Source organism: Schistocerca americana, chromosome 6 (genome assembly GCF_021461395.2).
Source record: "Schistocerca americana isolate TAMUIC-IGC-003095 chromosome 6, iqSchAmer2.1, whole genome shotgun sequence".
Lineage (NCBI taxonomy): Eukaryota > Metazoa > Arthropoda > Insecta > Orthoptera > Acrididae > Schistocerca > Schistocerca americana.
The window spans coordinates 388,175,276-388,247,364 of record NC_060124.1 but is presented as its reverse complement, the minus strand read 5'-3'; positions in this window follow the sequence as shown (position 1 = coordinate 388,247,364).

Below are 72,089 nucleotides of genomic sequence, written 5' to 3'. Positions count from 1 at the left end.
CCCAGTTCTCTACCTCATTTAAAACCTCTGTTTTTAACTGAAATCTTCTTATAACCTGCATTTAAGAGCTGCTAATTTAATATATAATCTGTTTACGAATTCTAAATGAAGTGTCTAAATTTTTATGTCTGATTGACATGTGCTATCCTAGCTGAGTAAGTAACGATAGGATCAAACTACCCACAGGTCCACGTCATTGGGCGTTTCAAAGTAAATAAGGTCCTAGAAGAAAATTCACCATTCAAGATTCAAGACAACGACCTGAATTCTGAAAGTGAGATTCGCTCCAAGGAAGAAGAGATTGTACTGGTAGATGCAGCGCAGGAGGGCCCAGCTGAGGTAAGTCAGCATCATTACTGACATTAGAGTAAGTGTGAGGATATGGTCTGACAATTTGAGAGCGATGAGGAAACAGTTACATCTCTGATTGCACGCATTGCGGAATTAAACTCTTAGGCAGAACACATCAGTCGAAAAAATCTCATGATTTGCACTATCTCCATGACTATAAAATGCAATTGACCCTCAAGTTTACGTAAAGTATTAACAGACTGATTCACGATATTAGAATCTAATAATACCAGCAATCGTTGGTTCGAAGACCCTAATGTATATATAAAGCACTACTCAGGGAATGTAAGATACCATTGTAAAACTGTCACGGGTTCGGAAATATCACTGGTGTTACAGATGGCAGTCTATACCGATTTCGTATCCACCAACTGTAGAACTCTGCCATGACTGGCCTCAGCAGTCGGAGAGACATCCGTTTATCAGTGCTGCACGTACCAAGTAACAGTGTAAGATCAGCAGCTGAACTTCAGTTTGCAACAAAGTCGTAATCGACTTAGTGCAACTTATGGTATTTTCTGTGGAATACCATTTATGATTGGCTTGTCTCACACAGAGATGTAAGACTTCGCCAAAATATCCTACTGAATCATAGCTGAAAAATTATACTGGTTGGTAGTGAGGATAAGAATGTCTGGCTTCAGTGCGATTGCTGCCGTTGCCATTTGCTATCAAGAATAGCGGAAGTTCTTTAGATGCTTCTCTGTAATGCAAATCTGGACCGCAGTAGCATACACTCGTCTGGTCAGTCGCACCTTAAACAGTCACATTAGCGCAAAGAAATATCACAATCAAAGGCATAACTTCGTACGCACTTATATACAAATAAGTGCAATTAAGCAAACCTCTTAGTGGAGAAGAGCACTTCCGCGTGCTACGAAGGAATCAGTGGGTGTGAATCCAGGAGCTGGAAATAACTGACGGCAAGAATACTCACAAAGAACTTATGAAGCGCTATGAAACGGATATACCAGTTACACCACTTCAACACTGTTGCCTACAAGAAGGTAATATATAACACGGACGGCTGAAATGCAATAATTACTACATCTAGTAAGTTCGCTTGATAACGGTGCTTGCGTCTGAACTTTTGAAACAACTGAGCAGGATAAAGTTGGCCTCATAAACTTTCCAACTGTATTAATAAATGATCATCTTATCCCAACAGAGACGTAACACAAGAACATTGTCATCTCTCTCTTTCAACACTGCTCACACATAAGAGCCACTGATACAATTTCGTGGAGCATCTTTTTCTCTGTTACGATCCTTCTTCGAACGTTGAAACAAACGTGATCTTGTAAAAGGATTCTCAATTCACTTGATGGTAAGTGCACTGGCACAGGTTTGTGAGAAAGTGTTACTGTCTCTCATTGGGGCGAATCATAGATTTCACAGGAGTCTCCACGCAGGTTCTGCTAGAGATAGCCATACCATCTGTATTCCCACATCAGTCTCGAACACCGTAATACTTAGGTTTTAGAAACAAAAAATAGGTAACAGGATATTACCACATCCTCAATGGACGTTAGTCTATAAAGTGGAATTCCTTTATTTTCTACAGACATACACTGCTTTCGAATTAAGTTGTTTAGTTACGGCTAGTACAATTGTGAGGATCATACTCTGTTCCAGACTGAGCAACAGGTTGGTGGTAAATCCTATTAATTTTGACTCGTCGAATTAAAAAACATTTGCTCTGACACAGTTGTCGTGGACTGATGGAAAGTTTACTCATGGATAGAGACCAACAGAGAAACGTGTGGGAGACAGCTGTACTTCTGACCTTACATGTAGCAGAGGCGCACCGTAATCACTCAAACCACGTACCCACTTCCGAAAATTTAAAGCGTTTTACCATTAGTTGTTCCACTTTTAAAACTTAGGAAGATCTTCCTTCTTCCTCTTAGCTCTTCAACCATCAGGTCGGCTATCAGCAGCTCGTCAAGCATTTCTGTCTTCGGCCTTCTTCTTGAGAATGGTGTAGGTGATCCAGCTGGTATCGTCCATGATATGGTTGATGTACACTAGTCTCAATTTGCCTCTTGTGTTTTTCCTTTCTGCTGTTCCTTCAATTGCGCCATTTATGACACCGTAACGTTTCAGTGGATAGCTGACACATGTGGCCCTTCTGAGCAGAATAAGCTTTAAGGGACATGGCTTCTCTTTATCCACGCTACAGAGCACCAGTTCGCTTAGTATTTTTTTTCGGTACAGCCATATCTCGAAGTCTATCACCTTTTTTCCCGCTTCTCCGAGTATCCGTATTTCACTTCCGTACAGTGGCACATTCCATATAAAAGTCTTTATGAGGTCTTCCCTCAGGTATTGGGCTATGAAACGAGATGCGTAAGGTTCCTGCTCTTGTTAAAATCAGCTGTTGCCTGCTTTATTTTTATTGCAATGTCCTTCCCCGATCTTCCGTCTGACGGTTGTTTTACTCCGTAGGAAGCCAAAGGATTCTACGGTCTCCAGTCCCTCATTGTTAAGTGAGCACTTGGCAACGGTATTTCGTCTACTCACCCCAAGATTTTTGCCTTACCTGTATCAGCGTAAATGTTAGGAAGAAATGGGGGTGGCTTTCATCTGCATCTCGCTTCTAGTAGTTCCACATCTTTTTAACTTCTCTCTGTCTTCGTGTTCTGTAGTTTTGACTTGGGAGCATATGACCGCAGTTTTTTTTGATCCCTAAAGCAAAACAAAACCAAACTAAACTAACCTTCTATTAACACTGTAATATCATCAGCAAATCTCATCATGTCTATTATCTTACCTTAAATTTTAATTCCTACTACAACTCCTAGTTTGTCCCTGAGTTCATCTAGTGCCTTCTGAATGTATCCGATGAACAAGATAGCAGAAAATGAGTAGCCCAATCGTACACCTGATGTAACAGTGGCTTCCTCTTGATGTTATCCACATCCTATCACAGCCATCTTTTCTCTGTAAAGTGACTGCAGTACTCTTTTGTCCTGTCTCCTGTCTACCCCATCAAATATTTTCTCTTGATCGATGTAGGCAATATACAGTGTCTTGGGAGGAATGATAAATATTCAGAGATTCGACAAGAACGATCATTTGTAGCAGAAGAGTCTAGCAAACATGGACTAAGATTCGTAGCTTAAGAGCTACAAGTGCTTGTTTTGTGGAAGAGATGTGTTTCACAACAGCGAAGCTGCACAACTGCCCAAAGTTCTGAAAGTGAGTACTTTACAGCCAATGTTTATAGGAAATTTTTTTCGTGATTTGAGTCATACTTACGCCCCTCAAAATATAGAAGGCCAAGACGTTGCAGTAGAAGAGGTTTTTTTACAGTATCAAGTATCGAAGATGAAATGCTCACAGGTTTAGTAGACTTTTAAGCTTCAAATGATCGCTTCTGCCATGCACCTGAATACTGACCGTCCCTCCTAGGATACTCTGCTGCATTCTTGACTCTTCCTTTGTCTTGTCTCAGGTATTATCTGTAACCCGAGTATTGCTTCTCATTTGGCTACACCTCTTCTAAAGCTAAATTGGTCTTCCATATCTTGCACACCTATCCTTTCTTCGAACCTGATAGAGGACAAGATCTGGGTGGGTTGAGTCATCAAATTGAGAATGCTACATTGTTCACATTTGTTTGCGATTTCTTTATTTTGTGTTGGAGCTGTAGCACATTCTTCGAAGTTTATTGGGTGTTCCCTGGTTTCGTATATTGTAGTGTGACTTGGGACAGTTCTTCGTGTAGCTGTTGTCTAGCAGCTTTGACGAGTTCTGCTGGTTTATCACCATCTATAATGGATTTTCCGTGTTTTAGATGCTTGACTACGAGATAAAATTGATCACGCGGGGAACAGACTCCCTCGTCTTCCGGATTGCTTGTCTCAGCATTCTCCAGTCCCTTATCTTCACTATTTCTTGCATACGACTTTTCAAGGCTTTGTTTTCGCCATTCTAGTACATCTTTATGATTATAGAACAAGAACCACGTGAGGGCGTAGCAGGTAGCTTGAAATACATTAAAGGGTTACGAAAATATACTCTACTTATTGAAACAGGTGTAACACGTCCACGTAGCGGCAGAGTGAAAATATGCCGGGTGTTACACCAAACATCGTGCGCAACATAAAACAAAAAATTGCAATAGACGTGTTGTCAAATGCTATGACAATAACAGTCTAGAATAATCAATTACAGAAGATTAAAAAAATCAAAGTGTGCTGAATGTTAGAAGGATAATGAAGCTATTGAATGTGCAGTTACAGGGACTGCAGTTTTATTACTTACGATGAGTTAGACAATGCTACCAGAATGCACGACGATAGAATCTTTTGCGCGTGAGGGTATATCCATGGAGTCTAGGCCTCTCTTCTTCTAAGAATAACATCAATACGGCCATTTCCCCTCTGTAAGTAAGGGCCAGGCAACTGTTAGAAAATCTTCACGTCGTGGTGTTGTTGATGATGCAGTCTCCGTTTGAAGTATGATGAGATGCAGGTTCCCACGGTAGTCTATCCTATGAGAGGCTCGTTGCTTCTCCCTTAGTGCAGCAGCCGACATTCATTTCAGTCTGCATACTGTGTTAAACTCTTGTTCTGCACTCTACCTGTACAAATTTTACAACCCCTCTCCTTCTCTCCAAACTCACCCTCTCGCATCACCTTGTTAACTACATAAGATCGTATGATATCGTACGATGAATACTAGAAACTGATCCCAGCTTTCAGTCGAATTGTGTGATAAAAGACCTTTTCCTCCATTTAGATTCAGTACCTCCTCGCAAGTTACACGCTGTACCCAGTTTATCTTCAGAACTCTCCTGGAGCAGTATATCTAAACTATATATTCCACTCTTGCTGAACTGTCTATCTTCAGCGTTCCACTCATGTACATGACTACACTATAGACAAATACCTCGAGAAAAGACTACCTAGAACTGAAATTTATATTATAGGTTAACTAATTTCTGCTTTTCAGAAAAGTCTTTCTTGCTATTGACATCCTGATGTTTACATGTTCTCTACTTTGCTAATAAGCTGTTACTTATGCCCAAGCAACAAAGCTCAGCTTACTTCTCTCAGTGTCATTTGTTAATATTTTTTCACCTTCAACTTCTAATTCAATTCTACGGCATTTTACTATCCTACTTTTACTTTTGCTAGTATTCATTGATAATTCTTTTCAAGACATTAATAATTTCGTTCAACTGATAATCAAAGGAATTTGGTGTACCTGACAGAACTGTAATGTCATGAACTCAACTCAAAGATTTATTTTTTCTCCCTGAGCCTTAATCCCCATACCTAATTTTTGTCTACATTCCGTACTCCTTGCTGAATTGCTAAGTTACAAACGTATCTCACTCCCGTCTCAGCTACTGTATGCCTGCGAGATCCTGAGACCTTTATAATTGCACTTTGTTTTATACACAAGTTTTAGATAATCTCACTCCCTGTATTTTATCCCCGTGACCCTCAGAAATTGAATTCCTACTGATTTACTTTTAGCTTGCAGCAGTCTGTCTTCAGAGACCTAAGGTCGGAAATGACTTACTCGTCCCCATACTTCCGCGCAACCTACATTCATCCCCCCAGAAATTCTCCGCAACCAATGTCTTCATTAATTCGTATTAGGGTTTTCGTGACCATTCTGTTAACTTTGAAACTTGTCAGCATTTGACCTGTCTAGGAATGGGATTATTACATTTTTTCGAAAGTATGAGTGTATTTTAACTGCGTAGGATGTTTTATATATCACGTGGAACACCTTTTTCAGGTTCCCGACCAGTGATCTTAATTTTGAAACACTGCAGTGACGCCAAGTGTCTTTCTCCGAATTGGGGCTTTTACTGCTGTGTGAAACTCTTTTCAGAGTTCCGTATTTCACTTCGAATCTTCATCCACTTCCTTTTTTAAGTTGGTTTATTTTGTAGGACCCATTCATACGTTAAATACAGCTTTCTGACTTCCGTCCTTCAGTTCGTATCGGCTTGCCAGGTAAGCGGTTGATATTTATGCATCTGAATCTCTCTCCTCTAACGGTTTCCATAATTTTCCCATATATCGTATCTAACTTTCCGATTGTTACACACGCTTCTATTGTTTCGCATTTCTTCTGCATCCAGCCTTGTTTTCCCGGTTTCAGTTTACTGCAAAACTTATTTTTACTTGTGTGTATTCACGTTTGAGGCTTCATTTTCTGTTTTTCTTTTTTAATTTTCTTCTTTAAACAGTTAAAATCAGTATCTGGTGAATTAGGCAATAATTCTATTGCAAATAATCTTTTTGACCATTTAATTCTCTACTGCCCTCTCTATTTCATGTGTTCCAGTTTTCCATTCGCCTTCTAATGCGATGCTTCCCATTTCTCAGTGGGTTTTGGACTTATCTCGGACCATTTTCCCAGGTTTCAATCTTTCTGCAGCTTCTTCAATTTCAATAGCCGTGTATACACAAAAAAGTATGGATACAGTCCATAACTGCTCCTGGCAAGAAAAACGAGTTTAAAATCTGGTTTTCAAATCTCTGTCCTGTTAATACGCAATCTGAGCGTCATTGAAAATATTGGGAATAAGAGCAAATGGGGAATTATGCGTCATTTGCGAATCCCCAAACCACATAACGCTTGTAACTGACACAGTTCTTCGTCGGGTGGTAGTATCATTTTCCGAGTGTATACTAGCACTACTGAAGGCGAAAAGACCGACATACGCAAAATTTTCATCCCGTACTTCGGTTGGCGTGTACAGGTCATCTGAACTATGGCATGACATATCATGTATGTAGATCTTTCCGCCTTCGCTAGTAATACTATCTACATAAGAACAGAATGTTAGTAGTAGCGGAGGCGAATGAAGCAACATCTTTAAAATTTGTAATCCGTACTTCACTTGATATACACAGTTCAAATGAAGAATAGAATACCAATGCTAACGAAACTGATGAAATCTACGTATGTTAAATTTTTATTCCAAACTGCAATTAACCTATACATATCGAATGAATTTCGAGATACGACTCATATATATGTCAATTGAGGTATTCTACGCTACCAAAACACCTATTCTTTTTTTCCTTTATTTTTTACAGAAGTACTAGGACTCAAACAAGCGATATTCTTGACGTTATGGTCGAAATATTACTGGACGTTATATATGTCTACCGATATGTCTACCACGTGTTTCCCTCTCCTGCATCCCTTTGTTTATGAACACTTGTCTCAGCTGTTAAATCTGTGTAGTACATCATCTCTGGAAAATTCTGACGTCATTGGTCAGATCCGATGGGTTGTATCCAGTTCTTCAGTAGGCCCGAGACTTTTTGTTACAGACATGCTGCGAGTATGAGAATCTTAACGCTACATTATTGTGCAGTCGGTGATATTGGAAGACCCTCTTTTTCATACCATACACTAAGTCATCAGCTTCTAATGCTTGTGCGGTATTAGTATTCCAAAATCTTACTTACTACCTGTTAAACATTATCACTATTATTCAAATTATGAATTTCTTTTTTACTCTGACATAAACACTGATGCTCCATATAAACCACTTGTTCACCGTAACGTCTGAAATCTCTTACCCATTATTATTTCATAATGTAAGTTCTAGTGTATAATGTTGTATCTAGTTTAACCAAGCACCTAACACTATCTTGGTTGCCTAGGTGGACGGTGCCAAGGTGGATCAAGAGGAGGAGAGAGTAGCTGAGTGTCTCGCGGATGCCGTCAAGATGGAACAACCATGCCAAGAATTAGAGGAGGAGGAAGCCGAGAGTCTCATGTGTTCTGCCAAGATGGGTGAAGCGTGTGGAGAGTGTCAGGAAGGGGCAGGTGACGGTCTTGTGGATGCTGCTGTGTTTGACCCAGTATGTGGAGATGATGAGGAAGGGGCAGCTGAGAGTTTTGTGAATGCTGCTGGGATGGAAAAAGCCCATAAAGATTTAGAGGAGGAGGCAGCTGAAAGTCTCGTGAGTGCTCCCAAGATGGGTGAAGCCTGTGGAGATATTGAGGAAGGGGTTGCTGTGTTTGACCCAGTATGTGGAGATGATGAGGAAGGGGCAGCTGATAGTTTTGTGAATGCTGCTGGGATGGAAAAAGCCCATAAAGATTTAGAGGAGGAGGCAGCTGAAAGTCTCGTGAGTGCTCCCAAGATGGGTGAAGCCTGTGGAGATATTGAGGAAGGGGTTGCTGTGTTTGACCCAGTATGTGGAGATGATGAGGAAAGGGCAGCTGAGAGTTTTGTGAATGCTGCTGGGATGGAAAAAGCCCATAAAGATTTAGAGGAGGAGGCAGCTGAAAGTCTCGTGAGTGCTCCCAAGATGGGTGAAGCCTGTGGAGATATTGAGGAAGGGGTTGCTGTGTTTGACCCAGTATGTGGAGATGATGAGGAAGGGGCAGCTGATAGTTTTGTGAATGCTGCTGGGATGGAAAAAGCCCATAAAGATTTAGAGGAGGAGGCAGCTGAAAGTCTCGTGAGTGCTCCCAAGATGGGTGAAGCCTGTGGAGATATTGAGGAAGGGGTTGCTGTGTTTGACCCAGTATGTGGAGATGATGAGGAAGGGGCAGCTGAGAGTTTTGTGAATGCTGCTGGGATGGAAAAAGCCCATAAAGACTTAGAGGAGGAGGCAGCTGAAAGTCTCATGAGTGCTGCCAAGATGGGTGAAGCCTGTGGAGATATTGAGGAAGGGGCACGTGATGCTCTCGTGGATGCTGCTGTGTTTGACCCAGTATGTGGAGATGATGAGGAAGAGGCAGCTGAGAGTCTTGTGAATGCTGCCGGGAGGGAACAAGCCCATCAAGATTTAGAGGAGGAGGCAGCTGAAAGTCTCATGGGTGCTGCCAAGATGGGTGATGCCTGTGGAGATATTGAGGAAGGGGCAGCTGAGAGTATTTGGAGGCAATCCTCGGGTGCAGCATGCACCAACTGAAAAAATGTTCGTTTGTTCCAAAAGTTCTTATTTGTGTTTCTTTTTTTGTTCTCTGTGTTATTTGTTTCGTTTTGTGTTTCGTTTTTTGCTGTGTTCATTTAATGTTGTTTCTGTTTATTCATTTTTCAATTTTCATTAAGATTCCTTGGTTTATTTAACGCAAAAAAATAAATTTTACGTATTTCACCAACTGTTCTCTCATTTTTTAGTGGACATCTGCAACAATAATAGTTGCCGATTGGAAAGTACGTTTCATTTTCAGTTTACTCTATAGCTGACTGTCTCCCTGTCGTTGTAATGAAATCAACAATAGGCAAAACCCGGGGCTCAGTCGAAGGCATTTATGAAGCTCATTTCAGTGGCATTGAAAGGTCTGTGATATATACACGATAATAGTCATTGGCAAGTGCTACATTCACTTCTGTACTGCAAACCTCAAGTAATGCCGATTTACACTGTCTGATTTTATAGTTATTAGCGAGTGTTAGGTAACCAGCCGCAATATCGTTGGCCCGATGTCTCTAATGACTCTGGATAGGATCACGGCCTGGACAGTTGACCGCACTTGTGACCAATCTGCGTGAGTGTATTTCATGGCCGCAAAACGTATGCGAGTGCGGTGGATGAAAAATTCCGAAAGACTGTTGCAGAGATTGCTGTAATCTGTTCTCCCCCATGCATCTAACTTCTTTGTAGTAGAAGCGAATATCCTTAAATCTGAGAGTTGACAGATTTGGAACATACTGTGTGTGACCCTCCGTGCTTCTCCACTGAGTATCTTTCTAGTTTGTTTAAGAATCATGTCACGAATTGCTGAAATATGCTAACAGAATCAAATTGCCGTAGAGGGAATTTGTCTCCCATGGGTTGCTGATATGAGTAGCTACATGATTCTGCGCGAATAATAGATGAGCAGTAAGTTCGGTTGTTTCAGTTTTCCTCTCGTTGTATCTCGGGAAATTCCTTAGAGAGGAGAAATAGGGCAGTTGCGGTGCTGGGATTAATCCTGCAGTAGGAAGAACCTGTATTTAGAAGTCCAAATTCGAGCACGTATCCTTCTCTGACTAGCTTCTCATGTGAATAGCATTGTAATATAATTCGCTCTAACGAGAAAGGAATGTATCGTATATCAGTTTGATTATCCCACTCATTCCTATCCTCAGTGAGTGTTCTTACAATATTTTCTCATCAGCATTACCAGAGCCATGGCTTGATGAGGGAAGTATGCCAAAGGACCGAGTTATTTACGGTTAGTGGGCTGTGAAATACACGCGTGAGCAACAGATTTTTTTCTTTCTGCTTCCCAATGTGTATTATTTGAAAGCAAATGTTTGGCGGGAAAACAAAGCATGAGACTTTGTAAGTACGTACAGTATATGTAATGCGTGATTTACCACCTCAATTAGCTAAATGGTCTCATCATTATTTGATTTAGTACATTGGACATGGGAGGGAAGTGTTCTCAATAACTAATTGGCCGCCTTTATAGCTGGGCCGTAATACAGTCACTCTAAAACTCATAGAAATCAGCTGGAGCACCACACGCCTACCAGCCATTGTGGGCAAGCAGAACGGAGACTGAACGTTTACAAACAGTACATACAGAGAGCACACCTGCGTGTTGGTTGTAAAAGTAAAGCAAGTAGCCGTAAGAACAAAAAGAAGGTGAGCTCTTCGGTATTTCGGCCTAACAGAACTCACGCCAATGCACAGGTCAAAAACGGAGGAACCTCATTGTCTATGTAGTTGCGACCACGTGCGAGCATAGTAGAGAAATGGCATATACCTTACTCACAGCGATATCTTCCTTGTATCTACTACAACCGACAAGAAACATTTATATCAAATTCACGTTAACACACGCACACTGCCTGATCTGAAAACTATGCAAGAAGAGTAGATACCCATTGTCTGCACAGTCCTGCCCACATGGCTTTATTAAGACGATGGTATACACATTACTCACTATTCAACAGTTCTTGATTCCGATAAGATTCGCACACTAATATAAAATTCACGCACTAATATTCTTTTCCGATTTATATTTGCACACACATTCTGCCTTATATGAAAGCCTTTCATGAACGATGAGAGCTCATTGTCCGTACAGCCATGGCCAGGTGGGTAATTGAGAACCGTGGATATTTAGTCATGCTCATAAATTAAGGATAATTGCAGAATGCGGTGCCAAACAACGCGGCACTACACAAAATTGGCGGTAATAGCATAGGAACATACGGAACACACACGACACAGATCTGTAAGTCCACGGTATTGGTGATAAGTTGAGAAAACCGTCCCGAAACACATATGCTACAAAAAGCCACTGTTTCCTGCGCATATACCCCGACATCGATATGGATTATGCTCACCATGCACACAATCACAGGCCGTACGGCGGGTTGGCATACTCTGGATCAGGTGGTCGAGCAGCTGCTGGGGTATAGCCTCCCATTCTTGCACCAGTGCCTGTCGAAGCTCCTGAAGTGTCGTAGGGGTTTGAAGACGTGCAGCGATACGTCGACCGAGAGCATCCCAGACGTGTTCGATGGGGTTTAGGTCTGGAGAAGAGGAAGGCCACTCCATTCGCCTGATATCTTCTGTTTCAATGTACTCCTCCACGATGGCAGCTCGGTTGGGCCGTGCGTTATCATTAGGATGAAGGTGCACTCCTGAAGAGGCGGGCATACTGGTGCAAAATTACGTCCAGATGCGCCCGACGTGTTACAGTTTCTCTGTCAAAGACATGCAGGGGTGTGCATGCACCAATCATAATCCCACCCCACACCATCAAATCACGACCTCCATAAGGTCCGTTTCAAGGACATTAAGGGGTTGGTATCTGGTCCCTTGTTCACGCCAAATGAAAACCCGGCGAGAATCGCTGTTCAGACTATAACTGGACTCGTCCGTGAACATAACCAGAGACCACTGTTCCAATGAACATGTACTGTGTTCTTGACACCAGGCTTTACGGGCTCTCCTGTGATCAGGGTGTCAGTGGAATGCACCTTGCAGGTCTCCGGACGAATAAACCACGTCTGTTCAGTCGTCTGTAGACTGTGTGTCTGGAGACAACTGTTCCAGTGGCTGCAGTAAGGTCCCGAGCGATGCTACTTGCGGTACTCCGTGGCCGTCTGCGGGCACTGATGGTGAGATGTTGCTTTTATTGTGGTGTTGTACACTGTTGACGTCCCGTGCTGTAGCACCTGGACACGTTTCCGGTCTGCTGGAATCGCTGCGACAATCTTGAGATCACACTTTGTGGCGCACGGAGGGCCTATGCTACGACCTGCTGTATTTGACCAGCCTCCAGTCGCCCTAGTATTCTACCCCTCATTACGTCATCAGTATGTGTTCTTCGAGCCATTTTCAACACACAGCCACCATTAGCACGTCTGGATACGTCTGCACACTTACTTGCTGCAGCGTACTCTGACATGCACCAACACACCTCTCCGTATGTGGACTGCTGCCAGCGCCACCGTGCGGCGACCGCAGGTCAAATGCACCGCATGGTCATACCCCGAGGTGATTTAAACTCGCAGACCGCCCACCAGAGCGGTGTTTCACCATGTATCAGCATTATTCTGAATTTTTGAGTATGAGTGTAGTTTACTGATAGTGAGATGATTCTTCATTGTAAGAACGTTCGCACTATAATACTTTACGCACGAAAACATGCAACTTGTTCGCTATGAAGCGGCCGGGGTAAAGTGAAAGTTAATTACCTGTGCGGCCATGAACGATGGTCTATGGAAGGCAATGGCTGGTACGTTACTCACAAAGGGATCATCAGTTGACCCTATACAGATTGCTGGAAAAATGAGAAAGGAGCACCTGTAATTAAATAACGATAACATCAGCAGTCCTAAAGCTAAAGGCTTGGACGAATCTTCACGCATACTGATGATTCAGTGCCTGCGCAATGGAGTTTCCATCAGACTATGATCTCCCCGTGGAATATACCACAGACATAAAAATTAATGGGCGTTGCAACACTTCCTTGCTATTAACAGACCTGCAAGAAAAGGGATTGTCCAGTTACTTGACTAAATTACCCAGTCTTGTACCGTAGACAGCAACCTGAACGGAGCGACCGTTCCCTTAAAAGACTAAGACACAATGCCTATCGTGGGAACACATGAGGCACCATCCACCCTCTGGCTCAGGGTGGGGCAAACTGAATCACTTCCGTGACCAACAATGATCCCCGTCATACCTACTTTGTTAGCAGTTTTTCCCAATAACTTAAGTTGGTGACAACTTGACACTGCACATGTATTTATGGATGTCTCTGACTCACTCCATGCCATCTAATTATTAATAAAATGAGTACACATAATGGGAAAAAGGGGAGTATGTGCACAAATTAATGACTGAACCGGTTATCCTCGATCTTCATCAAGAGACTACTGGTACATTGGATAGGTAAACTTATTAAAAATGTAGTATTATTGATACAATTAAAATGAAGTACTATTTGTATAATGTAAGTTACACCAAAAGCCGTAGTACTTAACGGTACCTACGGTAGCCTGTCAGCATTAACGTAATTTTGCAACCATTATCTTATACAGACCTCAAATGTTTCGGTTAATTAAAGTGTTGATTAAATGAACCTTATCCTTCCATGACCATGGGCGAATGGTCATTTTTATCCAATGTGTACAAACTCGTGTTACCGAGATACAGAACTTGAGTCGGAGGACAATACAGACTGATGTATCGAGATATTCTGACTCTGCTAGACGTTACTTATTCGCTGGGTACACCAACTGTGCTGATTCTATCTTGCTAATCGTTTAAAATTGCCCGCGCACGTCTAACCTACACTCGTCATCACCGTGCCTATTTATCTCGTTTCGTAACGTCCCTCTCCTCCAGTTCACGACAGCAATTTACCCTCCATGAAAATTGAAACAGCATGTCAGAGTACAATATTAAATTGGCCATTAAAACGAAACAGGCAATCGCTATCCTTAATCTCAGTACCTTCCACTTTCTAACAGTGCTCCAAATTAAGTATTACCTTATCTAAACTGACTGAATTTTTAATACACTATGTGAAAATATCGATAATATTTGTGTATATTACAATATTTCAGTGTCTAAAATATATCTGTTATCTATCGAAACGCACATGCCACTATTGCTGATCAAAATGCAAAATTTGATTACTGTACACATCTCGTAATTGCCTGTAGTACTTAACAAAGAACGAAAGGATATTGGCATTCCTATTTTAGACCTACTTGAGGCAATGAACTCTCTGAACAAAGGTCGAATGTTCATCACCTGACATGTTAAGTTTTTCAGTAATGCTTCATCTCACTGAGCACTTTTATAGGAAAGGGGGAGATAAGATTACGCTTCTTGTTATTCACTGCAAAAATATAATCAATGCTATTCAATGCTAATACTATTTACTGTATACGTTAACGTACATGTGGTAACGTGTTTAACCGCCAGTGTTATATTTTTATGGCGCTTCATCACACACGCTATATTAAAAATGACACTTTATGACGAGATATCTAATACGTTGTATCACTTGCACTGCAGATTATGGTAATACACAAGGAAAGCTTCATCATGTTCCCAATACAAGATGCAAACACACAACATGTCCGAAGGAAAGATCGTATAACTTCCACCTGGTACCTAAAACCCTGAATGTGGATTCTCAAATTGTTTGAAACAATAATAGTATATCCACATTGAAACTGTGATATAACTGTACAAAACACATGTGCTGTTCTAAAATAAACCACGCACGGTCTAGGGAGTCATGCCACGGTCCGCGCGGCTCCCTCCGTTGGAGGTTCGAGTCCTCCCTCGGTCATGTGTGTGTGTGTGTGTGTTGATAGTTTAAGTTAGATTAAATAGTGTGTAAGGCTAGGGATCGATGACGCCAGCAGTTTGGTTCCATAGGAACTTCCCACAAATTTCCAAAATTGTACTAAAAGAAGTTGCTAAGCCTGGAACTGAAATTTCTTGTTAGCCGTACAAAAGGCTGTGAGCAAAAATCAGGCTGATCAAGCATAATTTTAGGGGAGAATATTACCGCCTCTTGATAAGATCTTTAATGCACTTTATCGCTTAAACTACGTATTGGCGTAATGGAAAAGGGTAACTTTGCAATGCTCCATTATGACATGTAAAGAAACAAAATGTTCAAAGAAAAATATGAAATATGTTACGGATAAAAACAATTTTTAACGTGAGTTTTTTGTTACTTAACCACTTTTTCAAGGCACAATAGATCCTAAAATTCGATATTTCCTCGTGTATATTGTGTGTATTACTCTTCACAAAAGATTTAGCTCGTATTCTGGCAACACTGATATAAATTACATGTTAAACGATGATTTTAGGTCAAGTTTTGCGCCACAGATTAAAGAAACCTGGAGTTATGTGCATTATTTATCAAAGTGCTTAGAACTCTTTCCCACGAGAAATTGTGTATATTAGTCTGTACAATACATTTGACGCATATGGTGGCAATAGTGATACAACTTGATGTTTATCAACGATTTCATGCCGAGTCTTGCACCACAGATTAAAGAAAGCAGAGTTAAATGTATTGTTTATCAAAATACGTAGAACTGTTTCCTAGAAGAATACAAAACACACATTTCACGTGATCTGACTGCGAACCTAAAGAACAACTGTCAGTGTGAATAAATCGATGTTCATACGAAACTGAACAGCGTTATTTCCACAGCTAAATCATCTGCATTATCTGCCAAAACTAATCTTAGTTCAACTAAAACCAATATCGAAATCAACCAAACATCACAGTGACCCCCAAACAAAGAAATCTACTATTTCTGCCATTGGACAATTATAACAAATTGCCTCGAGTATTACTAGGTTCCAGTAAAATTGTAATAGATTATCCCATGTCATAGCAAAGTCGTAAGAAATTGCCTCTTACATCGTCTTATTTACAGCGAAATTGTTACAAAGTGCTCGAAACATCATTTCATTGCAGCAAAATTGTAAGATATTACCACAAACATCGCTCTGCCACAACAAAATTGTAACAAAACTATACTATATTACATCAAATTTGTAACAAACTGCCCAGTGTATAAGAAAATACCTTATACTTCAGCGTGTTATAACAAATCGTAGAAAGTCACCCCAAATTGTAACTAACTACTCAACAAAAACACATGCTGCACCTAAATTATAATAACTTGTGGCATACTTCGATGTGCTACTCGAAAACTATCGTAAAATACTCTACACATCCCCATGTTACACCAAATTGTCAGAAGCTTTTACGATTTATTGTACCATGAAGCCAGCACCATTTGCGATAGGTTTCAGTAAAATGACGAAGTATGGTGTGAGAAATGTCTTGTAGTCTGCACTGTGCGATGACATATGTCAGTATTATCAGCAAAGGATGGTAAATGTTTTGTACTGCAAGATAATGTTGACTCCCCGACGTGAGGGTCACTACAACGACTGGATGATTTTCATATTGAGATGAGACAGACTATGACCAATTTTGACGAAGAGTTTTGAAGTGGCAATAACGTTTAGTTTAGAGCAAAAATAAGGTACAAAGATCGACCTAAGATCATTCGTTAACACGTAACTTATATTAGCAGTGCCAAATGCAAGTCATGTATATGCCTCAGCTGCCAGAAACTGCCCGACTTGGTCACCCCCTTCTCAGTATGACTTCAGACACTGCTGTCCCTCCTACATACGCGCAGTGCCCTGTCAGCCCAGCAGTCAGAAGGTTTACTTCTGGAGACTGTGACGTAGAGTACCGTGGTTACTCGCGAGAGCAGCCTGTCGCATCTGGTGCGGCGCATTCTGCCTCTGTCTGCGTGTCGTGCACTTGTTCACGTTTATTATTTCTAAGAACTGCGAAGCGGCAGATTCATTGGTTTCAATCACATCTGAAATTATACCATTTATGAAACCTCCAATATGGTTAGTGATGACTGAAGCTTGGGAGTTCGTTTTGCAGTGGAAGGAGGAATCAAACAGGGAAACTGCATCAGTGTAATGCCTAGGTATTTAATTGAGTGACTTTGTCAAGCGCCACTCTACCACTGCTGTACTCGAATTTTACATGACTGTCTTTTCTATTCGGTATTAACTTATATTTTTCTACGTTTACAGCAAGACATCATTCATCAAAAAAATTTGAAATATTGTCTAAGTCTCTTTATATCCTCCTAAAATCACTCAACTTTGACACCCTCCTGCACACCACAACATCATCAGAAAACAGCCATACACAGCTTCTATCGAAGACTGCCAGACCATTTACAAGCAAATCTATATAGGATATGAACGCTTCTATCACACTTGCCTGGAGTAGTAGTGACGATAGCCTTGTCGCAGATGAACACTGTCCGTCGTCGAGAATGTGCTGGGTTCTTGAGTTAAGAAGTCTTCGAGCCACTATTCCGCATGCTCATAACTTCATTAACAGTCTGTAGTTGACACTATGTGAAACATATTCCGGAATACTTTGAATATGGCAAGTGCATGTTGCCCTTCACCCACGGAACGTAGGATTTCGTGTGAGAAAAGGACAGGTTTCGCATAAGCAATGCGTTCCAAATGTACTGATTTGTAGACAGAAGATTTTCCGTCTCAAGGCAATTTATTAAATGCGAACTGAGAATATGTTCAAGAACTCTGCAGCAAAGCGATGTTAAGGATGCTGGCGTGTAATTTTGTGGGTAGGTTGTTTTGCCCCTCTTGTATACAGGTGTCACATGTCTTTCTTGCAGTCGCTTGGGGCTCTACACTGGGCGAGAGATTTACGATAAAGGCGAGCAAAGTAAGAGACTAATGCCATAGACTAATGTCCGTAAAACTAAATTGAGTTTCCGCCTGGAACTATCGGATTTTTTTTTTTTTTTTTTTTTTTTTTTTTTTTTTTTTTTTTTTTTTTTTTTTTTTTTTTTTTTTTTTTTGAGTTTCTTCTGCACGTGAAGGATGCCTGTTTCTTGACAGACGGAAGTCGGTGCCACGGTCGAACGACAGTATGTTTGTACGATTCTCTTTGGTCAATGATTTCTTAAACGCCTGTTTGACTTAGTATTCAAAAGTTCCTAAAAAAGTGTCATTGATTGCTAGAGGTGTAAATGTAGGTGGATGATACAGTGGTTGTGGTGGAGAAGGAAGGGGAATTGTAAGAAGAAGAGAGGAAAACATAAATGAACACGCTGTTTAATGAACCAAATGTGATTGCTGTAATAAACAGCAGAAAACTTTAATGGTTGGGGCATGAATCGAGGAAAAGAAAAAATGTTGATGAAGGCAGAGCAAGAAGGGAACTTTATAACTAGAACAAGATTAAGGTGGATCGATGATCAAAAATGACCTGGAGACCATGGCAGCGTAGATGTACATGGCCAGCGAAAGACAGGGGTCGAAGACGCTGAGGACTGAGGCAATGGGCCGGCTTTGCTCCGTGCGACCAAATAAGTAAAATAAAGAAAAGTATGAAAAATAGTAGTTTTGTCTTATAAGTGCACATTTTATCCCTGTATAACTTTTAACATACCAGCATATTACCATTTGTGAGAGAAATGAATATCAGCTACTCGATGAAGTTCGCTGAATATTTATTTGCGCTTCATAGTTTTATAGCGAGTAACAGGAGAACTACTCGAAATAATAAATAGCAAAAAATCTAAAATTAGCACGGTGAGTATTTTAACCCAGCACGAATGCCCTGCCGTTTACTTCTGACTCTGCTACTTGATATGTTGTTAGGGAAGAGTGAGAGTAAGTGGTGACGTATCTTTGCTACATGGAGCTTTCGAAAACTTCATATGTGGGAGGTAAACCGCAGCTGCTACCCGCGTCTTCGTCATCTGCGTCAAGGTTACCAAGGGTGTTCTTACCAAGGAAACACCCCTGAAGGCAGAGTTAGTTAAAAAATAACTTGTTTCGTACATTCAAACACGAATGAGTTTTCAGCAGCATGGAAGTAGATATTGGCTGAAAACTGCAGTGGAAGAAACTTTGGGAACGAGTGGAAGAAAGAAGAAATTCAAAGACGACCTTTTGATACAAACCACAACGAAAGGGGAACATAGGATGAAAAGCTAAAAGTCGGCGTTAAGGCCAGAACAGATTCATACTCCACTCTGTGAAAGGCATATGAAGAAGAAGAAGAAGAAGAAGAAGGAGAAGAAGAAGAAGGTGAATAAAAAAAGAAGTAACTCTACGCGCTCGAACGATAAAACAGATTTCTAGAAGCATAACTCATATGATTCTGTTTATTCCTTCAAGAGACATCCCATTAATTTCGTCAAGAACAAAATGCAGTAGTAAAGTTCGGCCTTTCGCCCAAAGTAACGGTAAAGGTGAAGGTTCCAGGAACCTCTGTCAGGAGGAAAAGGAAAAAAAAGGCTGCTCAAACGTTTTGTGGTTTGATGGACCTTCCTCCTCCTCCCAGTAGGCTCAGTAAGTACATGAAAATACTTTTAGGTGCCTTGACTGTTGTGTCTAAAGCATTGAAGAAACTGTAAATATTAGTGGAACCAGGGACATTGCTGTTGCCCTTGATGGGACGTGGCAACGTCTAGGTTATCGTTCCTTGAACGGTGTTGTAAGTGCTACTTCTCTGGAGAATGGAAAAGTTGTTAATGTTGATTGCTTATCTAAGTACTGCCGCACCTGCCATGGTAACACTAAAGGGCATATTGAACATCACTGTTCTTACACTTATGATGGTTACAGTGGAGGTATGGAGTGTGATGGAGTTCTACAAATATTTCAGGGGTCGGTGCCTGTTTATAACATTAGATATACAAAGTACCTAGGCGATGGGAACTCTAAAGCTTTGAATAAAATTAATGAGTTCAATGTTTATGGTGATACGTTGGTAATAAAACTGGAGTGTTGTGGACATGTGCAAAAGAGGATGTGTGCTAGACTGAGGAAGCTACGGAGGAAAATGAAAGTTGTTATCTGATGGAAAATCTCTGTCTGGTCGAGGCAGATGGACAGAAACTGAAATAGACCTTCTTAAGAGTTATTATGTACTTGCAATTAGACGAACTGCACCTCTCAATGTTGTTACAGCAATGAGAAAAGCTGTATGGGCCACCTACGTTCATAAGTTGTCCACAGATGACCATCCTGTTCATGGACTTTGCCCTAAAGGAGCAGATTCTTGGTGTGGTTACCAAAAAGCAAAAGAAACTGGTCAAATATACCATCGTAAGCATTCTCTTCCTGAGCCTATTACGAATGAAATAAAACCAGTTTTTAGAGACCTGAGTGACCCTGTTTTGCTTAGTAAATTTCTTCGTGGGGGCACGCAGACAAGTTTCAACCATTGCATACGGGAAATATTACCCAAGAATGACTTTGTAGGACTAAATACATTAAAAGTTGGTGTATTAGATGCAGCGATATGTTTCAATGATGGAGTGATAGAAATGTTGGAAGTCCTGAGAAATTTAGGCATAAAATGTGGCTGTAATATGGAAGATCAATTGCTGGTGTGTGACAGACAACGGGTGCTAATAAGCTGAAAGATTCGCTCTTCAAGTTACCAAAGAAGCAAGGAGTGCTACAAGGAATGCCAAGAAGAAGCATGAAGATGAAGTAATGGTGCAGGATGAAGACTATGCTTCAGGAATGTTCTGAGGCACAGTTTAATTGGACTCATATCCTCATTCGCAATTTTTCGCAAGTTATATTTTTCACATTTCCTAAAATTTATAAAGCGTTGTTCTAATTTTTTTCTGTAACTTTCAATGGTCCATACTAATGTATTAGACTTGAGCTTTATTGCAGAATCAACTAAATTATAGAAAAAATTACATTTTTATTAGGAAAGAAGTTATAAAAATTAAAATGTAACACATGATTTTTTTATCCTTGTAATGTACATAATAGGTGGAATTAAATAGGTCTCGTACCTCAGCCATCATGTCATGCATAGCTGGTAAAAATTTGGTCTCCTTCAAATGTGTAACATTGGACTAATGGTACCTCAATTTGAGGAAGCATTTTGGAAAAAAAATTGCATCAATTTCTTTGTAACTTTTTAATGACCCTAATCAGGTCAAAAAATATTCAAAATACTTCTAATTTGTTCAGAAAGTGTGCTGTATTACCTGAAGTCAACAAAAAAATCTGTAAAACATAGACATTATAAACAGTGCCTGAAAGAAATAGGTGTTGATTTTTACACAATACTGAGGCGGAAAAATACGCTGTATCCTTAAAGAATATACGCCACAGATATTTAAGATAGTAACTTCAACGAGTATCTTTACTTTCCTTAAAATATCTAGTCGGAGTTAGTCCCTCATGTTAAATATCCACACAATCACTGCTCTTGAAGTCATAGTCCGAGGCAAATGCTGTTGGCGAGATCAGTATGATATTAACAAAAAGGGTACAAAATCATCTGTTAGAAAAATGAAATAGAGAGAATCATACCACCTGAACTTACTTCTCGAAGTTTCAAGATGTTACTTACGTGATTCAAAACAACGATACATTCGGCACTTCACTCTGATTTAGCAAGATACTACGATATGCATAGTTATCAGTCTGTTGCAGAAACCTCAAACACAGAATCACAAAAACTATAATTTTCGGTAAAGTTTGTTATTAAGGGCGTATTTTATATTCTAGGCAGAGAACGCAGCTGTTAAACAAAGAACAATTCCGCCATAAAAGGGAAAATAGAGGTTTTGGTGACCACCTTGTGAAATTCTTGTGTTGAGACATTTAAAATCTCAAGAATGTAGCGCAATGAGAAAGTGATAAAGTGCGTAGTACTGAAAGCATAGTCTGATGCATTCGAAGATGTGAGTCATGTGCCCTGTGGCATGCTAGAGATAGTGCGATGAGGTATTTGCTTCTTTATGTCCTGATTTTGCTAATAGTAAGTGGATGAAATTAAAGATCTAAAGTCATCAATCACTTATTCGCCCCAGCAGGAACGAATCTATTTACCCCAACTGTTTTCATATGGAGTTAACGTTATGTGCAAGTGGAAAACAGGATCTAAATATCAGTGTAACGTGTATATGAGGCGGGACGTGGATACAAGCCCGGTTCTCATTCTAGTGGGATGTGGGAAACCACCTAAAAACCACCCACAGAACGATTTGCGCAACAGCCCCAGTCGTTAACCCTCGAAGTAGATTCGCTCAGTGTGTGGTTCGCCTCCCAGAGTCCCAGAAGGGCGTGTTTCTTTTGTCCTTCCTTTCCCCTTATTTTTTCCATATAATTTTTTCTTTAAGACTATCTCTCTTGTTCCCTATTTTTATCCTTCCCTTCCTTTACACTCTCACTCGCTTTGTCTTTTGATTCGCTCCTTGCCTCTTAGTTTCTTTTGTAAAAGGTTTCGCAAAGAGCCAACGATACAAAAATGTTAAGTTTTGTACTTCATATAAATAACGTTTAATTTCAGTGAAGGAAAGTGATTTCTCAAGCATAATAACTAAGAAACGGAGATTTTGAAATTGGGTAGATGACTTAGTCGACCTAAGGAGTGGGAACAGTATTTCGGATGATGTTGTTTCACTTTACTTAGGAACAGTTTACTCTGAAAATATGGCTCCTCCGCTGTTTGGCGAGGTAGTGGAGAGTCCGTTAAGATATAGCTTCCAGGGTACTTCAGATTATCCCTGTCGGTTCTAGTGATCCCTGTCAACTATATCAGCAGAAAGTAATATCATCCGAGCAGGCTGATTGTCAACGATGATAGATCACTGTTCAGCCCACAGGACGTTAATCATCTGCTGATTGAACATAATTACCATTTGGTAATATCTATAATGTAGAAACTACTTCTTAGTCATTCAGGCATATTTTATTTAAACGTTCGTGATACCACTCATCCCCTTCCCACCAACAAAAAAAAAGTAGGTAAATCTTCACTATTTTCCTTGTTTGAGAAAGAAAAGTTGTTTAACAAGCACATATTCCGTTAAGAGAACACTAATATTCATTTTATAGAGCAACAGATTTAATGCTGTCTGAAAATCGATTAGTTTTCATTAGGAAACGTAGTTATTACATTTCTCCAAAATTGTCCACGGAAATTTCAGGGGAGGTTCCGGCCACCTGAACTTAAAAATAAATCTCACCCTTTTCAGTACAATTTTTCTACACATTGCATTCTTCCCAACTCTTCTTTGTTTTACGCACGTGAGGATGTAGCGGATTAAAGGGCTATTAAAATACTGTTTTCTTTTTTAAAAAATAAAATGCAGTATGAGGTCACTTCAAGAGTGTATTTTGTTTTACACTAGTTTTTGAAACTACATTGGCATTTATTTATGACGGTTTGTAATTTTTTCTGTCTAGTACTTCTTAAAACTTTCTCCCAGGTGAAGTCCACGTTTCTCCTTGCATGTTTCGCACTAGGAAACGGCTTCTCGTCTTCCTCATTTCTCCTTGCGTTAGCAACAGACCATGCAATCCTTTGTTGATTTCTTTGAATTTTGAATTATAAAATGCTTCTTCCAATTTAATCCCTCCTCGGTGTCAGATGATGATGGTCTTCTTCTTTTCTCTGAATTTATATTTCTCACCTGGCCGACTAGCTGTGTAATTAGATTCCTTTTATAGGTTAGGTAGGTCTGCAGTTGTCGTCCACATTCATTTTCGTTTACTGAGTAAACAATATAACTGTTCACTACAACAAGTTCACTCAGCCAGAAGAATAAGTTTTACCGTCACTTGTACGATCGACTTGTAAAACAAGAGCAACTACATTGCTGATCAGCCCTAGCCACTGTTCCCGTATGCTTCGTGTCCTCCAAAGTATCAGTGCGTTTCAGGAACTTAGGAGGCTCTTTCTTTCTATAACCAGTGGGTTTGAGGAGCAAAGAACGTGGTGAACATAGTCCAAACATCCTGTCATGTAATGAAAGGCAAATAATTTTCATATCACTTTGATAGGCATATAGCTCATATTCAATAAGTTTCGTCTTCTTCAATGCCCATGGAATTTCCTTCCTAGAAGATGTAACTGTATCTGTTACATGAAATTTTTATATTTTACAATTTCCATTGAAGTTGAGGGCTTGTGTAGAAGCTGGCACTAGATATGTGGTAGCATAAACCACCTGCAGAAGCTAAGAATTTCTGTGCCAAATGAACCACTGTTCGGGTTGTAAAAAGTGAATCAGGACGATTTAGACTTTCTGTAGTCGTCTTTCCATAATAAGGAATGTGAGAAAAAAAGTAACCACTTCATAGGCTTCTTTGGATTGTAGCACTTGAATTCTTCCTTTGAATCTGACTGTATTCTCATCTATAGTCACATTTCTTTTTGGTACATAAAGTTCTTTGAATTTACTGCCAATATTTTCACTAAAGTTATTCACATTACTCCCTTTCGTACGTTGACACTTCTGAGCTGTGACAGGTAGAACTAAATGCTACATCCAAAATATCTGAAAAAAAGAAAGAGAACGGAGACAGGAGAAAACATCCTTGAAATATGAAACTCGTTGTAGCCAATCTTCTGTTAAGTCGTCGACTAACTCTCCCATATAATTCAAGGCCATGTTCAACATCACACCAACAAAGGCCTTGAGTTATTCTAATGAAGCCTCCCTCCATGAGTGCCACATTGTTTTTTAAGTGGAGTGACCTCCTGTACCTTTTCTTTAGTATAAGTAATTGTAGCATTCACAGTTTCACTAAGACTGTCAGTGAAGAAGAGTTCGAAATATTCAAGTTCGGATTTTGGTAGAACACAATGAGAAATGGTGAAACCTTGTTGCATATCAGGAAAAAGGAACCTTCATGAGATGAGCGTCGCCATTACCATAAGCTTTCCAGATATTCGCTAGTGGTTGTGTCTTTCATCATTTCTCTTTCCATGAGCAGATTTCACAAGAACTTATATCACTGCACACGGCGGAAAGTTCTTGCCAGTCACTTTCATCACTAAATTCTGCTTCGTCCTAAATGTCTTCGAGAATCCGCCTGGCAATATAATCATCTCTTACATATCTTCTGTCGGCCATTATCATAGTAGGAACGTGCGAAAGCAACGCGTTTTTAGTTATAAGTTCTTCATAGCAAGTGCTTCCATGCGAATTCCGACGACGGAGAGCACGGTAATGGTAATGTGTCAGGCATTGTCCGACGTCGGAGCTGTGGCGGTAAATCGTAATGTCGAACGTGGATCGGAATGGGCTAAACAGTCAATTCCGTTCTCTTCTTTTTGCATCCCTGTGTGTGAGATCCTTCAGTTGCAGTGTATTTGACTGACTTACGCCACAGACCACCGAATTTTATGTTCCCATTTATAATGAATAAGAGCATGAAAAAATGTTTTTTTCTACACGGCTTACCTCCAGTAAAACAACATTTAATAAAACAAAAGTACTGCATGTTTCTCTTCAGTGTCAATTTTCATTTACTTTTCTCCAGTTACAGTAGCCATATCTTTTGTGATTGGTAGAGTGTATGTCAAACATATAACGATTACACAATGTATTTACTCCGGATAGAGCTTTTTAGTTATGCTTCTTCAATTTCTAATTAGCATACGTCAGATATACGTTGATGGAACTGTGTGCGCTACATTCTTGTAGGATGGAATTGCTGATAACACTGTTCTAAAAAAAAAAAAAAAACTTTTGTTCTATTTCTGATAAAAAATATTGTGATCCTAGTTGTATTTTGAGTGCTGAATTGAAAACTGTTTTTGGTTTTTTTTCTGTCAGGGATAGTTTATGAGTAATCACAATTTTATTTCTCTTTTCAGTTTCTGATACAGTGCAGCAAACGTGAGGTGAAATTCGACAAACAAATGCACATCTTTATGATGTTATAAGTTCATCACATTAATGGAGGGTGGGATCTAACATATAACACAGTAACCTTTGTGTATACACTTTGAAGCATTTATTTGACATGAGAAATTACAGAAAATTGACAATGAGTCACTGCCTTGTATTGCACATCACTTTTTTTCTATAGTATTGTGAATATTTCTTCTCTCGAATGATATTCCAGCAATAATCTGCTAACATAGAAGGTACCCACTTCCCTTCATAGTGCCTTTCTATGGTAGAAATGTCTTTATGGAATCTTTCCCCATGTTCATCTGATACGTCACTACAACTCTCTGTGAAGTAGTCCAGATGAGAGTCCATCATATGTACTTTCAAAGACATATTGCACCCCAAATCCTGATATGCTTTGATCATATCCTTCACCATTGCTTTGTCGTTAGTAGCTCTTCTTCTTCCGAGGAAGTTTTCCGACACCATCTTGAAACAGTCCCATGCGGTTTTTTCTTTATCAGTTAAACATGCTTCAAAATTTGCATCTTTCTGCAGCTCCCTGATTTGTGGGCCCACAAATACAGCTTCCTTTATTTTTGCAGCTGAAAGTCAGGGGAATTTGGTAGCTAGATATGCAAACCCACAGCCTGTTGGATCCATGGCCTTCACGAATTGTTTCATCAGGCCAAGTTTGATGTGAAGCGGTGGAAGTAGTATATATTCAGGAGCTACCAGACTTTCACGTTGCACATTCTTTTTGCCAACTTTCCATCTTCGCCTAGGCCATTTCTTTTTCACATAGTGTGAATTTCGGTCTCGACTATCCCACTCGCAAAGAAAAGAGGCATACTTTGTGTAGCCTTGTTGCATTCCCAGTACCATAGCAATTACCTTGAAATCTCCACATATTTTCCATTTGTGTTCATTGTATTTTAATGAATTTAGCATCCTTTGTACAAATTCGTAATTCTCTTTTGTCAAACTAGTGTAAGCTATTGGAACAGAGGGTATTTTATTTCCGTTATGGAGCAAAACACCCTTCAGACTTGTTTTTGATGCATCTATGAAAAGTCTCCACTCCTGTGAAATATAAATGAAGTTCAGCACTTTCATCAGGCCAGCAACATCATTGCAAAATGTCAGTGCTTCGTCAGTTGAAAAATAAGAAATAAAGGCATGTTCTTGTGCCTGAACACACTGATTTTAGTACTTTGGTGCAGTAGATTATACTCTTGTAATCTTGAACCAAGCAGCTGCGTCTTTTGTTTACTTAGTCCTAGATCACGTACTAAATCGTTTAAATCTGCCTGTGTTAACAAATGTGGTGATGACTCACTTGTGCAGTGATATAAAGAATCATCATCTGTGATTTCTTCAGTACTACTTATTTCAGTGTCACTTGAAATTTGACCTCGAGCTCTTGAAGGTACTGGAACGTTGTCGGAATGCTGCAATGGCATTCTCGCTGAAGGCAGATCTGGGTAAACAATGTGCCTCTTCGACTTTTTGTTTGTAAAACTCTGAATTTTTGTCCGACAGAAATAACAATCAGTAACATGGTCCTTAGGCTCCCTCCACACCATGGGAACAGCAAACAATGCCACATTCTCTTTACCTTTCCACCACTGAATTAGTTTGCAGTAACATGTAGCACAGCAGAAATGTGGTGCCCATTCTTTATCTTGGTCTCCTACCTCTACTGCAAAGTAATGTTTGTATGCTTTCTTTATGACTGGAGAAATTTTCTTTCTATTTCTGGCAAAAGTGAACTTCCCACAGATGTAGCAGAAGTTGTCCGGCTTATATCGACATCCACGACGACGTGGCATTTCTGCAAATTTAAAAATACCACTTTGGTAATACACCTGTATTAAATTAATAGTAGGGAACTAGAGGAATGCTGATGTGTAAAAACAAGCAGTCGTTTTACCTTCAGCACCAGGCTCAATCAGTTTACACGCAGGAACTAAAAAATTCAACCGTGCTCGGAAATATGACAGACAGTTACTTGTCAGCCAAAACACCCACTCGTTAAGACTGACACAAATTGTGGCTAACACCACTGTCGTAAACTCGATGCACCTGCCCCTAGGAGGCGTGAAGCTTTACTGCCGAGGCAGCGACCGGCTGTCGCCGTTCGAGTTAATGAGATGTTTCAGGTGGTCATAATGACATAGGTGTGGCAGGGGATAACCTAATGATGTCTGATTCTTCCCACCTGCTGTTGCACAAGAAATTATCATGTTCTATCACTACTGGATGCGGCAACATACCCGTATTTCTCTATAACGTCTCTGTGTTTGCCATGAATTGTGTGAATATACATATATATACATATTACATAAAAAGTATCCCTGAAAACGATATTTTGTTTACATATTTGAATTTCCCACGGTAAAATGGTCTAGAAGCACATACTTTAATATCAGAAATAGAACCCATGTCGAACAGTGTAATCTAGTGTATGAACCTATCGTCGCTTAATAGGTATCACGTAAACGTAACGTTAGACATGCTCACCACTTTAGTTTAAGAGGGCTGAAGACTGTAAAAGGCGCGCCACAGTGGAGCCAGGGGGCTGGAGCGGCGGGAACCATAAGGAGGGCGCTCGACGTAGTGGTCTGGCAGGCCAACAGGGTGGCGTGTTCACGCGTTAAGCCGCTGTCCTGTGCAGGGTAGCGAAAGGCATGTGGACTCCGTGGGGTGAAAGTGGCACCATGCACGACTCTAAAATTAAAATATCGAAATCCCCGACTGTTCTTCTTCCATCGTCTTCACAGGGTTAGCAATGGAAATACCACCGATGACAGTGCCGCTAAAGCGGAGTTACTAAACATAGTCTTCCGAAATTCCTTCACCAAAGCAGACGAAATAAATATACCAGAGTTGGAATTAAGAACAGCTGACGACATGAGTAAATCAGAAGAAGGTATCCTCGGAACAGTAAAGCAACTCAAATCAGTTAGTAAAAGCAAGTCTTCCGCGCCAGACTGTATAGCAATTAGGTTCCCTTCAGAGAATGCTGATGCAATGGCTCCATACTTGACAGTCATATACAACTGCTCGCTCAACGAAAGACAGTTACACAAAGACTGGAATGTTTCACAGATCACACCAATATTCAAGAAAGGCAGTAGGAGTAATCCACCAAATTACACGTCCATATCATTAACGTCGATTTGCTTCAGGACTTTGGAACATGTATTATTTTCGAATATTACGAATTACCTCGAAGAGGATGATCTACTGACACACAGTCAACACAGATTTAGAAAACATAACTAGCTTTTCATTCGCACGAAGTGTTCAATGCTATTGATATGCGTTTTGAAATTGATTCCGATTTTCTAGATTTCCAGAAGGCTTTTGACACTGTACCTCACAAGCAACTTGTAGTCAAATTGAGTGCTTCTTGAAAATCGTCTCAGTTATGTGTCTGGATTCGTGATTTCCTGGCAGAGGGGTCACAGTTCTTAGTAAATGACGGAAAGTTATCGAGTAAAATAAAAGTGATTTCTGGCGTTTCCTGAGGCAGTGTTATAGACCCATTGCCGTTCCTTATCTATATAAACGTTTTAGCAGATAATCTGAGCAGCCGTCTTAGGTTGTCTGCAATAATGCTGTCGTATATCATCTAGTAAAGACATGACATCAGAAGATCAAAAGAAATTGCAAAACAATTTAGAAAAGACTGCGTTTTATTGGCAGAACAGAAGTTGCAACAGATCTGCTAAAGAGACTGTCTACACCAGACTTGTCCGTCCTCTATTGGAGTACTGCTGTGCGGTGTGCGGTCTTTACCAGATAGGATTAACGAAGTACATTGAGAAAGTTCAAAGAAGGACAACACCTTTTGTGTTATCGAGAAATACAGAAGAGAGTGTCACTGACATGATACAGGATTTGGGGTGGACATAATTAAAAAGAAGGTGTTTTTAGTTTCGGCGGAATCTTCGAATGAAGTTTCAATCACCAACTTTCTCCTCCAAATGCGAAAATATTTTGTTGACGCGGAACTACGTAGGAAGAAACCATCATCACAGTAAAATAGGGGAAATCAAAGCCCACACGGAAAGATGTAGGTGTTCGTTTTTCCGCGAGCAGTTCGAGATTGGAATAATAGAGAATAATTGTGAAACTAGTTCGATGAAATCTCTGTGAGACACTGCAGTGTGATTTTCAGATTATCTATGTAGATGTTGATCTGGATTTGTCAAAGTTTGTGGTAGAGAGTGGCCGGTTCCCCTTACACCACCCCACACCTTCGGACAAAATTTGTGTATCCCATCTGTCTGCACTCAATGTTATCCCATGTTGTTAGATTGTTATCGAATCGTGTAAGTTGGGTACCAAGCCAGTTTTCATAGAATCACATGTTGGAAGCCACCTAAATGACAGATCCAGGCTAGCTGACTTATCTGTCCTCGTTGTTTACCCCCAAGACGGATTTCATCTGGGACCAGTGCACCTCCCCGAATCCTAGAAGCCACATGCTAACCTGTGTTGCTACCCGGGTGGGCTGTTCGAAATTCCTCAATAACAAACATTATTTCGTAAGTTAATTAGAGTTGTGTATGTTTTGAAAAGCTTTGTTATATAACAACCGTAAGTAGTTATATTCAAGTTCTGATGCATTAAAAATGTCCAAAATGTACAATTCCAGTACGTCAGAGTAACAACTTAGAAATGCTATCTGACTTGTAAATTTGAATCCAAATGTTTCCATACATACTGACCTTCAAAAATTCGGTGTAACAGAAGGAAATGGGTCTGCATATCTGATAACTGTATACTGCACAGTGAGTGTACAGGTTGATGAATGCAATGCACTACATCAAATATGAGTCCACTGTCTGCTAATAATATCCATCCCTGCAAAGAGGGTGTCTCGTCAATCGAGTTTAGTACGCAAAAATAGTGAAATCGTCGGAGTAAACATCTAAATCCCAACTATCATATAGTATAGTGCTGCGTATATGGCGCTCAACAGCAAGATTAACAGCACCCACACTCAACTGGACGGAGACGAATGTGGTTTTGTTGCGTGAAAAGTATGCAACAGATAGTAAAATTTTAAATATAATCCTCAGCGACACTAGGACACACACTCTCTCTCTCTCACACACTCACACTTTTATTCAGAACACCAGACAATATGTGTCTCAAGGAAGTCTGTGATTAAAATAAGCAGACTGTAGCTACACAAACGCCTCAGGAAATAGCATTGCAATACTGCAGGGCTACTGGAAGTACAATATTTATCTGTAACACCAGAAAAAAACATAGGTCCTGCACCTCAGATCCCTTGAGTAATTGAAAACTACTCTGTACTAAGCGAGATGATAATACCCTTGAATATATAGTACGACAAATTGGAAGAGTAATGTACATCACTATAATCAGCTTCTAGCCACTGAAGTATTAGTAATGTAGAAGCTCCCACTCATATGCATAAACACACAGCTCGACTCCTGTGTGTGAAGTGATTGTGAGTTAGTAGTATGTGTCTAACCTCAGCTAACAATCTCTAATTTCACCACATTAAATCAACTTAAATGCCCCCACCTGATTTTCTATTCTTTGTAGATTCTACACGTCAACCAGTGCCTACCCCAGAAGAAAGAAATCTGCTGTCCAAATACTGCTTACCTAACAAGTGTGCAACAACCGTAGAACTGCAAACAGCTTCGAATGTAAAACAGTGAGGTGAATCCTATTTCAAACAAGGAAGATCACATGGACCAAACAGCAAGTCATTCCCACCTATCGAAAGCAGACTGACATAATAAAGGCGTAAATTTGTACTGGTGATTCAGGAAAGAGTTTGCTACAGATCTTGTGTCGAATAATTGAAACTTTTTATAACATACTGGTGTAATGAATGACAAAGATAAAAATTGCGGTCTACTACAAACAAATTTTATTGGGTATAAATGAAAGGGCCGAGTTAACATGAAACCTTCATAACCCCTTCCTTAGTAAAATGAACATATTTTGAATGTGTTCTGGAGGACACCACCAGAGGGTATTACAATTTGCCTCATCACATCCCAAGACATCTCCGAAAAGAGACAAAAAGTGTTGCGAGATTAAAAAATGAATGATTGCCACAGGGTAATCTCATGGTACTACCTCTAGGCATATTTTAAACAAGTCTGGAGCATGTTTCCTTAATCTAAGTTTGATGATCCCAATGTACAGCTCAGTAGACAAGATTTGAAATGATTGTAAAATGCAGTTAAGTACGTCTAGAAAAATTCCGTATCATGATTTGTATAATATTTTTTAAAAAATATGAACTTTCTAGGTTGCAATAATTTGATTTGTAGTGGGAAAACATTGACATATTAAACTTCCTAGTGCATAAAAATATGTGAAGTACTTAAGTCACTCTGAAAGAGATGTTAAGCACCAAACTTTGAGAAAAAGGTTGTCGAGTATCTTTTAAAAGAGAGAGAAAGAGGGGAATTGTTTCATAGTCAGTATTTGAATTAATCGGTACACAAAGCGGGAGGGAGAATTTTGCTCGAGTACCTTGACTCTACAACTGACAATCGTAATCTTGTGTCCTTAACAGGGAGAACTTGGCTACTTTAGATATGGCATGTTTTGTCAATAGTGACAAACTGAGAAGGGCATGGAAAACTGTTTAATGTTTCGCAAATAAGTACAGTTAAGTCCCACATTCCACAACCTTAGACCATCTTGACATCCATCCACCAGAAAGAGGAATCGCTTCCCATAAATAAAGTCTATGTTACAATTCCTCTTGGTACAAGTAACAGTCTAGGATCGTGCACGTGTTGTTTTTCACCAGTAGGAAGGCAATTCCCAAGCGTAAATTATACATCGATCCACAGGTCAGCCGCGCAGGATTAGCCGAGCGGTCTCAGGCGCTGTAGTCATGGACTGTAAGGCTGGTCCCGGCGGAGGTTCGAGTCCTCCCTCGGGCATGGGTGTGTGTGTTTATCCTTAGGATAATTTAGGTTAAGTAGTGTTTAAGCTTAGGGACTGAAGACCTTAGCAGTTAAGACCCGTAAGATTTCACACACATTTGAACATTTTTTGCACAGCTCAGGATAGTTCAGTTACTCCTGCTGACAAATGATAGTCATTATTGTCAGACTCCTTAGTCTGATTCAGCTGTGCTGTTCGGTCTTGGTCAGCGTGGCTCCATTGGAACATCTGTTTGCCTTCATGACGGATCAGCCGGCCCCAGTGACCGAGTGGTTCTAGGCGCTTCAGTTTGGAACCGTGCGACTGCTACGGTCGCAGGTTCGAATCCTGCCTTGGGCATGGATGTGTGTGATGTCCTTAGATTAGTTAGGTTTGAGTAGTTCTAAGTTCTAGGGGACTGATGACCTTCGAAGTTAAGTCCCATAGTGCTCAGAGCCATTTGAACCATCTAACAATCAGTTGGGAAAATTACAGTTTTGTTAGTGATTCTGAGTTCTAGGGTATAGATGTTAAGTCCCATAGTGCTCAGAGCCATTTGAACCATGAAGGATCAGACAAAGAGAATTTGAGAAGTCGGCTTTTGCTGAACATTGTCTAGAAAACGGGGATAGAATACAATCTGAATAAACGAAAGTTTTGGCTCAAGCCACATCATACTGGTGCTCTGTTATCAAAGAATCGGCCGAAATTAGAATAAAAAGCATCAATTTTAACAGAGACCATGAGTACACACTTAGTAGGGCTTGGGGAAGGTCTGTGGACATTGAGCGAAAACAAAGATGTAGGCTTTAGGGACGCAGGAAAGAAGGATCCTTTATTGTATGATTATATGATAGCGGAACAAACACTGGTAGCAGTTACTTCTGTAAAATATCTGGAAGTATGCGTATGGAACGATTTGAAGTGGAAAGATCATATAAAATTAATTGTTGGTAAGGCAGGTGCCAGGTTGAGATTCATTGGGAGTCCATCAACAAAGGAAGGGGCTTACAAAACATTCGTTCGACCTATACTTGAGTATTGCTCATCAGTGTGGGATCCATACCAGGTAGGGATGACAGAGGAGATAGAGAACATCCAAAGAATAGCGGCGCGTTTCGTCACAGGGTTATTTTGTAAGCGTGATAGCGTTACGGAGATGTTTAGCAAACTCAAGTGGCAGACTCTGCAAGAGAGGCGCTCTGCATCGCGGTGTAGCTTGCTGTCCAGGTTTCTAGAGGGTGCGTTTTTGGATGGGTATCGAATATATTGCTTCCCCCTACTTATACATCCAGAAGAGATCGCGAATGTAAAATTAGAGAGATTCGAGCGCGCACGGAGGCTTTCCGGCAGTCGTTCTTCCCGCGAACCATACGCGACTGGAACAGCAAAGGGAGGTAATGACAGTGGCACTTAAAGTGCCTTCCGCCACACACCGTTGGGTGGCTTGCGGAGTATAAATGTAGATGTAGATGTATATGTAGCTGTAGATGTAAGAATGACAGTTTCAAACGTGATGCCTGCTGCTAGCGCGAGGCCTACGAGAAAGACAGGCCGCGGAGCGTAGGTCACGAAGGTTGGCCTGCACTCGCTCGCTCACGAACTACACCTGTTAACTCGTAACTGGCTGTGAACGTACAAAAGAAAATTGCATCATCTACTGGAATCCGCTATTACGGCATCTTACTGTTATTAATCCTACAATGATCGGAAGTCCAAAGGCCTGCTTATAGTTTGTTACGGCTGTACTGGGGTACAATCAAATTAAAATCATTCCAAAATTTGTATCAGTTGCATAAGGCTCCACTTCTTGTATGAAATGAGGACTGTTAAGTAGAAGAGACTAAATGCTATTAACAAGCCTTTATACCATTTACATCGAGTATTCATCTTAAATGAAATTTTGTTGTAGTACTGTTAATCAGTACGACTTCATAATAGCAGATTCCAGTGGGAGATGCAATTCTCGTTAGTACTTACACGCCCAGCTGCGAGTTAACAGGTTCAGAAACGCATTTTGTCTGCTGAGCTGAGCGAGCGAGCGAGTTTAGACCTACCTTCGTGACGTACACACCGCGGCCTGTCTTTCTCGTGGGCCCGGATCCCAGTGCGGGATGAGGCAACACCGACTCAAAGGAAGGCCTCGGCGCTTGTTCGTGACGTCACGTCAGGTAGGCACGGCGAACGCCAGGTCTGTTGCAGGTATACTCATAATGGTGGTGTCTCCCTCTCTGACACAGGAAAATTTGAAACTATTGGCGGTAGTTGACCAACACACATTGTTCTGAGAGATTTCTGCAATCAATTAATTGGGCAATTAATTACACTTCTTAACAAATAGTGTACTCCTGAACTTAAATTTCCACCTGTTTTAAGGATTGACATACAAAAACAACTTTATGGTCCAGCAGCAACAGAACTCGCGCTTCTTTACCTTACTTGTAAATCTGAGGAAGTTACGTTTGTACTGGGTTGCTTTTACAAGAAACTGAACATATTGGTGCTCTTCTTTAGGTATCTTGGTTGACTATGGGGTGAGGAGCACTGAATGTTAATGAAATATCTTGCAATTGTACACGTTGGGGCAGGGGGTGGGGGACAGAAGAAGAGGCAGAAGAGAGATACTTGTTTTATCAAATAATTTTTTTTTTATCTTATGAAGTTTCTCCTTTCAGTTGCAAGAGGGGGATATTTATCTTTTCTAATGTGCATGCTTAAAAAAGCTTAAGCCCAGCAGTATTTTCGTTGTATAAAGCTATTTTGTTTCCTGTTTAGAATTCCTTTCGTTGAAAACGACTGTAATCTAATGACTGGTAACAGTTGGACATTTACACATTTAAATTAGTTCACATTTCCAGTGACGGTGTCAAACGAAAATAAACAGATAAATAAAAGAAACTAGTTCTTTGTAAGGGGGTTGGCCTAAGTTTCGATAACAAAATGGATCAAGTAAATATAATTACTTGAATGTAAAATTTCTGAAGCTTGCAATGGGGCAAGGCATCTTCGCATATTGATCTACGTTTGTTTCGACAGGATCCAGTAATGCACAACTATGATCTTCATTTGTAGCTTTACGATAGTAAGAACATCTTTTATCTAAATAAAACGGCAGAATCCAAAACAATACCAAACATTTTGTCCAAAAATAAGAGATTTATAGTGATAAGCACGCCCAGGCGTTTCTGCCTGCAACAGACCTGGCGTTCGCCGTGCCATTTGACGTGACGTCACGAACAAGCGCCGAGGCCTTCCTTTGAGTCGGTGTTGGATGAGGCCACTAAAAAGACGGCCAACTTCCTTCCACGTATGCGCCACTCTGGTCCTCTCTGGAAGGTTCCAGACACTGCCACTACAACCATGTAAGCAGAAATACAAGTCGCTTAGGACCGAAATAACTAGGAAATTCAGGGAAACTAAGGCGAAATGGCTGCATGAAGAAAGAGAAGAAACAGAAAAAGAAATGACTGTCGGAAGGAATGACTCAACATAGAGAAAAGTTAAAACAACCGTCTGTGACATTAAAAGCACGGGTGATAACATTAAGAGTGCAATGGTAATTCCATTGATAAATGCAGAGGAGAGAGCGGATAGGTGCAAAGAGCACACCGAAGGCCTCTGCGAGGGGTGAGACTCGTCTGATGTAATTGAAGAAGAAACAGGAGTGGACAGGGAAGACATATGGGATCCAGTATTACAATCAGAATTTAAAAAAAGCGTTGGAAGATTTAAGATTAACAAGGCAGAAGAGATAGATAACATTCCACAAAAAATTTCTAAAATTACTAGAGGAAACGACATCAAAACAACTATGAGTCTCGCGACAAACCATTCGGCTTTCGGAAAAATACTATCCAGACAGTTCCGAAGAGCGCAAGAGCTGGTAAGTACGAGAATTATCGCACAATCAGATTAACAGCTGATGCATGCAAGTTGCTGACAATAATAATGCACAGAAAAATGGAAAAGAAAATTAAGAATCAGTTAGATGACGATCAGTTCGGCCTTAGGAAAGGTAAAGGCACCATAGCGACATTTCTGACGTTGCATTTGATAATGGAAGAAAGGCTACAGAAAAAAACAAGACACGTTCATAGGATTTATCATCATGGAAAAAGCGTTCGACAATGTCAAATGATGTAAGGTGTTCGAAATTCTGAGGAAACCCGGGATAAGCTATAAAGAGAGACGGGTAGTATACAACACGTACAAGGGCTAACAGGGAATAATAAGAGTGATAGATCAAGAACGAAGTGCTCCGATTGAAAAGGGCGTAAGACAGGGATGTAGTCTTTCACCCCTATTGTTCAATCTATATATCGAAGAATCAATTATGGGAATAAAAAAAATGGTTCAAATGGCTCTGAGCACTATGGGACTAAACTTCTGAGGTCATCAGTCCAGTAGAACTTAGAACTACTTAAACCTAACTAACCTAAGGGCATCACACACATCCATGCCCGAGGCAAGATTCGAACCTGCGACCCTAGCGGTCACGCGGTTCAGGACTGTAGCGCCTAGAACCGCACGGCCACCGCGGCCGGCCTGCGACCGTAGGAGTCGCGCGGTTCCAGACTGAAGCGCCTAGAACCGCTCGGCCACCGCGGCCGGCAAAGTAAAGAAGAATTACAAGATTTGCTGCACTGAATGAAGAATCTGCTGAGTACAGAATATAGATCGAGAGTAATTCTCAGAAAAATCTACCAGAACCGCGAGCTCGCATTAATAATGCTTTTCAATAGGTTGATATACAGACACCCGCCGAACGTAGGAAGTACGTGATTATTGGCTTGATATTTCAAGAATCAATAGGAGGCACATAAGGAGCATTTGAAATATCTCAAAAAAAAAAAAAACTTTTTGAATTTTTCTATGTGTGTACAAATCCCTGTGACAATATGTCAAATAATGTAGCTACAGTAAATCTTGAAATTGCTTAAGTCACTTATAGCAAATTTGTACTAAACTGGAGAGGCTACAATACGAAGCAAAGCAGTGACATGTGACGTCACAAACACCATCTCAAGTCGAGGCATGCTGTCAAATTGTTCTGCAACACAGAATAAATACAATTACCACTTACGGATAGTGTGCGAGACTGGCTGGGTGTAGTTTGTAGTTAGCTGTTAATACTGGTTTGTATCTGCTAATACTTCCTGCAAGATCAGTTTTACAATTATTCTGCTCTTTTTACATTAGAAATTTTCATGTCGTCACTAAAGGTGGTCGCAAATGATGCTTCTCAAAAATCTCACATGCGAAGAGGAGTTTTTTTTTTTTTTTTTTTTTTTTGCTTTCAATTTACGCATTTATTTTTCTGAACGACGAGCATGAAAGGCAAAACAAAATGAGCAAAGCATTGATATGAGAATTTTTTAACATAGTTATCTCGTCTGATGGGTAGCGAACTTGCAAGCAATAAATCATTGAAACAAAAACACTTCTGACTCCATACCTAACGGAAAAAGGTCTGTACACGTCACTGAACAACGAAACTGGCAAGTCACGGTTTTGTTCCTCCACCAAAAACCATCAATGCTGTCTAGGAACTAACGTAATTGAGTAGTCTCTCCAGTTTAGTACTGTGCTCACTGCTTGAGAGTGAATGTTTGAAGTGGAAATAATTCCCAATAGCATTATGCTAGCCAACTATGAGAAAATGTTCCACAAGTATGTCGTAATACAACTCTGTCAGTATATTTTTGTTAAATCAGTTAAAACTACGTAGAATTAAGCTAAATTCAAAGTACATAAATGATTTTAAAGTGGAAAGTCTCTACTGCTTTGATACAGAAAAGACCAACAAACGAAATTCTCATCATGTTTTGGGTCTGAGACCCCGTAAGTAGTTTGGTTTAATAAGATATCGTACAGTTACCGGTTAATTAAGAGCTGTGTCGGGACTGAGTTCATCGTTCGTAGAAAAGTATTGAATTATGGCGATCATGATCATCTCCAACATCACTGAAGATTCCTTATTCAGGTAAGAAACCAGCTTTTTATTAATTATCCACTTAAATGCGAAGCAGTCTTATAAAAAATAATTTTGCCCGCGAAACTGGCATAAGACGTGTGAACACAATTTTAAATAGGTTTGTATGTCCAGATCTTATGCGAACTCCTCTGTCAATTTTTTTTTAAACATCTGCTCCATATGTTATCGCCTTTCCAGTGTGGCGCATGGTTAATAGTTACCCTTTTTTACTATACGGAAACATCCAAAAATAAGCAGTTTCGTTTAATAAGGCATCGTACTGTTAACTATCATTCAAGAACTACGTGGAAACTGAATTAATTGTTCGTCAAAAAGTATTCACTATCCACGACTATGGACATCGCCAACAACACTAACGATTACATCTTATGGTAAGACACCAGCAACCTACTTGAGGACGATCGCTAATTTAAGTCTGATGAGGCACTTTTAAATGACTGACAAAACAAATTAATGCTGTAGAACATCCACAATTTTATGCTTCTCATTTATAATTATGCAGTTGTACCACCAAGAAGGGACTGAAAAATCAGTTAGAAACCCTACAATATATATATGTCGGAGTAGTAAATGTAGTTGCTCCAGAACGAATTTTTACTTTGCAGCGAAGTGTGTGTCGATTAAAATTAAATGCTGGACCAGAACCCGAAAGTGGGACCTTTGCCTGAGCTGTCCATGACTCACAACCCATCCACTTATCTGTACACTCCCCATCCCCTCCCCACCCCTCTATCGCCCACCTGAGGAGCTCAATCGGTAAGCCATGGTATTGGTCCCAGGGCCGAGTGCTGGTTCAGCACACATTTTAGTCTGACAAGAAGTTTCAGTGTGGAGGTTGTTTATGAAGAGTAGCGTACAATAGGATTAGGGATTTCTTAAAAAACCGCTGTGCTGCTATCAATTACTGGCATATAATTAAGGAAGAAGTTAAATTATACGATTGAAATACAAAATTGTGTGGAAGGAATCCGTTTGTCAAAAGAAGAAAACGGAGGCATTTGAACTATGATGCAACATAATGTTGAAAGGTGAGATAGAAATGAGGACGTGCGTGAAAGGAGAGAAAATAAGTTTAAAATAATTCTCGTTTATTGTTCAGTCTCAGTTGTACATTTTAAATTAGATTACATGTTTCGATCCCTCCGGATCATCTAAGCAGTTGCGGCAGCAATCCGTCTCGTCTATTCAGAAACGCGTATCAGAGTACTCTGGTACGTCCTTGTGAGTAGACGAAACGGATTGCTGTCGCAACTGCTTAGATGATTCAGAGGGCTCGAAATATGTAATCTAATTAAAAATTTGCGGCTGAAGCGGAACAGTAAATGAGAATTATCTTAAATATTAATAACTTTCCTGAAACTCTCAAGACGGTTATGTTGGCTATAGAAAAATAAGTTTTTTCTTTTCTTTTTTTAACTATTCATGGGGTTTTGCGTTATCGGATCCGAAAAAATTTTACTTTACGCCTGAAGGAGCGGAAGAGGGCAAGATCTGTAGGGTAGCCACAGATTAAAATAGTGAATAAATGTTCATATGTATGTGAATTCCCAAGGGACCAAACTGCTGAGGTAATCGGTCCCTAGACTTAGACATTACTTAAACTGACATATGATAAGAACAACACACACACCCATGTACAAGGGAAGACTCGAAACTCCGTCGGGAGGGGCCGTGCATTCAGTGACATGGGGCCTCTAACCGCGAGGCCACACGCGCGGCTTAAAATAGTGATTGACAACTTAAGCCGGCCGCAGTGGCCGAGCGGTTCTAGGCGCTTCAGTCCGGAACCGCGCGACTGCTACGGTCGCAGGTTCGAATCCTGCCTCGGGCATGGATGTGTGTGATGTCCTTAGGTTAGTTAGGTTTAAGTAGTTCTAAGTTCTAGGGGACTCATAACCTCAGATGTTAAGTCCCATAGTGCTCAGAGCCATTTGAACCATTTTTTTTGACAACTTATATAGTACAGTCTGTTACTAAGATAGTTGTCGGGTAATCAGTAGAAACATGTATTTGACAACAAATTAAACGTATACTTAATCATATATGAATAAAAGGAAATGTAGTTACAGTTAATAATACGTCTAGATACCAGCAGCGGCGATAATTTCTTTGCGTCTCAGAGGCGCGATTGGAACCAAGATTTCCTCGTATTCAAGTGGAATAAACCTCCCGATGCGTCGAGTTTGCGTTGAAAGCTGCTTCGGAGTGAATTTTGGTTGCTCATGACGTAATGTTAAGAAAGATTAATAACCATTTTTAACATTTTTGGAGTCACTTTTGGCGATTGAGCCACTTTCTTCAAAATCAACCCACGTTTTGAACAATTTAGAGCGTGCTGCCCCTCTTATACAAATCACTTTGATTTCGTCATATATTTAGACGCCGCGGCATGACTCATTTTCCGGCTTTTGTGGTGGCTGGAGAGTAAAACAGCCTCAAAATACCACGCATAAGCAGCACTCATGTCTCTTCTTGTGTATCACAGTCAAGAATTCAAAGTAAACTAATGTTTTGTGTACACGGCAAGAAGGATAAATATTCCCTCTATTGAGCTGTGTGTAATGCCGACCATGCTCTTACTGACTGTAAGTGAAGTATAATGCCTATTTAGAGATGAGAAAGATCAGAAGAAAATGACAGAACCAAGAAGAAGGCAAACCCAACGGAAAATACTATTCAAGCGAAGGGTCATGTGAGGCTTTGAGTTTCCGCGTGGGTTACTGATATGGCAGAGAAAAACACTTTGAGAGCTGATACTGTGTGTCAAGAGCCAGAAATCGACCTCTGGATAATTCACAGTGTCAGATTCTGAAGTATTTTTAAACGTCTCGGACATGGCGCGTAGGCGGGTGAGAGATGTTTGCTTTCTTTTAATATCGCTCAATCAAACTTGCGTAACGAGTTTACGTTAAGGACTTGTGCAGCGGATGGTGTTGGGCAAGGAGACATCTGTATATCTTGCCAGGATATTGGAAAGAGTTTTAATAGAACTTGTCTGCTTTTAAAAGTAGGTGGCGCTTCTCATTTCGACTGTAATTGAACCTTCGGGCTAGTTTTGCCCGGAAGTATAATTTCCTACGAATCTGAGAAACTTTCTGATTATCGTTGCCCCATGCTTGTTCTTTCTTGTTTGTATTCCGATAACAAGTTCCAAGTTTGGCACCAATATTCTAGCAAACAGTGATTCTTGTCCTTCACGAGTGTGATCTTTACAACATGATGTGTAGGATAGTCGTGCTGCAGTGGTAGTGTTATATCATTATCACTGTTTATTCCTCAGTTTGTAACGATCGTTGCTAGTCATACGGTGACAGATGCTGTTGCGAGATGATATCAGTCTAATGATGCAGCCGTACGTCTTCAGTATATACCAAGTTTGCAGAAGACTAAGGCAGTCAACCTTATTTGAAGGCTCAATTAAAACTGGAACAATTTTTAGAAAACGCACGCTCACAGAAGAGCAACATTTAAGGTTAAGAAATTGACGCTATTGGTCTTCGATACGTACGAGTATATATTTTACGTTTACGCTCTGGGCCGCTGTACCTGAACTATCTATGTAAAGGTAGCGAATTATTGATGTTATTCATATTATAAAACTCGGAAACAAATCAGCTTTCTAGGTCATCGTCAGATAACTTAATACTAAACGCATAGTCTAGCCAACTTCAGCGAGAGTTCACAGCTGCACGAAGATTGTTTTTCAAAGATACGTGACATTTTACGACTACATGTTGACACAAAAACACAAGCCTAATGTAATTTATAAAGACGCTCTGAACAAATAGATCTCATATTACTTCATGTTCAGAAATTAAAATAGGTAATGGCACAGACTACTACGTTCTGTGGACAAACTGATGAATGTGATGAACAGCCCGAAAGAAAAGGGGCGTGGGAGTGTTAAAGGAGAGAAAGGGGTATGTGGAATGTGGGTGTGAAACAGTTATAAAAAGCATGGCGAGAAAAATTTTGGCTGCTGCTACTTTAGTAAGGATGAATAATGAAACTGTGATTGAACATATAGTACGCCACACAGACTACAGAAAATCCTATAAATACGATTTTGATCTAAGGGTGTAAGCTTGTCTCTACTATTGAACATAATGTGGGCAACAGTATTCCTAGTTACAGAAATGTAGGACAAGAAGTATAAAAAAATACTTCGGCTACCTTGGTTACGGAAGCACTCACCATACGAGCACCAAGAGTTTCCCCTCTTCGAATCCACTCAAATAACAGCTACAGACAAGACTTTTCTGACGACGACTGTCACTTTCAACGTGATAAGGACATTGCATAGGTTCCGCTCGTTGTCAAATCCAGCAGCGCAACCAGGAGTCTCGGCTAGCACCTGCATTTATGTTCGCGCATACCTTTCTAGCAGTGTTTCCATATTTTTGCCCAACTCCTGTCGTGTTGTGATGTTTTGGGATTGTTTCTCGTGCCTCGACCTAGGTCAACTCAGTCAGGTTAAGTGCATTTGAGTATCTACAACCTTACACTGTTGGCCATTAAAAATTGAAACACAATGAAGATTGCACGCCACAAACGTAAATTAGCATGAAGTGTACAATATTATTGGATGTACCAATTATTAGTATTTCAGCGCAACCGCTCTGTCTGGGCAGAAGAAACGACACATATGTTTTGTGCGCAAGGTAGGATGACAGCGGATTTCTCGTTCAGAAATCGCATTTTAGTATTGTTTACGTGTGATAGGATCATTTTATGACTCATGTAAGAAGAGATTTGACTTTAGGAAAGGTAAATGCACCCGAGAGGCAATTCTGGCGTCGCGGTTGATAATGGAAGCAAGACTAAAGAAAAATCAAGGCACATTCACAGGATCTGCAGACCTGCAAAAACGTCCGACAACGTAAAATGGTGCAAGATGTTCGAAACTCTGAGAAAAGTAGGAGGAAGCTATAAGGGTAATATACAATACGTACAAGGGCCAAGAGAGAATAATATGAATGGACGAGCAAGAAAGAAGTGTTCGTATTAAAAATGGGTGCAAGACAGGGATGTAGTCTTTTGCTCCTAATGTTCAATCTGTACATTGAAGACGCAATGATAGAAATAAAAGAAAGGTTCAGGAGTGGAATTAAGATTCAAGGTGAAAGGATATCAGTGATACGATTCCCTGGCGACATTGCTATCCTAGTGAAAATGAAGAATAATTACATGATCTATTGAATGGAGGGAACAGTCTAATGAGTACAGAATATGGATTAGAGTAAATCGAAAAAAGACGAAAGTAATGAGAAGTAGTACAAATAAGAACAGCGAGAAACTTAATATAAGGATTGATGGTGACGAATTAATGAAGTTAAGGAATTCTTCTAACTCGGCAATAAAATAATCAATGACGGACGGAGCAATGATAGCAAAAGCAGACTAGCACTGGCATGAAGGGTATTACTGGCCAAGAGAAGTCTACTAGTACCAAAAACAGCCTTCAATTTGAGGAAGACATTTCTGAGAATGTGCGTTTGGACTACAGCATTGTATAGAAGCATGAAGTGTGGGAAAACCTGAACATAAGAGAATCGAAGCATTTGAGATGTGGTGCTACAGACGAATGTTGAATATTAGGTGGACTGATAAGGTAAGGAATGAGGAGGTTCTATGCAGAATCGGAGAGGAAAGGAATATGTGGGAAACACTGACAAGAAGATGGGACAGGATGATAGGACATTCGTTAAGACATCAGGGAATGACTTGTGTCGTACTAGAGAGGGCTGTAGAGGGCAAAAGCTGTAGAGGAAGGTAGCGATTGGAATACATCGAGCAAAAAATTGAGGACGTAGCTTGCAAATGCTAATCTGAGATGAGATGAAAATCGTCTAAGAGGATAGACATATTGTTAGCTGGTGCGAGAGGGCTCGAACGGCCACGTCACCCGTCTTGAGCGAAGAAATGGGTTTGTTTGCAACAAGCATCTACACGGACAGTGCTACGGCGTCTGTCAGCAGAGTGACTACTGTTGCGCATTCCCTTGACGTGACAGGAAAGAGGGCGCCCCACCTGTGGTGTGTTCAGTGCCAGCACTGGACACAGCAGCGTTTTCTAAGGAGTACTGGTTCTGTGCACAGAATCGCGATGCGCGTATTCTTGTGTGGAGTCTCTAAGAAGACCAAACGTTGTCAAATTACATTAGTCATCGTCGTGCGGACCCAGAATGTGGTTCTATGAACTGGGGCGCAACTGGATGCGGATCATGATTTGCTTTTGTTCACACAGCCTGTAACTTGGACAGCAGACGCTACATTTCTGAAGCCCTAAGCCAGTTGCAGAGTGCGCTATCATTCAGGTCTCTGTGACGTTTTCCTTGAACGAAATAACTGAAGACCTCATTGTCTGATTACCACAGTATACACACGGTCCAGTCACATTGATGTGATCACTTGTCAAAAGCCTGAAAAGCTACGTTTTTCAGCGCGGACCGTTGCGAGACTTGCAGGAAGGTCATTCAGGTTCCGAAAGGTAATGACAGGGATGTGGAGCAATGGCAACTCCAGAGCCACCGCCATCTGCGCTAGGTTTCGCAGCTGAGAGTCAGTGCTCAGAACAGTATCTGCTAGGAACAACATTATTCGGGAACTCACAGGTAACAATTGGGGCGCACAAACAGATGTTCTTCGCACATCTGCATTGTCTTTATGCTTCTCCGCTGCTGAATATGCAGCAGCCGTGTGGCAGAACTCCAACCATGCCATACAAGTGGACATTGCCCTTAATGAAACAAGATGCATTGTCACTGACTGCTTGCAGGCAACTCCTATTAATAAAATATATCATCTCATGGCATAGCACCTTCACATACCAGAAGACGAACAGCAGCAGAAAAAGAGAAGCGGAAACAGGACACAGATCCAAGACACCCCTTGTTCGGATGTGAATCCCAACATCCAAGATTAAGATCATGAAAGAATTTCCTCCGTTCAACAGAACCACTTTTAACGTCACATGCAAATTGTCGAATACAGCTTTAGCGTAACTCACCATCAGAGAGGTACTGGAACAGCCCTAAAGAAGAGTTTGGTAAAGGACGTCACCTCCCATATAAAACATGGAAGGTCCTCAACAGGCTGAGAACTGGTGTATCCTGATGCAAGGTCAATTTGAAGAAATGGGGTTTCTCTCCAGGAGATGAACTACGCGAATGTGGCGAACAGAAGGATCATCACCTCCCAGCCCCATGCCCGAAGGACGATCTGGTTATCGCCAATGATACAGCAGTTCAAACGGCGGAGTTTTGGATGAACTTTTAATGCGGAGACTTTGGTGACCAGGGCAGTATGGTAAACTCATCCTGATGCTCTTCGAAACACGCAGGTACACCGAGAGCTGTGTGGCATGTTGCACTGTCCTGTTGATAGAAGCCATCGTGCCGAGCAAAAGGAAACTACATGTACAGGTGCACGTGACATATGCATACTTGTATCGATTCACTGTGCCTTCCAGAAAAAAAGATCACTCACGGAATGTCACGAAAACGTTCCTCAGACCATAACTGTTGCAGGATGTTTCTTTTCAGATGTTTCACGCCTTATACGCCAACTGCCATATGTCTGATGAAGGGTAAAACGTGATTCATCTGATAAGACCACCTATCGCCATTCAGTGGATGTCCAGTTGCGGTATTCAGTCTGGAACCTCGAGACCGCTACGGTCGCAGGTTCGAATCCTGCCTCGGGCATGGATGTGAGTGATGTCCTTAGGTTGGTTCGGTTTAAGTAGTTCTACGTTCTAGGGGACTGATGACCACAGATGTTAAATCCCATAGTGCTCACAGCCATTTGAACCATTTTGAACCAGTTGCGGTACTGGCATGCAAATTCCAACCTTCGTCGCCAATGAGCAGCGGTCAGCATGGGTGCATGAACAAGGCGTCTGCAGTGGAGGCCCATATGAAGCGACCTTCGCTGGACTGTCGATGAGCAGACACTGTTGGTGGCCCCTTGATTCATTTGGTCGCTCAGTTGATTAACAGTTGTACTTCTGTTTTCCCGTACACGTTTTCGCAGCTGTCTTTTCTTCTGTCATCTACTGCCCGTGGTGCACCACACTTACCTCAGCGCCCGTTTTGCGCCATTTTGCCATGTACGTTATACTTTAGCCACAGCAGCATTCAAAGTTTACAGTCCGAGCTGTTTTGGGAATGTTTCCACAATTGGCCAGAAAGCCAGCGGTAATGACCTTTTGAACCTAAAATATATCGCGTCGATTTGGAATTTCGACAACGACTGCACTGTTTTTCGAGCTCCCCGACAAGCTGCCACGAGCCGTCTTTGTGTGGTCACTGCACATTGACGTAGAACATAAGTGGGGGTCACGTTAATATCACTGGAACGTGTATTACAATTTTATTTGTTATCGACGAGCAGTTTCGTCCAGCAGCTGATGTTGCGCGTCCTGCATGTGACGATGGACAACAGCTACTGCAACGAGATTTTAGATCTGATCATGGCCTACACAGGCTGAAACTGCTCACAGAAAACGAATCAAAATAGCGATCTAGAGTGTTCTATTCAGATATTTCGGAAATACTCATTGTGATGTTTCTACGGCAACATAACGCCGCCTTTTACCAAGACCACATGTTGCCCTTTGCGTCATCACCTGTTTCGATGCAGACGCTATTCGGCTTGCCGTGGGAGTACATTTCACAGTAGGCCAGACTCCTGAAACCCCTCTCAAAAATTCTAATTCTGCTCCAATAGAGCCAAAAGTGGGTATAATGGAAATTCTAATTCTGCTCCAATAGAGGCAAAAGTGGGTATAATGGAGTTACTGAATCTACTGATAACGATTTTTTTATAAAAACTGAAAAACTGAAAATTGTGGATCTACATTGAGGAGCCAAAGAAAGTCGTACACCTGTGTAGGGCCCCTGAGAACACGCACAAGTGACGTAATACAACGTAGCATGGACTCGACTAATGTCTGAAGTGGAGCTGGAGGGAATTGAATCCATGAATTCTGCAGGGCTGTCCATAAATTCTTAAGCGTACGAGGGAGTGGAGGTCCTTTCTGAGCAGCACATTGCAAGGCATCCCAAATATGTTCAATAATATTCATGTCTGGAGAGTCTGGCCACGAGCGGAAGTGTTTAAACTCGGAAGAGTGTTCCAGGAGCCACTCTGTTGCAATTGCCAGACATTATGTAAAAGAGTACTATGTTACAATTTCCCTACAGGAGTCCATAGACTTTAGATCCACGGAACGGACATGATTCCTTCTACAATTTCATCAAACGGTTAGTTGTGGGAAGATGTGCAGGATTCAACAAACGAGTTAATAAGGCAATATCACCTAAGCTTTGCGCGAAAGTCGCCTTGCGTAACAAATATGGAGGATGTGTTCTGGAGACTTCTGGTAACAACCGATACCTGTATTCCATATTTGTGGAAACCATCATCGTCGGAAGCTGTTTCTCCCTTGGTACATGCTGCAGAGGATTACGAGTATACGAATGCTACAGATGATGGAAAGAATACAAATATCGGCAAGAAGAAGAGAAAATGAAGAACAAGAAAAATTGAAATGTCGGTGTTGACGGGTACAGGCGAGGCGTAAAGCTTTCTGTCGTGCAGTCATCAAGGCTACACACAAGCCCATACCGATGTTTCGTTGAATGGTTAGCACCCTGACACTTGTTGATGCCCCAGCATTGAAATATGCAGCAATTGGCGGAAGAGTTGCACTTCTGTCAATTTGATCGATTCTCTTCAGTCGTCGTCGGTCCCGTTCTTGCAGGATCTTTTTCCGGCCGCAGCGATGTCGGAGACTTGATGATTTGCCGGATTTCCGTTATTCACTGTACACTCGTGAAATGGTCGTACGGGAAAATCCCCACTTCATCGCTGCCTCGGAGATACTGTGTCCCATTGCTCTTGCTATAACACGACGTTCAAACTCACTTAAATCTTGATAAACTGCCATTTTAGCAGCAGTAACCGGTGTAACAGCTGCGCCAGATACTTGTTGTCTTGTATAGACGTTTCCGACTGCAGCGCCGTGTTCTACCTGTTTACATATGCATGCCTATACCAGTTTCTTTGGCGCGTCAGTGTAATATGACAATAGTAATGTTGAAAAAATTATTGAAGTCGACAAAAAATGTTTTCGGTGAACATTTATAATCTCAAAGGTAAACTTTATTACAAAACTGCCTCTATTATTGTCTTTTTTACAGAAAATACATTCATGTTCAGAAAAAAAACAGAACATTTTTAACGAATACAGATAGGACTTTCACATTTACAGGACAATTACATTAGTATGGTTTGCAGAAATGTTTATCATTTCACTCACCTCCGCTTAGCATGTGTACTGTTGCGTAGCAGGTACAGGGTCCGCCATGGGCCCTGGTAACGTGTTCCATGCATGATACATTCGACGCATATAAGACGCGAATGGCGTCTTGTAGTATAGCAAACCATTCTGTATTCACCTGATTTCAAAATTTACTGTGGTGGTTGGCATTGGGTCACCATGTACCACACATTCTCGATTGGAGACCAGTATGGTGGTCTGGTGGGCAAGGGCAAAAGGCTGACATCCTGTGACAGCAAGAAGGCATGTGCTCGTGCAGCAACATGTGGTCGTGCATTGTCTTGCTGAAAAACGGCTTCTGGAGTGTTGTGCAGAAAGGGGTCGCAGGATCTCATTCACATAGGTCACACTAGACACAATGTTATGGACACGCACCAACTGTGATGTGTGGCTGTACCCATTAACATCCCAGACTATATGGCCTTGAGCTGGCGCTGTATGTCTTGCGTGAATGTTGTCACTGTGATGCCGCTCCCCTGTCTGTGGCGAACCAAAATGTGCCATCATATTCAAACAGACGGAAACTGGATTAGTTCGAAAACACTGTTTGATACCATTCCTGTCCTCAATGACGTCGTTCCATACAAGACTGCCGTCTGGCATGTTTCTGCACGTTCGTCAAAGGTAGGCGAAGAAGTTGACGACCCGCACGTGACCCACGCTGTAATAAATGGCGACGGACTGTCGCCCCTAATAGAGAACGATGTGTTAAACTGTTCCACTGTCGAGCCAGAGCCGAAGAGGATCCAGATCTGTTTTGCAGTGCCATACGAATGATGTGTCCATCTTCTCGGGGGTGATCTGGGTAGTGCGACCTGACCCACCTTGTCGTGTTCTGTGGCCTTCCGTGAACCATTCTGCGCAGACCTATCTCACTGCCGAAACGTTTCGTTCCACGCGAGAGCAGCAATTTACCGGATGCGTGCACCACATTCTCACATGCCAAAATGCGCCATCTTTCAAAGTCAGTAATTTGGTGGTACGGTTCGAGCATACGCCTGAAAAGCATCCTGCACGTCTGTTCAAGCCACACTGATCCATTACCTGTGGTTAATAGCCACAACAAGAGCCGCAGGCACAATTTACCGGTGGGTGGTGTTGCGCCGCGATTTCGATACTGACCGTGAACCCGAGGGCCGACATGGTTCAAATGCTAATCATTTCTGCAGAACATACTAGTGTACACGTCCTGCGTATAGGAACGTCCTATCTCTGTCGTTCAAGGGGTTCTGTTTTTACTTCTCTTTCTGAACATGAGTGTATATGTTAATAACAAAAACTGAAAATTTCATTTCTTATTCTTCTTCCTCTTGTGCACCTTGTTCTTGTCCGCCCCGACAGCTGAGTGCTCAGCGTGACGGATTGCCGTCTTACGGGCCCGGGTTCGATTCCCGCCAGGGTCGGGGATTTTCTCCGCTCAGGGACTGGGTGTTGTGTTGTCTTAATCATGAGTTCATCCCCATCCGGCACTCAGGTCGCCCATTGTGGCGTCGAATGTAATAAGACCTGCACCAAGGCGGTCGGACCTGCCCCGTAAGGGGCCTCCCGGCCAATGACGCCAAACGCTTATTTCAATTTTTCTTGTTCTTCATTTTCATTCCCTTCTTCTTGTCGATATTTGTATTCTTTCCATCATCTGTAGCATTCGTATACTCGTAATCCTCTGCAGCATGTACCAAGGGAGAAACAGCTTCCGACGATGATGGTTTCCATAAATATGGAATACAGGTATCGGTTGTTACCAGAAGTCTCCAGAACACATCCTCCATATTTGTTACGCAAGGCGACTTTCGCGCAAAGCTTAGGTGATATTGCCTTACTAACTCGTTTGTTGAATCCTGCACATCTTCCCACAACTAACCGTTTGATGAAATTGTAAAAGGAATCATGGTGGTGGTGGTGGTTAGTGTTTAACGTCCCGTCGACAACGAGGTCATTAGAGATGGAGCGCAAGCTCGGGTTAGGGAAGGATTGGGAAGGAAATCGGCCGTGCCCTTTTAAAGGAACCATCCCGGCATTTGCCTGAAACGATTTAGGGAAATCACGGAAAACCTAAATCAGGATGGTCGGAGACGGGATTGAACCGTCGTCCTCCCGAATGCGAGTCCAGTGTGCTAAAAGGAATCATGTCCGTTCCGTGGATCTAAAGCCTATGGACTCCTGTAGGGAAATTGTAACATAGTACTCTTTTACATAATGTCTGGCAGTTGCAACAGAGTGGCTCCAGGATCACTCTTCCGAGTTTAAACACTTCCGCTCGCCCCCAGACTCTCCACACATGAATATTATTGAACATATTTGGGATGCCTTGCAATGTGCTGTTCAGAAAGGACTTCCACTCCCCCGTACGCTTAAGGATTTATGGACAGCCCTGCAGAATTCATGGATTCAATTCCCTCCTGCTCCACTTCAGACATTAGTCGAGTCCATGCTACGTTGTATTACGTCACAACTGCGTGTTCGCAGGGGCCCTACACAGGTGTACGACTTTCTTTGGCTCTTCAATGTAGATCCGCCATTTAAAATTTTTCAGATTTTATAAAAAAATCGTTACCCAAAGAGTCAGTTACTCCATTATACCCACTTTTGACCATACTGGAGTAGAATTAGAAATTTTGACCAGGGCTTCAGGAGTCCGGCCCAGTGTGAAAAGTGCTGCCCATGGCAAGCCGAATAGCGTCTGTATCGAAAGAGGTGATGACACAAAGGGCAAAATGTGGACTTGTTAAAAGGCGGCGTAGAGACATCACAGTGAGTAAATTCGAAATATCTGAATAGAACCCTCTAGATCACTATTTTTATTCGTTTTGTATGAGCGGTAACATAGTACTCTTTTACATAATGTCTGGCAGTTGCAATGGCGTAACATCGAAATTATCGATCTCAATTTCTATTTTATTGATGTACATAACGGAATTTTGCAACTGTCGATTAAAAAATGGCTGAAAATCTGAGTTGCGGCCAGTGGCCGGATTTTATGGCTGATTCGCGAAGGCAATAATGTATATTAAAGGACGGAATGTAAAAGAAGGCGGAATAACGTGGAATCTAAAATGTAGCTTTTAACAATTTTCTTGATTGCATTTATTACCAACAGCCAGTAGTAAATTAACAAATAAATAATGATATAAGTGTTCGTAATTAAGTTCATACCTTCTTGAATCGCCTCGATTTAAATGAAGACGGTATAATTACGATGACAATAGTAATTCATCCGAACGACGCACCACCTTTCCAGTCCGACTAACTCGGCGCGCGGCTTACAAATGAATGCCGCGTTAGTCCTGAAATTCAACCTTCGAAAGAAACATCTGGCCGCTTGGAAGACTGGGATTGAGTACTGCCTCTAGTCAACGTTTAAACGAAACTTAACTCTGGATTTTTTTACGGATTTGAAGCCACCTTTTAGGGATGCTGACCCAATGTGCATTCTCCAGATCTCACACCAACTGAAAACATATGAGCATTGTATGCTGAGAAATTGGCACGCAACCACTATACAGCCGCTATGGCTGATGGCGTGGAATTGAAGCAGGAGAACTGAATCAGGGTAGAATGACGTACCCCTATTCGTCAGCCGGCCGCTGTGGCGGACCGGTTCTACGCGCTTCAGTCCGGAACCGCGCTGCTGCTACGGCCGCAGGTTCGAATCCTGCCTTGGGCATGGATGTGTGTGATGTCCTTAGGTTAGTTAGGTTTAAGTAGTTCTAAGTCTAGGGGACTGATGACCTCAGATGTTAAGTCCCATAGTCCCATAGTGCTTAATAATCCGCTTGTTGCGCCACAATACATACACAGTTCATCTACTAACTTCCTATTCAAGAATAATAGCGTAGAAGTGAAAAATTAATTTGCTCGTAACTAGTCCTGTTAGTTATAACCAAAAAGCTGTGCGGAGTACCCCTCGTGTAACTATATCTTTCAAACAAATAAAATAAAAATTTTACAACATCGTAAACTGGTAATGCAAGTTTCCGTCTTCAATACGACAGTACTCTATTGTCTAAATAATGTTAGTTCCCTCCACTATGCCTGTCTTGGTCCTAGTTATCTGAGTACCTAATAATTCCGTAATTCACTGTAAGTCAGATTTAGATGGCGCTCAGCCGCGTAGTTTTAAACATCTCAGAATTACGTTGCAGTCGACTGACTTCATATACGTACCGACTCGCGGATTAAGAAAATCCTGTATTATTAATGTAATATTCTTCAAAAAAACCACCCTGACATTTTTATTCCCATGTTCATGCAGCAATTAAAGATAAATGTTCCGTTTTAAGAGTCCACATCTCTAAACTCAGCGATGAATATAATTATACATTGATGACATAATCGTTGCCAGACTGACTATTGATAATCACCTTCTTTACTATCATTACAGAATGTTTCCTAACATTAACCATTCAAAATCTGATTTCCTTATCATAATAATCAAATTATTCCTGCTCCTTTCCTCATCATCACTTCAGAACACTTGTTAGACTTTTATTTGTCAATTACTTCTTCTCATAGCTAATAACCGCTTCTTTATATCTTTGATTACTCCAAGCACTCAAAAGCTTCTGTTTTTGGCAAATCTTTCTTATTTTCCTTTTCGTAATATTCTCTTTCTTAAAATTGTTTTCTTTAATCATTTATTTCCCTTTCTTTACAGGAGTGTACAATGTGTAGGTTTCAATTTATTACTACGTCCGGTTGTAGGTTTTTTCTTTAAACAACAATATTTTATTGCTCTTTCACCATACAGTTGTACGTTGGTATGTTACGTGGGCTGATAATTCTTTGGCAATCGCACTAAATATCATTAAAATAAGTAAAACTAAACCACTAAGGGCTACCGCCGCTTAAACTTTGACGTTTAACAGGTTAGGCTACAGAGCCGCTTCAGGCGTTGGAGCAACGTATCGCGCAAACTAAAGACGCAACTTAAGCCAATCCTAACTTTTTATTCTAAGTGGACGGGCCAGTTGTAGTTGCTCAGTGAGAATACAATTAAGCGTAAGATTCTGAATCGCAAAATTAAATCAATAAATAACTGCTGTTAACGTTTAATGTTCACATAGTTGTTTGTAGTGTCTGTCGAAAAAATCGTCCAACCATGCAATGGAGCTACAATCTCCCGCATTGCCACGCAAGTCCACACCAATACAGCAGTATACCCAAAAGCCTTGGCTCAACCAGCTTTGGAGCGAGTTAGACAGACGCTCTACTTTTATCACTTCGGAACAGTCGGATCTCCGATCCGAGCCAAATATCATCAAACAAATCCATTTATCCTCGTCCAACACACAATAGGCCAACATCAGCTGCAAGGCATCTAGTATTACTGAATTAAATTACGGCAGGTCTTGTCATGGGGGAAGCCTTGTCAGAGAGGTCCACCGCATGAGTGTCTACGGAAGTGATTCCAGTGGTGGTTTCCGGTTGCCTTCCACTGGCGGTGATGAAATGACAATGAGGTCAACACCCAGTCCGTGAGCGGAGAAAATCTCCGACCCAGCCGGGAATCATACCCGGGCCCCTTGGCGGACGTTTACCATCAAATTAGCCTTTAATAGACACATCTCAGCGATTAAACCTCCGATATACGTTCACGTAAATGACGTCTCACGGAAAACCCTTAATACTGATAGGCTGAAACTTCAATTCTTTACTGATCAATAAGGCAATCGTCTCACATGACTTAACGTATGTGCAACGCTGACTTCAACAGATGGTTGGCACGCTGTACCACAATTTCAGAGGCTAACTCCCGACTGCCCGTTATTATTTCCGAAGGATTGACTGTCAAGGTAAAACTGAATTATCCATCTCTCAAGCTAAGACAGCGCCGACCACACGCCCTACTTTAATTTCATTCGGAATCATTTTCCAAGCAAGTGAACAGCGTTCTCCTCCATCCATAAAAATCAAGATATTATTATTTGCGGCCGTCCGCTGGTGCTGGTGTGGAAAGCTGCGAAGTTGTTTATTCCGTGCGGCCCTGGGTTTTGCTTTGGCGCAGACTCGTCACTTTACGACTGCATTAACCTCACTCCACTACCACTTCATTGAAAGGCACAATAAGTACGTCTATTAGGCTTTATTGCACCTACATTGACCACCAGTGCAGTTGAGGCCACCACATCGGATGTAAAATTTGATCTTGAAAATTTTGGACCCTTACAACAACCAATCATCATAAAATCTACCAAAGTAGAGTACATGGCCATAGGCACAAGCGTATTTAGCGAAAGACGCTGAGAGTAAATATAACAAAAGAATGTTCGAAAAGTAGATATACTGAAAACAAAAGTCTTCTTATCAAGTACGGACACACATGTGTCAGCAGTCACATCATTACTCAGTGATAGTGAGACGGCGTTACAAAACATAGCTAACAGAAATTGCCACCAAGTGGTGAGAATGCATTAGTACAGTGGCGCTATTGTGCCCACATAAATAACTGAACTCCGTGATGATGAAACCACAAAATATAGAGCAGGAAAGGAGAACTAGAAATACATTATAAAAAACAATAATACACATAATAGTGAATAAATCATACAAGGTTTAACTAGCGGCGTAACAAAGCTAAACTACCAGAAATTGCCCCAGGCGCCGAGATTGAATTTGTACAGTGACGCTAATTGCGGCCTCATAAATAAATATGCAACTTGATAATGGAAATTAAGATAATATAGAAATACGAAAAGAGACCTAAATATGAACCTTAATAAACATAATAAACACAAGAATATAATATAGTGCTTTTACCACACAAGATATAAACAGGGCTTATAGAGGGGAGAAAGCTTAATATGGGGCAGAAAATAATACAACCCAGTGCCTAATTTATTTTTAAGCTCTCTGATTTCTCGAGTTTATAAACAACTTTTGTAAATACATGTACTCGTATTAACGAATTTTGTCAGTAGTTAGCGTGTATGAAAATGTAACCTATGTCGACAGGATAAGTAAGAATTGTTTATGTCAAATACTGTGGTAAATACTCTGGCCGTGTCAGGAAAATTTTTATTATATGAAACATAGAGAATATGTATTGTTTAATGATAGAATTGTTGTCGTGAGCGAGCGCAGCCGTAGAGATGAAGGCAGAGAAGCAGTTGCGAAGCATGTGTGATTTGGAACAGACACATGTGTCCATCTAACATGTTGCAATTTGTCGCCATGCAAAATATAAATGGGTGAGCAATACTGTGTGGCCCAAATTTATTGAATCTGCTGACTGATCAAGAAGAGACTGTTGCCAACAATGGCTCCCATAGTAAGCGGTACTCGCACTCTCAAAGTAAGATCCAGCTAATATTTTGTAGCTGTGTAATAGGTATGCCAGCGCCTTAGCAACTTTTTGGGTAATTGAGACGTGTTTAGTCAAAGAGCAAATCCGTTAGATAGAAACTTTATTGATTTGAGTCGTTAACTATCAGCAGGGTCCTATCCCTTCGCCATAAAATCCGAGAAAGTCAGAAGCTAAATAAACAATCAAAAGAAGCAAAATCTTGTTAAATTTACAGTTGGTTTTCAATCAAGTACTTATTGCACTCAAAAGCAGTAGTAACTGCAATGATTCAGATAGTATTTTACTATTATTGCAGATAATCACCCCAAGTTAAAAGTGATTTCACTGAAATTTATTTTACATGAGAAAATTGTGCTTGCTTTCTCGTAGTCAAAGGATTTTTAGAATTTTATATTGTATTTCGTAAATGATATTATGTGTGAACATCTAAGTAACGTTAGTACCGAAGAACAGTTGTCGTGAATGAAAGCCATTACGGTGTCAGCCTGAGATGCAATCATTTGCAGAGTAATAAGTAAAGAATGATAAACAGTTTCTCTCACGTTTTGGCACTTTTTCAAACAGATAGCAGTATCGTGAGTTACGTAATACAGTACTGTTTCCATGAAGTGTGCAAGTCATTGCTTAATTTTGGTGAACACTGAGGTAATTAATATTATTGCATTCCAAATTAACGCCTTTATGTTCGTGTCACACGTGTCTTTTACATGAAAGATAGCGCGTGTGCATTTTGTCCAGTTTCTGCTTTTTCTTTGCCACACGATATTCGCGTGATTTCGTCATCATTACAGTCATTTACGAATATTAAGTTTTGCTCGCTTTTGGAGCTGGCGATTATTTTATGTGCAATATAGATTCATCCAAACCATATTGTGGTATTCAACATTACGTCTGACTACAGTGAAACGTTCATTTATTACCATTTTTTACTTTTCAGTCATTGTTGTTCGCAGTAACAAACACACGCGCGATAGCGATTAGGATGTAACTATTCATACTGTATCAGTAGGGACTGATCTTCGGATTTATTGCCTTATTTCTACTAATAAAGGAACAATAGCTACACGTCTCACACAATAACTTTCGTACACCATAGAGTATATGGGCGCTTTAACGCCTTTTTTAACATAAGTAGCTGAAACCAGCTGAATATTAAATACATAACTTACATAGTACTCAGTGGCTCAAGAGCAAGTGCAGGTATTTATATTTGGCACGAAGCATCCCTACATAACGAAGTGCGTATGCAGTACAAAAATTTGAGAGGAGTAATAACAAAAAGGTTGACAAAGGACAAATGGTAATAAGACACTGCTAAACAAAGCCTAGTATGAAGGGTATATAATTCAGAATAATGATAACATTATACATTGAGAGCCTAGTCAGGCTTAAAAACCACCTTTAAAATTAACTATAACAGCCTAGATCGCAAGGCAAGTTTGTTAAAAGGTGACTGATTTTGATCATCACATGATCATCTTCAGACCTACAACCATATTGATTGACAGTGGCTGTGCATAGGGCAGGAACCATTGAATGACGACAGCACAGCCATTGTCCATGAATATGGTTGTAGGTTTGAAGATGATCTTGTGATGATCGGAACAATTCACCTTTTCATAAAAGTGCCTTGCTATACAGACTATTGTAACTATTGTAACTAATTTCAAATATCATATTTTGTTCGCTGATGTCTCCAACAATTATTCCAAAATTAATTAAAAAGCACAATTTTTGAACAGCAAGTGACCAGTTTATTCTACAGACTAATCATATAAGTCTCCTCAAGTTTCATCGTGGTCGCGGTCCTCCTAGCCTACTTCATGTCGCACATTAAGTTAGTGTGACCTTATTCATGCCATCTCTGCGGGAGTGACATGTCGGAGCAATACTCTAGGATAGGTCGAACGAGTGTTTTATAATCAGTCTCGTTTGTAGACTGCGTGCATTTTCTCAACATTCCCCCAAAGAACCAGAGTCTGCCACATTCCTTAACTTAGAATGAGCGTGTGAGATCGTTCCGTTTGATATCACCAAAGATTGTTTTATAATATTATTTGAATGCGTTGGCAATTCTAGTTTTTGAGTTTTTTGAAGTGCTCAGTTTTATGCTTCTTGAGACTTAAAATATGTTGCAAACTTTTACAACACTTTGAAATCTTATGTGACTTGGTAACTGTGCAGTTTTTTCAGCTAGCACTTCGTTATAGGTAACTGAGTAATGTGCAGAATGTCTGAGATTATAATTAGTGTTGTCGCCCTGGTCATCAATGCACAACATGCACACCGAGTGAGATGTTGCAGTGTTTATGAAACTGGACTCCTATACGGGAGGACAACGGTTCAAACCCCTGTCCGGCCATCCTGATTTATGTTTCCCGTGATTTCCCTAAGTCGTTTAAGGCAAATTCTGCGATCTTTCCTTTGAAAGAGTACCGCCAACTTCCTACCCCATCCCTCTGTAATCCGATGGGACCGATGACCTCGCTGTTTGGTTCCCTGCCCCATAATCAACCAACCAACAACATGCATAGGAAGCTATCCTTGGGCCCCGTCTGAAATTATTTCTACATTAGTCGATAAATGTCCATCCATGAAAACAACTGCGCCTTCCCTAGCAAGGAATATTAAAACCAGTCACAAACGTTGATATCCGATTTGATCGCGCTTTTGTTATTTATTGTTGATATCACATTCAGCCAAATACTTTGCCGGTGTCTAGAAATACTGCATTTACATATCACTTTTAATTACACAGAAAGGTAATTGTAAAAATCGAAAGCAATGCAGTTACTCGAAATATGCGACACGATACTTTCCGCCTTCAATCAACATTCCTCAAAAAGCACTCAAAAGTTTTCAGTAGAATTGAGATGCATTATGTATAATTTGTATCAACCGGACAGTTCTTAGAGGAACTCCGTAAAAAGTTAAAAAGCCTTTTGTGTGGTAACTTGGGAAGACAAAAGGAAGCAGCTAGGAGGTCCGTATAATTGAATGGCGAACATTTTTTTGAACGACGTCATTCCGTTCTGACCTTTAATTAAAACAGGATTAGCAGCTTTACGATTAAGGGACCACACCGAACTTTGTGACGAGAACTAACCATCTTCCGTCTGCAGACTTCAGTAAGAAGTCTGGACTAGGTGGACTGTTCCACGCGATTAGCCGCCAACTTTGAAGTTCGTCTGCTCTCACTAGATGTCTCTATCAGATCGAAGTATTGTACGTCATCGGCTTATACGTTACGTCCTCATAACTTCCATGCCATTATCTCAGATCTTCTTTGCTTCTTCCGTCCGTTCACAGCCTTGTTTTTGATGCAGTAGCATCAGATAAAAATGACTTCATGTTTTGCTGCCTCTAGGCAAAACATCAATCGACTAAACATTCAGAAGTGATGGACTTAAGCCTAGTGAATGAAATACAGTTTTATTAAGGATATTCATACAACTATTGACATGAAATACAATATGAGTCCTGCTGTCGCCAACATCAAAACGAAATAGCAGAGTAACGTGTCTACGTTGCCGTTGTTTACATTTATCCTTTCGACAGAAACTTTAATATTACAAGTATTTGTTCTGTTTACAGGTATGTGTTCTCCTCTCCCACATATATTCTAGTAGTATAAAAAGTGCTGAATTTTTTACTTCTACAGATGCAAATAGTAAAATGTCAAAAAGGATCAGTTGATTTTCACAAGTAAATATCACGAAGGTCTAATTATATTTTTCGTACCAGTATTGAGGTGCTTTATGTATTTATTAACACCGCGACTCACTTTAATCTATGTAACTATAGAAAGACAATTCGTTGCTTAACGTTGCTCCCAAAAATCTCTAAAAGTACTTGATCGATTTACTTCTCATTTTTAAAAGACACTCTAATGAACATTTGGAAGGACAACGGCTACATTTCTAAAACTATATGCCTGATATAAAAATATATGTAATGTATAATGAGGGAATATTCTTTAAAAAATCTCGAAAAGTTCTAGACCAATGCACTTCATATATCTACATGATATTATTCTGACGAACATTTGGACGGACATAGGCTATATATTCTTTCAATAAACATAAAATGTAATACGTGTAATACACAAAAGGGAAACGTTGTTACCAAAAATTTCGATTAGTTTTTGACTGCTTTATTTTACATTTTTACACGATATTTTAATGAACATCCGGAGGCACAAAGGTTGTACACATGTACTGTAACGAAAATTTTTTTATGTGTAGGGTAAGGCTGAAATAGATGGACCACCGGTGTAGCAGTCAAATATTCGTCTGTCTGCCACAGCAATACTATAGTCTGTGTTTGTAGTTCTCTAGAGCAGACGCACCAACGTTTAGTTTTGTCCGTGGGTTCCATGCGTATTTTAGAAGAAAACTTTCCTTATTTCTTTTGGTGAGTTAAAAAATGTTTTATACTAGATTTCCCCGTTATTTTTTAAAGTTAGTTTACATGATTTTGATGTAAGATCAATGCTGTAAGATAAGGGTATACAAGGGTACAATCTTAACTTGAAGTGGCGTGCCAGTGGCGTTGTTTGTCTGAACGTGGAGTTGGTCCATTAATCCCTGGCAACTCGAATAGATTGACAAGTGAAACTTTGGACACGCAGCCCACTTAAAAAAAAAAAAGAAAAACTTGGGATAGTCGTACCATATCTCCTATTAGGGCTCTATGTGCTTTATAAATGAAACGATACTTAAAAAATTATTTTAAATATCAAGGCTTATCCTGATATGTTGCTTTTTTACTTTACAGAAAAATGCCTACCTTTTGTAAAAGAAAAGGCACGTCTAGGAGAGGGGAAAGACCTGAAGACAATTTGAAAAATGGAGTTAAAGCTGTTGAGAGTAAGGAAATGGGAGTTAATGCGGCAGCAAAAGTATTTGGCATACCGAAAATCACTTTAAAAAGACACTTTAAGTAACAGAGTTGTAATAAAAACGAAAAACTAAAAAAGAATTCGTTGGACATATTAAAAAATTATTTCAACTAGAGAGTCAGTGCGTTCCACGGTTTATTTTTTAGCAGGAAACATACAATTAAAACATAAATCAACCATGAACCAAACATCAGGCTACGACTGTCGTTCTTCTTTTCTTGTATGCAGTCCTGAATTTTCCGGAAATCTGAAGGGTTATTTATAACAAGAGCGAATGGCATGAATAGATTATATGTCAAAGAGTGCTTTGACCTCTTAATATGTTGTGAAAAGAAATAGTCTTATAGATAAACTTGGAGACACTTTCAACATGGATCACTCAGGTTTACAACTGAACAAAGAACCGGGAAAAGTAGTTAACTTAAAATGATCTAAGAAAGTGACTTCCGTTACTTCGGGAGAAAAGAGTGAAACTATGTCAGTATTGACAAGTGTAATGAGAGGACACCTTCTTGGCATCTTTTTGCTTAATGGAAGAGAAGAAGGTAAGGCAGGAGTTTTGTGACGGTTTGCCGCCTGGTGCTGAAGTAAAAAGTCTCCAAAGTCTGGCTACGTAAATACTAATTTATTTTCTAATTGGATGAAAAAACATTTATTCCAAAATGCCAGCGGGAAAGGTATTCCTTCTAGTTGCGTTAAAATGCTGGAGTTCGCAGAAAATAATGAAATAATTTTGATGACTATTCCTCCGCACAATAGGATCTGGTTTTCGCCATTACATCGTGCTTCCTTTAGGTCTTTAAAAATGTATTCCTATTCCGCTTACTCCAACTTGACTAATAATCACTCAAGGAAGATTACTCGGCTACAGTTTGGTACGTTTCTTAGCTTAGCTCGGGGGAAGTCAGCGAACGTAGATAATGGGATTAGTGGTTTTAGAACCTGTGGAATCATTCCTTTTGAACCCGATACGACACCAGACTATGATTTTCTGTCAGAATCCTAAGACTCCTGATCTCTACACACATCTCTTGTTTACCAAAATGAAAGACCGGTGTCGCTGTTGCTGGTTCTAGTAGTTCCAGAGATGATATCACTGTTGCCGATTCTAACAGTTGAAGAAATCATGTGGCTGTTGCTGGTCCTAATAACTCAAGAAACATGGTCATGCTGGTACTTTAAGAAGCTATGAGGATGTTCCTGTGCTTGGATCCTCTGAGCAATACGAGGATACAACTGAAAATGTAGCACCTTCAAAATTATTTGACGAAATACGTCGGGGAGTGCCTTATCTCAATAAATTTCAGACCCTCAAAAGAAAGGTTCAGACTATATCAACAGTTTTAAGCTCTCCGGAAAACAATCGCACTGAAAAAGAAAGAAAAACGAAAAAAGGGTTAAAGAATAAGATAAGCGAATAAAAGAAAAAAGGAAAAATGAAAGACAGGGAGGAAAAAAGAAATACAGAAAAGGAAAAAGGGAGGGAGAAAGAAACGTACGAGGGAAAAAATGAGAATACAAAGGAAACAACGACTAAAATAAGGAAGAGAGAGCATAAGAAGAAAGAACTTATGTCATCTCCACAATCTGAAGATACTGATATTAATACAATTTGCAACGGTAAAGTAACTATGATTAATATTATTGTGTATGGTGTAAATAGAACTACATTGAAACAACGAGATGATGATTAGATTAAGTGCGTGTCATGCCCTCTCTCGACACATGAAGGTTCCAGAAGATTCGAAAATAAAAGCGATTACTGTGGGAAGCGAGATCTTCGAAAGTAGATGACTTCAGAATGATTAAATTTTAAGAACCATGTAAAAATAAAACTACCTATATTTTCTAATGATATTGACTATCACATTTACTTATCCTTTTTAATAGTGTATAACTCTATACTAATCACTTTTCAAGCAGTTTATAGCGTTCAACTTGAAAATAAACAAAGTTTATACATTTGATAACCTGTATTTACTGTGTGACACCCTGATATAGTAACATATACCAGAGATCTATTAATTCCTAGAAGGGGTTCCATCTAATACGAGTACCCCAGGGATGGATGGCCCGCCGAGTAAAATAAAGAGAAAATCATAACTTCAAATGTTGTCAGTGCAACAACTGAAGAAATGCATATAAATATATCCTAGACATTGGGAAGTATTGGAAAAAATGACTTAAAAGATACATGGTCCAACTGTCCCTGACTTATCCTATGGTATGTAAATATACAGGGTGTATCACCTAAAACATGCGCTATAAATATCACCTAAATGGAAAATGCAACTGCTGTGCTGTTTTCAGAGAATGGATTGGTAGTTAGGGGCTCGTACTGTTAACCAATAAACAGATTTTAATAGTATAGTGTATTTTTTGTGCAAACATGCACTTTATTAAATGGAACAGTGCCGATTGACATTAAACTAAAACTGAGGTAAATTAATGTCAGTGGTGTTTGTTGTAGGAGTCTAGTGCGAGTCGTTTACGAGATATCGGAATTTGGATAGTTTTCACACCGACACTTGTTTGTGCCATTCAGTCTGCGAAGTTGCTAGGTCCGATGTTGTTATGTTTGTGACACTCCAAGCGATAGGTAGTGAGTGGACAATGGGATCTACCAATGCAAAAGAAGCCGACACAGTCGAGGTGTACAGAGAGCGTAGGAAGAATGTAGTTCGTTCTTGTACTAGGTGTGTGGTAGGTATCACAATAGACATGAAACATCTCGGCAATTATTTATCAACCATTTCAACCAGTTACTTGAAAGAGGTAGTGTAACACCTAGACAGCGTAACAGAAGGAAACAAGAGACGACAGTAAACGGGGGAGGGGGTGGAGGGGTTGGAGGGAAATTGATATTCTTAATGCTGTTGCAGTTGATCCGCACGTTAGCTTCTGCTCTATCGCACGAGGAAGTAACAAGAGTGAAATGGTTCAAATGGCTCTGAGCACTATGAGACTTAACATCTGAGGTCATCAGTCCCCTAGACCTTAGAACTACTTAAACCTAACTAACCTAAAGACATCACACACACACACCCATGCTCGAGGCAGGATTCGAACCTGCGACCTTAACGGTCGCGCGCTTCCAGACTGTAGCGCCTAGAACCGCTCGGCCACAAAGGCCGGCCAACAAGAGTTAGACAAGTGTCCTACGCCATAGGTTCTGTCTCTACCACATTTCTCTCCATCAAGAACTGCATGGAAACGATTGTGAGAATCGTATTAACTTCTGTACTTGGGGAGTAAGACACGATACTCAAGATGTACAATGTATCTTGATATCTTGTTTAGTGCAAAAGTCACATTTACCATTCAGATAAACCGCCAAAACATCCACTACTGGTCTGTTGATAATCCCTGTTGGTTTTGTGAGATGGAACGTCAGCGTTCATTTGTAAACGCGTAGTGTGGGATAAAGAAACCATTAGCTCATAGAGCCCTTTCTGACAGACGGAACACTGAACGCCCACGGGTATCGCAGCGTCCTGACAGACCATCTTTCACGGATGCTAGAGGACGTTCCTCTGCAGACTAGGAGGAACCTGTGGTACCAACATCAAGGCTGTCCAGCCCATACTGCTGGAAGTACTACAGCACATCGTCAGGAAGTGTTTCCAAATCGTTGGATAGGACGTAGAGGACCTGTACCTTGGCCGTTCTGTTCCCGGATATAACGCGTGTAGACTTCCTTCTATGAAGAAAGCTGAAGATATACACCAACTGCACCCGATGATATACAAAGACGTTTTACTGCAGCCTGCTCGGACATCTCCACTGAAATGGCAGCACGTGTACAGCAGTCTTTCCACACCAGACTGCTAACGTTTATTTCGGCTGCCGGTGGTCATTTTGAACACAACTTGTGATGGTCAGTTGTCTCGTTACTTGTCAGCATCCACATAACTAGTGTTTGAACTTGTTTTGTTCTTTTGTGTTTGGCATCAAAGGTATTGTACAAGTGTCGGTGTGGGAAGTTTTCGAAATACGATATCTCGTAAATGACTTGCACTAGAACCCTGCAACAAATACCTCTGACATTCTGAATTACCTTACTTTTATTTTGTTAATGTCAGAAAGCATTGTTCTATTTAGAAAAGTGTATGTTTGCATAAAAATACACTTTCCAAGTGCTATTACAGTCTGTTGATTGGCTAACAATACTAGCCTTTGATTTACAATTCATTCTCTGAAAACTGCACATCAGTAGCACTTACCATTTCCGCAAAGTTTTCGGTGCAATTTGTAGCTGATTCACCCGGTGTATATATTATACAAAGAGGAAATGTTTTTATCAAAAGTCTCAGAAAGTTCTTGACCGATTTACTTCAGACTTTTATGTGATACTCTAATGAACACTTGGACAGACGATGCCTACGTATTTTTTTACGGTGGTGCACAGGTTTCTGTTAAAACCATCAACAAGAAAGAAAATATGTGCTGTGTTCGAAAGTACGCGGTTTCGATATCTTTGTCTGAGTCATTTTCAACTAAGATCGGAGGGCATGGGGCATGTAAACCACATGACGAATTGTTTCTCCCATATTATTCATATTATTCTGCCGCATGTACATATTTAAACAGAAATTGTAGACACACCAATGTGCTGTTTTCTTTTCTTCCTCGCCATTGGTTTTACAGAAAATGTAACTTTGTAATCCCATCCATTCGGACATGAAACTACGCAAAATACTATCATTGAAGCTACTATTCACACAGTTTCAGCAGCCTATATACCAGTGATTCTAACCGAAAACGCATTCATTTTAAGTGATTTCAATTCCCAACCAAGGTTTCGTTTGCAATAGCCTTAAGGTCTGAGAGAGGGTAAGAAGACAGAGAGGGAGGGGCGAGAAAATTGACAGAGAAAGGGGGGGGGGGAGCAGAAGATGGGCAGCAAGAATGGGTGGAAGGAGTTTAGTAAGTGTACCCAGTTCCCATACATATTTAGAAACAGCGAAGCATTTCCGGATTCGCTAGTGAAGGTACAAAATGGAAGCACTATTCTGTGTGAATGCAAAGGCAGATGTTTTTGAGACAAGCACTTCATGTTAATAAAACTTTCTCGGGTTTCAATCTGCGTCAAGCGGTTTACTGCCTACGAGCTTTCGGCAGAGATCTCCTCTGCCATTGTCAAGTGGATGACAGTCGTGTGGTTGTCATTGCCGTGCTTGTATCGCCGCGCCGACGCTCGTGACGTCGCTCATGACGTCACTGGTACTCGGTCCCGCACCATATAAAGATAATGTTTTGGCCGCGAGACTGCCGGGTCCGCTTCAACAGCCGTTCTTGGACGTGCTTGTCCGTCGTAAACCCAGTGGGTCTCGGATCATAGCGTTTACCGCAAGCCCACCCACAAGGATCGGAAGCTTCCATAACCCAGCACAGAAACAGTCAGTTCTGAGGACCTTAGTACATCGAGCTGAAACCGTCTCAGACGCTGAAAACTTGCCGAGAGAGCTGAGGCACTTACGCAAAGTTTTTAAGGAAAACGGTTACAACAACAAACAGATCTCACAAGCTGTGTCATCCAAGCCTCAAAGGAAGAAGACCTCTGAAGAAGACACCAAGCATTTGTAGACTTAGAGAAAGCTTTTGACAATGTTGACTGGAATACTCTCTTTCAAATTCTAAAGGTGGCAGGGGTAAAATACAGGGAGCTAAAGGCTATTTACAATTTGTACAGAAACCAGATGGCAGTTATAAAAGTCGAGGGGCATGAAATGGAAGCAGTGGTTGGGAAGGGAGTGAGACAGGGTTTTAGCCTCTCCCCGATGTTATTCGATCTGTATATTAAGCAAGCAGTAAAGGAAACAAAAGAAAACTTCGGAGTAGGAATTAAAATCCATGGAGAAGAAATAAAAACTTTGAGGTTCGACGATGACATTGTAATTCTGTTAGAGACAGCAAAGGACTTGGAAGAGCAGTTGAACGGAATGGATAGTGTCTTGAAAGGAGGATATAAGATGAACATCAACAAAAGCAAAACGAGGACAATGGAATGTAGTTGAATTAAGTCGGGTGATGCTGAGGGAATTAGATTAGCAAATGAGACACTTAAAGTAGTAAAGGAGTTTTGCTATTTGGGGAGCAAAATAACTGATGATGGTCGAAGTAGAGAGGATATAATGTGGTGTCACCGCCAGACACCACACTTGCTAGGTGGTAGCTTTAAATCGGCCGCGGTTCATTAGTACATGTCGGACCCGCGTGTCGCCACTGTCAGTGATCGCAGACCGAGCGCCACCACACGGCAGGTCTAGAGAGACGTACTAGCACTCGCCCCAGTTGTACGGACGACTTCGCTAGCGATGCACACTGACGAAGCCTCGCTCATTTGCAGAGCAGATAGTTAGAATAGCCTTCAGCTAAGTCAATGGCTACGACCTAGCAAGGCGCCATTAGTAACATTGCATGTATCTACAGAGTCTCACTTGTATCGTCAAGAGCGATGTACAACAATGATGGATTAAAGTTAAGTATTCCAGCAGCTACGTACTTTTCTTTATAGCATTCATTACGTATCCTGTTTCACACCTATCTACTAGCCTGCGTGACTTAACGCGTGCCTTTCGGCTACTTCCGAGTGGCGTGGCTGTCTTGCTACGCCACAACATATAAAATGTAGATTGGCAATGGCAAGGAAAGCGTTTCTGAAGAAGAGAAATTTGTTAACATCGAGTATAGATTTAAGTGTCAGGAAGCCATTTCTGAAAGTATTTGTATGGAGTGTAGACATGTATGGAAGTGAAACATGGACGATAAACAGTTTGGACAAGAAGAGAATAGAAGCTTTTGAAATGTGGTGCTACAGAAGAATGCTGAAGATTAGATGGGTAGATCACATAACTAATGAGGAAGTATTGAATAGGATTGGGGAGAAGAGAAGTTTGTGGCACAACTTGACTAGAAGAAGGGATCGGTTGGTAGTACATGTTCTGAGGCATCAAGGGATCACCAATTTAGTATTGGAGGGCAGCGTGGAGGGTAAAAATCGTAGAGGGAGACCAAGAGATGAATACAGTAAGCAGATTCAGAAGGATGTAGGTTGCGGTGGGTACTGGGAGACGAAGAGGCTTGCACAGGATAGAGTAGCATGGAGAGCTGAATCAAACCAGTCTCAGGACTGAAGACCACAACAACAACAATTTAAAATAAGTTGACTACAAAAAAAAGTTCAAATGTGTGTGAAATCTTATGGGACTTAACTGCTAAGGTCATCAGTTGCTAAGCTTACACGCTACTTAACCTAAATTATCCTAAGGACAAACACACACACCCATGCCCGAGGGAGGACTCGAACCTCCGCCGGGACCAGCCGAGTTGACTATCAGTTTGACTTTAGGAAATGGTAAAGACACTGGAGAGGCATTTCTGAAGATGCACATAATAGAAACAAAATTTAGGAAAATCAAGAGACGTCCATAGGATTCGTCGACTTAGAAAAAACGTTCGAGAATGTGAACTGCTGGAAGTAGTTTGACATTCTCAGGAAGAGAAGTGCAGGCTAGAGAAAAAGACAGGTAATAAACAGCATATTCAAGTACCAAGAAGACAAACGACGAAGTGTTTGAAATAGAAATGATACAAGACACTTATGTGGTCGTCGGTCCCTACTCTTCAATATACACAGCGAAGAAGTTGAGCCGGCTGCTACCGAAATACATAGATTTCGCCACCGCGCCTTTGTCAACGCCTTCCCCGTCACTCCGCTAGGCGGCAGCGGGGTCGTGCGATGGGGCTTTGAAGCGCTGTAAGCGCATAGGCTGAGGGTCTTATCGCCTCCGGCGAATGGAAGAGTGAGTGAGTGAGTGTTGTCGGACAGCGGGGGAGCTTTTCGCATGTGGAGTTGATGCCGTGATGTTGGCACAGTGCTTCGTAGGACGGTAGTTTGGCGGCAGCATCTATAGTAGATATTCGAAGGTCATCTGCATATGAAGTAGAGTTAGAATTGTACTTGGAGTTTGAAATGGCTATTGAAGGAAGGTGTTATGCATTTCGGCCCAGCTAATTACCGTCGAGGTTACGAGTGTGTGTGTGTGTGTGTGTGTGTGTGTGTGTGAGAGAGAGAGAGAGAGAGAGAGCAGGCGCAAACAGTACGGCTCGTGTCATATGGTAATTTGACAGACTGTCACCGTATTGCCTATGGATTTTCGACGTGGCAATGGAACGACAGCGCAAACGAATAAAATTTGTGAGTTAAAATTTGATACGTAAACATTTGTCAGCTTTGGTATTAATGTACGCCACCGATTAATCTCGCTCAAGTGTCTCAAGGTGTTTGAGAGCATTCTGTTCAAGTCTATAATGTGAGTGGTGCATTATGCCCAAACGGTACCTCGGTTTTGCATTTTACTTTCGTCTCAATGCCCTTAAGTTTTGTGTACTAATGTGGATTGCTATATCCGAGGTCAACAGACAAGAACGATTCTCAGGATGTAAAGAAAGAAAGTTTATTTCCTGCCAGTAATCAGTGGTGGTGATCATGGATGAAGGCCGAAATAAGAAACTATAATTGGCTGATAGCCGAATTACAACAATAATAAAAAATTTCTGGCTACATCCCCGTACAAGGCCAATTCTAGTAGAACTACAGTTAGTACCTCCACAGCCAGGACAGAAATATATTTAAGTCAGCTTGAATTAGGCTGTCAGAGTAATTCAGAAGATAAACAAGGAAGTCAACTATATTTTGTTGATTTAGGTATCACTTATTGATAATCAATGGCCATAACAAGTGAGTTTGGTGCAGCCAAAGTAAATAACCAGTATAATTTACAGATCGAAACTGTTGATACGGCGTCATAGGACACTTGTCGACTGATAATGATCGGGAGCGTAGTGCCTGTAGCGAGAGGACGACTCGGGGGCGTAGCGGGCGTGGACTGCTACTCGTCTTACTGTGTGCACCGAAGAAAGTCCTTGACTGTAGAAGAACGGCTGCTCCCAGTGCCTGGCCCAGCGGATTACGCCGGCAAAGACTGCATTCTGTGGTCTGTACGCGGCCTTAAATGGCCTGCCCGCGGAAGAATAATGAGCGCGCTTTTTGAATCACTCGTCTACACACAATAAACTAGTCCGTGTATACTCCGACCTCTAGCAGCATGTCTAATGCCTCCTGGAGGCTATCGGTATGACCTGAACTCTGCTTGCCGCCGAAAGGCTAGCCCCTAACTGGACCGGGACATGCCTCACGTCTGTTGTGCAGGTGGCCGGTCAGCTAGGCGCTCGGCCGAGAGATTTTGTTGTCGTTTATTGGTCTAGAGCCCTTGCAAAAAAGCAAATATGTTTTATCGCTCTGCTCTTGATTAAGATTACTGACCGATGTTGCCCATAGAGAGAGAAAGAGAGAGAGAGAGACAGAGAGAGAGAGAGAGAGAGAGAGAGAGAGAGAGAGAGAGAGAGAGAGATTTATTTTCGTTAAACTGTGACTCATGTCAAGAAAGGTGTTTTCCAAACCATATTGTGGCAAAGCTTTTCATGTTTTAATGCCTGATGTCTGTAAAAGCATCGTTAAAATGTTGTTATTGAAGTTATAGTAAAGAGTTGCATTTTATTCAGAGGAGCCCTGTTTTCAGATCACATTACCCAAGAAAATGTTCTCCTTCCTTTACAGTATAAGGCACATAGTGTTGTTTCATTTTAGGAAAAGAGCTGTGACTGCTTTTTTTTTACGTGTGTTGTAGATTACTGTAGAGTTCGATTCCCTATGACTCAAAATTAATCTGTTTGACACAGCCCACTACGTTTTGGGAGGCCATAATGGGTGGTTCTTTTGAATTTATTTTAGTACACACAGTTGCAGTACGAGCCGCAGTCGCAATTCATTACGACTATGTGTACTGAAATAAGTTACGATATTATATAATACTGTAAAGATATTCCTGTAAAAATGTTCCAAAATTTTTTAAAGGTTACGAGAGCAGTTTGATTCCACAAAGAAATAGTATTTCATTTAATGCTTACATTGCACACGACTTCAAAAAAGTAATTTCTTCGCTTGGTGGCCTTTACTGTTATTTGTAATTCCTTAAGCTGACCATTTTAATTAGAGTTATACGACAAAATAAAATTTTGTAAAATATTGTATATGTTTATTTCTCGGGGTGTGCGTCTTGCTCCTTCAACTATCGAATTGAACGTTCTATCCAGAGGTGATTTTGAGACAACTCAGAAGCAATGACGAAAATAAAACAGAGGTTCACGACTGGGATTACAATTCAGACGGAAAAAGATAGCAATTGCTGACATTTCCATTCTCAGGTAAAGTGACTTTCTATCATAGTGGATGATGACGATGCCACTGTATGATGATTTGCAATTATAAGTAAATTAGCTTCTGACTGCAAAGATTGTCTTTAATTTCCTATACTTCTGATATCGATTATGCACCAAAGAAAGTAAAAACTATCTTCGCAGCAAGAGATTAATCTTAAGACTTCGAGGAATAACTACCATGCTATTTGAGGGAGCACTAGAAGGTAAAAACTGCCGAAGAAGACAGATATTTGAGTGTATTCAACAAATAACTATCGATGATAGTTGAAAGTCCTATTCTGAGATGAAGAGTTTGCTA